This window comes from Hemicordylus capensis, chromosome 1, assembly GCF_027244095.1.
Source record: "Hemicordylus capensis ecotype Gifberg chromosome 1, rHemCap1.1.pri, whole genome shotgun sequence".
Lineage (NCBI taxonomy): Eukaryota > Metazoa > Chordata > Lepidosauria > Squamata > Cordylidae > Hemicordylus > Hemicordylus capensis.
The window spans coordinates 349,156,223-349,228,311 of NC_069657.1; positions in this window are offsets into that span (position 1 = coordinate 349,156,223).

A 72,089-nucleotide genomic window follows, 5' to 3' on the forward strand; every position below is an offset into this window, starting at 1 on the left:
ACCAGGCCATTATACCTTATTGTGTTCTGTTGTGCTGTTCTAACCCATGATGTTTCGGGGTTTACTTACCTCTCCCGCTGCTTTCCCGCTCTGGCACCATAATTTCAGAAGTAATTGGGGTGGCAGGATACCTCCCTGCCGCCCCTTCCCCGCTGTCCCTATGAAAAACTCCCAGGAGTCCCTTTGCACGTGCGCACGTTGTGCGCGCACTTCACATCACTGTGACATGCGCGCGCGCAAAGGACTTCTGGGAGTTTTTCATAGGGACAGTGGGGATGGGGCGGCATGGAGGTATCCTGCCGCCCCAATTACTTCTGAAATTACGGCGCCAGAGCGGGAAAGTGGCGGGAGGGGGTAAGTAAATCCTCCTCCCGCTCTTAAAGCCACCCCCCCACCCGATCCGGACCGCCCAGATCCGGACCAGTCCGGACCGGACCGGAGGCCTTTACAATGGCCTCTGGACCGGTCCGGGCCCATCCCTAAAAAAAATCACCCAGTGTGCAAGAAGGCAGTTACTAGTATTTGAAATAATGGAAGCAGTCTGTGACATGTGATCACACAGGTCTCAGCAGTATAGATACTGCCCTCTTGCACAGCAGTCTCACTGGATGATTTCCAGCTCCACAGTGGCACAAGCCGGTCTGTACCACACACATTATACTGTTGGACATGTCAGTCATTGTTTGCAAGACCACCTCATTATTTCCTTAGTCACTTCCATACTAGATGTGTAGCATCAAGACCTTCAATAGAGTGGCACACCATTGCTTGAAGTTCCTTTTGAGAGAGAACTGTGCCCACACAAGGGCCTTTTCCCTTTCATGGGTGCAACTCTCTTTCAGCTCATAGCAGGAGCTCTTGTCAAAGGTGCTAACAAAGGTCTGAGTGTCACTATGATTGGGACTCAAGGCCAGGGTACAGACAAACAGCAAGTTCTTGTGAACCCAAAGGGGACTTTAGTCTTGTTTTTCTCAAATTGCAGTCCCTTGTGCTGCATGGCACATAGCTTCTGAGGGATAGCTCCAGACTAGTTTGTGAAAAGCATCAACTGGGGTCCATGGCTATTCCATGAAAAAACCATGGGGCTACTACCTGTACAAGCTCCTTAAGCGAGCAGAAACATCTCCTTGCAAAGTGTTGTGTGACATGAAGGGGTTGGTGCTACACTATGCTAAGTGTACAATAACAACAATAGCCATCATTATATATATATTTTAAGCGCTCAAAGTCCATCACTTTATTTATGTGTTATTCATTCTGTAAAAGGCATTTTAACCAGCCAAAGCTCCCAAAGCAGCTTACATATAATCAATACAGCCAATAACAAATCGTTCAGACAGTAAATGTTCCAGGTGGTTCTTCTGGCCTCTATGAAAGGAGGAGGGGGTTAATCCCAGCTGATAAAGCAGCAAGAGATGGATTGGGCCATGATGGCATACATTAGCAGTTATCCTTACAAAACTCCTATGAAGTAGAATTGTGGTATTATCATCAGCTGGCACTGAGAACTAGGTATAAGCCTTTATAGTATCAAACCTGAGATCAAGGGCAAGACATACTGTGTAGCCCCCTATTTGCATGCTGAAGCCACTGGATTGGGATGAAGGATCGTAAAGCATAGTGAGCATTAAAGAGGGAAATAGAAGAGTGCAATGGAAGCTGTTCTTCTACCTGGCCCATTCAGTTATAAGCATAGCATTTCCCAGTGTCATGAAGCATCATACCTAATAACAAAAAGAAGCATCTTCATACCTTGGCTTAACATTGTCATTTGGCACACATGGATTTTGAGAGAGTGAGAGTGTGTTTGTGTGCGCATGTGCCTGCATACAATTTATAGGTTTGTGTATATACAATGCACACAAACACACACACACACACACACACACACACACACACACACACACACCATCCTGTTCATTCTCTTGTAATCCACTTTCTAAAGTTTTTAAAATTCATTCATCAAAAGGTTTTGCATGCAATGAGCTCTCAGATATTAGTCTTCGCCCACAGAAACTGTTGCCGAGGGCAACAACTTATGATCATTTCCCTTATATCTGAAAATATACCACATATATAAAATCATGTCAAAAACTAATCCTATCTCTTTGATTGAGAAGACAGGGCTGGTGTCCAATGATTGGAACAGATGGGGGAAAAAAAAACATACACACACAGTTCAAAAAATGGACTTAGGTAGCTTATTTATGTGCATTTCTTGCCTGCCCACAACATCATTATCATTTTATCAAGATCCCAAGGCTATCCTGATGAAGTGTGAGCAGATTGACTCACCAAAGCCGCAGCCCAAGAGAGGCCCAGCTCTCTGATCTTCATGGGCAGCTTGTGAAACTTTCCAGTTGAAGCTAAGATCTCTTCAGGGAATATGGCAATGAGCTCACAGAATCCTTTCTTCCTTTTATTTTTTCCCTTCACTATGATGTCTTATTTTCTTATCTCAAAGAAGGAAAGGATCTGTCCTGGTTGTAGGTTGCTTTTCCATTTTTTATAACATCTATAATAAATTAAATACAGTTAATATTTAAAAAGACACTGATACATCTCAGTGTTTATGACTGTTTTTTAAGATGAGCAGAAACCCCGCTGAGAAACATCACATGTCTTACAGAAACTTGTTTGGCTTTCCTTGAAAATGCTCAAATGTTTTCCTTGGGAGGAAGCCTGATTTGCTTTAAACTTCTTCAAAATTTAACTGCCAACCTTACAAAAATAATATATTTATTCATATTTATTTAAAATTATATTTTCAAATATGTAGGAATAAATCTACTGTTATGCTTACTAAATGATTCTACTTTTAGCATGCAATATGACCACCCCCAAATTAAACAAAGGACAAGTCATAGAGCTGGACAGTCAGAAATACAAATTACTATTCAATCGTGACATAGAGTTATACCAAACGTAATCTATAGGAAGAGTTATTTTGCTCATTTCAGTCTATTTGATCCAGCCTCACTAGCTAAAAACTGGAAAGCTTTATCGTCAAGGTCAGAATTGTATGAACAGTGGGTACATTTCTTGGAAACAAAGAGAGGTATGGTGATACCAGAAAAAATGGAGGAAGAATGCCCCTTGGTTCCCTAATTGGGCCCCTTCTCCAACTTCACCCCATTGGAGCTCGTCCAGTCCAAATTCCTAAGAACAGTTCTCCAAGTCCCAAAGTGTGTCTCCAACACTAGCCTATGACTAGAGACAGGTCTGGTGAAAGTGGAGGCCACAGTTTGGATGGCTATCTCACTGCCTGTCTCCTGGCTATGACTATCCATAACTCCTGGCTATGACTATCCATCAGTCCACTGGGTCTAGCCCCTGTAATACCACAGGTCAATCACCAGTTCAATTGTAAATGGACACTTCTGATTAAAATACCATATTTGGGACACTACCCCCCCCCAACTACTGGCCATGGGCTACAAACAATCAAAAACACTCATCAAACAGCACATAATGGACACAGAACTCCAAAACAATCTAGGCAGGGTCTCGAACTTCCTCATTGACGAAAGACTAAGATACAATCCATCCTCCACCGTATACTTAATGCAGTTAGAAATCTCAAGTCACAGAAGGGCCTTTACCCTGGCCCAATGTGGTGCCCTTCCCTCAGTTGTGTTAGAAGGCAGATATCCCCTTCTCGGAACGCCTGTGCCCCTGTGATTCTGGACAAGTAGAAACAACAGAGCATGTCTTCCTCCACTGCCCATTCTATAGAAACATTCATATAACCCTCATCTGCCCGCTACTACTCAAGTCCCCAGGTCATTCAAGCCAATTATATACCTCTCTTCTGCTCTCTGACTCCAATCCTGCTACCATGCATAACATAGCCAAGTTCTGTGCGGCAGCGTGCAGAATCTGTCAGGTCCTGACAGGCAGTGAGACTTCAGCAGGCCTGACACAGCACACAGTCTAACAACTCAGTCTTAGCATTTTTTTTTTACAGCTCAGTTTTAGCAATAGCATTTTATAACCAGTATTTTATAGTTTTACAGCTCTACAGATTTTAGGATTTTGGGATACTAAGATTTTGGGATTTTAGAATGCTGAGATTTTAAGCGCTGGGAATTAAGGTTTTAGGATTTAGATATTTTGGGATTTTAAGATTCTAATCATCATTTTAATGCCAACGTTATGCCACTTTTATGCCTTTTAGAGCCCCTGGTGGCACAGTGGTAAAACTGCTGCCCTGTAACCAGAAGGTTACAAGTTCAATCCTGACCAGGGGCTCAAGGTTGACTCAGCCTTCCATCCTTCTGAGGTCAGTAAAATGAGTACCCAGAATGTTGGGGGCAATATGCTAAATCATTGTAAACCGCTTGGAGAGCTCTGGCTATAAAGCGGTATATAAATGTAAGTGCTATTGCTATTGCTATTGCTATTGCTATTGCTTTCTTATGCTATCTATGTATCCTACCTTAAGTTTATTTATTTAATTGTTTATTGAAATTTTCTTATATACCACCTCCTCCAAAGACTCTAGGCAGTGGAAAACAACAATACCATGTTGGTAAAGGACTATAATAAAGATTTGGATTTGATCTGATTTGCCCCATGGCTGTCATATTTGCCATAGATGGAAAGGAGAAGTACTCAAAAGCTGTCCATGGAATGGATGGAGAAGTACTCAAAAGCTGGAGGAGTCTTTAGTGAGATTCATATGCACAGTGAAGGATGAAGGACACATGTTTGAGAAATTTGAAACTGAGATTTTGCTACATATACTGCTTTTGAACTGCCTTTTGAGGAACCAGTGAGATCTGCTCTCTATAAAGGTAAAGTGTGCCATCGAATCAGTGTCAGCCACAGAGCCCTGTGGTTTTTGCCGATTCCTCGCAACCACAGAACCCTGTGGTTTTTCTTTGGTAGAATACAGGAGGGGTTTACCATTGCCATCTCCTGCACAGTACGAGATGATGCCTTTCAGCACCTTCGTGTATCACTGCTTCCCAATATAGGAAACATACCAGCAGAGATTTGAACCGGCAACCTCATGCTTGCTAGGCAAGTCATTTCCCCGCTGCGCCATTACTGAGGGTAAAAAGCTAATGTCATTGGCCACAGCTCCACATCAGGAAATTGATGGAACTTTTGTTACCCATGCTACGGACAGTCCAGTACAACTGTGAAGAGGGCTGTGTCATTCCTCTGTGATCTTCTAGTGGGGATTCTCTTTGGAAGAGTGGCTATAACAGTGGCAGCAAGTTTCCTTTTGCTCTTCTTCAGTTGGTTATCAGTTGCTAAAAGTATTTCTGCTGCCATTATATAGTTTCTGCCCAAGGGTCTGCAATATTGTCAACATGTCCCTGTCAAGGGACTGGTTTGGATGATGCAAGCCCTGGACCACTATCTATTGCACCAAGAGGAACAAGGGCATGCTGCTACTCTCCCCTGTCCAGTGCACGATCCCCACCCTCACATGGTCACATGCAGTGTTCCCTCTAACAGGGATTCCCAGCTGTAGTTGACTACAACTCCCAGAATCTTCAGTTGCAAAGGCTTTTGCTTGGGGATGCTGGGAGTTGGAGTCAACAACAGCTGGGAATCTCTGTTAGAGGGAACACTAGTCACATGCGGACAGTATGTGGCTGCAGACTAAAATGATATAGAGGGGGAGAGATCCTCCCCATTGTCGGATATGCTGGGCACAGCACCAGCATTCCTGTAGAAAATTTGGGGGGTGGGTACTGCTACAGAGCTTGTTAGTGCAAAGGGGCAGGACTTGCCAGCATGCTTCTGTTACAGCATACATCACTACTGTCAGGCACTTGCCTGTGGCCACAGTCTCCAACTGCCCCCCTTTCTCTGCTCCTGGTCAAAGTCAAAATCAAAGTGGTCTCAGAAGTGCTGGGGAGGGGGTTAGTTGTCATCCTGTTCCTCCGCCAACCATCAGGGAGAGGGGTCAGGCCGCCCCTTGCCAGGAGTCTCTAGAGCCGAATCACTGCCATTTCTCCTGACCTCTTCATCCTTGGCCATCCAAACTATCAATAAAGACCTGCAATCAGGGCAATCCCAGCCATTCTTTCCTGACTTCGCCCTCTCCAATCTCGCTGCTTTCTCTTTGCCACCAGGAGGCAACCTGCTGTGCCATGCTGGCCAGATCACGCTCCATTGGTTCCCAGGACTCCTGGCTCTCCCTGGCAGCCAGGGAAGGTCCTGGCCGGCTTTGATAGTACCCGAGAGCAGTGCGGCCTCTGTCTTCTCAGCCCTGTGACCGGGTGAGTAATCAGGCTCTCCTGTGGCTGGTAGGAAGACCTGACAGATACATAACACCTGAAGAGGGCTACAGTCTACAACAATGCTATGTCAAATTTAAATGTAATAGAAAAGCATAGTGACAATTTACAACAGCATTAGTTGGAAATAATACCGTCTTCCTGACTATGTTAAATTTGTTAATCACAGTGAGCCAAGAAATCCTTGTGTCAATCCTAAATGGAACCTCCTCAATGTTCTGATTCTTCTTCCTGACATCTTCCTTTGACATTCATTTGGTGATTTTCAGATCATCAGAAGATTGTCCTGAGAAACGGATATGCTCTCTCACTGGTTTCTGAACACTGCCGTTTTTAGTGTCAGATTCATGTCCATTTAGTCTTTTGTGTAGCTATTGACATGCTTTACTATGTAGGCAGCTGAATGATATTGTCGGCAGGTGGTAGCATTGGAGGATGAGCCTGTGAATGAGCCCCTGATGATATTATTAGTCCCTGATATTATTAGGTCCTGAAATTATGTTGCCTGAGCGGATCTGGCATCTGGATTTGTTGTAGGGGCTGGTCCATGAGTTACTATTTGTCCTATTGTTGCTAATGAGTTGCTGTCTGAGATGGGGGGCATTGATGGCCTACCACCCAAAGCTTGTGCGAAGGAAGTGTCATTGTCCAGGATGGACTGTTGAGTATGCCCAGCAATCAGAGGCATGGAGTGCCAAGCTCATATTCTGTTGAGACTGAAAGTGAAGAGCTGTGCAGACATTGTTAAAAATGTTCTGCTGATGCTTGGAAAGGGACAATCACCAGAGGCAGAGAGAGTACATGAAGCTCACCAAGTGAGACCATGCCATCAGCTGCCATGATGACATTATCCCCCCCCCCCAATCGTCTGGAAGGTGTTAACCTTTATCAGATGTTACAAAAACTGATGCTGTGCACAATTACAGCAGCAAAACTGGATCTGTAAGTCCTGTCCCAATATATAACCCCCTCACCATGCTCTTCATGGTTATATTTGTCTGAAGAGGCAAATGCCATAACCATGATGGCAGGCATTTCTGTGCTTGGCAGGTTTGGGCATCCATGCCTGCTGATCATGGAAACTCCCACCATCATGGTTACAACACTCACCTTTTCAGACGAACGCCATCACAATCATGAGCAGAGAGAGAGGGAAGGAGAGTGACACGCCGGGATGGAATTTCCAGAGTGCTTTGGGACACTTGTACTCATGTCCTGTGTCATTTTTCGTAAGTCTGAAGAAGGCTGTGGTTTCAAACTGTGTGGCTGAGCAACTGAACTGCCATGTGTTCACAGTGTTGTGTTGTTTAACTTTTGTGCACTGTAAATTAAAAGGTGGGAGCTATGTGGAAAAGTGATTGTCCTATAGTTTAGTCATTAAGCAGCACTGTCAGTAAGTGCTGTTCAGTTTGGACTGAGCTGGAAATTTCCTTTTGCTCTTTGATTTCTGTTCCTTTAAAACAATAAAGAATTATGGCCTCGCTCCTGACTGCCATTCTTTAAGCCTTCCATGACATACTTCTTCCATAACACACATAGTAATGGACATTTTTGAAATAATTTTTAGAGTCAACTTCTTAAGTTTCTTCCATTTTCACTTTACTTTACTTTTGCTTTACTTCAGATGAATCTGGAGAAACCATTGCTGGAGATGGGGACTCACATGAATCTGAGAGATAAAGGAAAGGAAAAATGTCAGTCACCATCTAACTGCTACAATATAAACAAATTACTAGTGAGCGGAACTTCCCATGTGTCTCTCGGGTGATTTAACTTTGCCAGCTGTTCATTTTCATCACTAATGTATGAGCTAAAGCTAAGAAGGAGCTTTTCAGGAATGTTCCTCTGTCTAAATAGCAAGGCATTGTTTTATTTAAGAGTGAGTTTAGAGAAGCAGCAAGAAAACCTGTTGAGATAAATCATAGAAATACTCTGCAGGATATACATAGACATAAAGACCAAACACTTAGTAAAACAATGTTATTGGCTTAAAAAAAAGCAAACTTCAGCATATACTCAGCTTTAAAAAGTCATGGTATTCTATGTGATTGAACACTATGTGGAACATGTTGAGCTTTTCTGTGTCTTGTATTTTCTTTGTCTTCCAGCTTCACTGTGTGAAAATGTTGTTTTCTCTACATTAGCTGTGTATGTATATTATGAAAAATGTCAAAAATGTAGTGAATATTGATTTTTATTGGGAATTCTTAAGATTTTTATGAGGCCAATGGAAAATGTTAATAAAGTCTGACATGTATAAGTATATTGGAGGGGCGACTATATTGAAGGAGTTACACTGGCTGCTGATATGTTTCCGGGCAAAATACAAGGTGTTGGTCATAACCTATAAAGCCCTAAACAGCTTGGGCCCTGGGTATTTAAGAGAATGTCTTCTTCGTTATGAACCCTACTGCCCATTGAGATAATCAGGAGAGGTCCATCTGCTTTTGCCACCGGCTCATCTGGTGGCTACTCAGGGACGGGCCTTCTCCGTAGCTGCCCCGAGGCTTTGGAATGCGCTCCCTAGTGAAATAAGAGCCTCCCCATCTCTGACAGCCTTTAAAAAGTCTTTAAAGACACATCTGTTCACCCAGGCTTTCAACTGATACTGTTTTGATTGTTTTAATGTTGTTTTAGACTAGAGCATCGTTTTAATTTTTTTTAATATGTTGTGTTTTAAATTTCTTGTTTTATTTTTAACCATGTTTTAATGTTGGTTTTATCTGTTGTAAACCACCCAGAGACATAAGTTTGCGGTGGTATAAAAATATGTCAAATAAATAAATAAATAAATAAATAAATAAATAAATAAACTGAGTATCCCTGATAAATGACCAATTTTCACTCTCATTTACTGGTAAAGGATGGTATTTACACATAGCTCAGGTGTAAATGTTGGCGGGGGGAAGCTCAAGATTCATTCAATAATTGCTGATGTGTTAGTACATCTCAAGAAACACCAGGTGACTTTAACAATGATTTGATTTTACTCTCATTGCCATAATTTACTGGCAAATGTCAGCATTTACTAAGAGAGTCTAGAAAATTCCCAAGTTGTAGATCGATAATTGCTTCCCAAAGGAATGCTGGAAATGTAACCAACAAGTGAGGGCATTTTATCATATGTGGTGGACTTGTAACAAAGCCCAATCATTTTGGAAGCAAATTCACTCTAAAATGGAGCAAATTTTGGAAATCAATTTCCTTTTTTTGCCAGAACTCTTTCTTCTAAATATGACAAAACCTTACATTCCCATTAAGTTTCCTGAGTTATCTTTATACATGATTATGGCAGCTAGGATTTTATATGCTACTAACTGGAGCTCTTCGGTGATTCCATCTTTAAACGATTGGTTTTTAAAATTATGGGACTATGCTTCTATCTCCAAGGTTACTACTTATATGTATGAACAGTGCCTCAAGAGAGCCATTTATACTTGTTTGGGAACCTTTGATAAACTTTAATGTTCGACAAGGTCATCATTTGTTCCCGAGATCTGGGTTTGATCTGTAATCTGTTTTGTATATCTATGGTATTATGCTTGCATTAAGACCAGCAGGTGGAAGTAATCTTTTCTTTTTTCTTCTCTTTTAGTACTTTCTCTCTCTCCATGTTTCAGACATTTTCTTGTCCCTGATCTCTGATCCACTTTAAAGGTCTTACCTTATTCTGTGTTTCAATAGATGTAATCAAGCTTTGTTCTTTTACTATTTTAATAAATAAATAAATTTTCAAAAAAAAGCAGGGGGGGGGGAGAAAATTCCCAAGTTCTGAAGTTATTATTTCAATAACAATAAAATAATGATCTGTTGTCTTGGATGATCCTGAACTCCAATAATGAAATAGTGGCTTGGCTCACACGATTGTTCAAAGCTAGATTTACAGACATCACTGTGATTGTGTGACTCCATGCCAAGGTGGCTTATGGATTGAGATGAATCTGAGATTCCCACCTTGGAACGGGTTGACACAATCATGCTGTAGCAATCGGCCCCTCCCTTACCCTAAAGAGTGAACCGGAAGGGAACACTGTCCTGTCTGTCAGGCAGTGACCTCTAGGGATCAGCCACTCAGCACATGGTGATCGAGACTTAGAGGGCCTGGTAGCAGGAAGTGAAAGAATCCTTTGTTCTTTGTCCTCAGTTGGAGCCAGGCAGGAGAAGCAACAGGTTGGCTGGCCAAGCCATGGCAGCAACCGAGAACTCTGCAGGGGCCTGAAGTCTCTACCATAGTTTTGGTGAGTTCAGGGAAGAAGCCAGGGCTTGGCTTTGGAAAAGGGTTTAGCCAGGGAACCGTGTGTTAGGTAGCTGGCATCAGATTTCTTTATTTTAGTGCTTTGTAGATCCTTACAACTGGTCTATTGTGTTTTATCTGTAATGTAAGAATGTAGTACCTGTGCCCTTTTTATCCATTCAGGGCATTGCAAACGTCTCTGTAACCTTTAAAGGTTCTTTACAACGGTGTGTGTGTGTGTGTGTGTGTGTGTGTGTGCGTGCGCTTTTTAAACTATCTTTGCAACTGGGTAACCAAGATTTTAAAGTGTACCACTCCAACTATCAACTGGAGTGCTTTTCCGAAGTATTCTTGCAAGTACTGAGTGTTTCTTTTTCCTGTAACGGAAGCTGCTAGAGCCTCAGACCAAAGCAGTCTGAATTTATAAAGTTTATAAAGTCTTATTTATAAAGTTTTCTCTTTTAATTTTTTGTAATTTCACCTGTCTCTGAGTGGATTTTTTTACACAGGAAATAGAGATTTTACTCTGGTGTGGACATGCCTCAAGGTTAATTGTTCAGCAATCTACCAAGTTTTCTCACCATATGTAGGGAGGTTTTTGTATTTTTCCATTTGGGTAAATGAGGAGGAGAGTTCCCTGGACATTCACCCAAATCCAGAGGAGGACAAACTATGTAATAATTTAGGTGTGCTGGCAGTGATTACCAGAAGGACAGCTTTGTTGAGCAAATATGGTTGGAATGCATCAGCATTTTTCTCTCCCCCACGTGGACTTGCTCTGAGACAAAGGCTAGGCTTAAATCTGCAATTCACCAGTTCCCATTCTTTATGCATGCTAATGACAATAACTTGCATTAAACCTAGATTCAAACAATGTATGAGCCAGCCCAGTCTGATAGCCAGCATAGTGTAGTGGTTAGACTATTGGACTAGGACCATGAAGACCTGAGCTGAAATCCCCATTGAACTAAGAAACTCTCTGGGTGACTCTGGGCCAGTCATGTACCTCTCAGCCTAACTTATCTCACAGGGTTGTTGTGAGGATAAAAATAACCTGTGCACTCCTCGGAGGAAAAGCAGGATATAAGTGTAAAAATAAATTTTAAAACAATTAAATGGAGATAATTGACCCATATAGACACCATATGCCAAGTAGATCATGCTCAACATATATCTCTTATTTGCACACTTCCCTAAAACATAATGAACAAATAACATTTCTAAGATATTACTTATTTCTGACATTTTGTTCTTACAATTTGTTCCCAACCTATGAGATTTATTCATTTAGAAAAACACAATGGATAGCATTCAGAGTGATACTTGTTCCATTCCTGAGGGTCAAGAGGTGTGGCAAGGGTAGCTGCAAGGGGATGGGGAGAATCCCCAGAAACTGGGTGAGACACCTACAAGAAGAGCTCTGCTCATGGAAGCTGTCTCTGCCCAATTTGGGAGGACTCCTCCCTTGCAGCCAGCCCCACTGTATGCAACACCATTGCTGCCCCTTGACCCCTTGAATGCCTTTTCAGGAGGGCCGGTGCTGCAACCAGTAGGTTTTTGTCTTTGAAGAATTCAGTTGCTTGAATTCCTTGTATATGCTGCCTTAAGGGTCAAACTGGAAGAAACATGCAAGAGCATATTTTTAAATCCAAAGTAGCTCTCTCCATGGGAAAATAGCTTTGGAAGGGGTGACTTATAGCAGAGAAGTTTAACCCTTTCCCTCCTTGCCATTCCCCTTTTCTAAATAACAATTATACACATGCACAAGGAGCGACTTTTTCCCTCTGCAGGGTTTCTACACATGCCTATCCTTGCAAACATGCATCTGGAATTTGGAGAGAGAGAGAGAGAGAGAGAGAGGGGAGGTATATGATGCAGGGAAGGCATCCCTTCTGCTGATTTTCTGTTCTAAATTGTTCCCCACAGAAGCTCCTTTTTCTTTAACTAAACAGCAAGCAAGGTTTCAAAAGTATGTCTGTTTTGGCCTTCAGTAATTTACAATGATTGTTGTAACATTATTCCATGTTTGTGGGGAGAATTCTTTGAAGTATCTGTCTGGAGGGAGATTATCAGTGTGGAGAGTAATGTTGAGAATCTCCATTTTAACATGCCTGCCATTAATTAACTTAAACAAAGAAATGTGTAATATATTTTAAAATAATTGTGCAGGAACTTTAAAATGCTCTATTACTTGGTCTAACGCTATGAACAGAAGTTAAGAGGTGCATTGGGGAATGTATCAGACACTAGTCCTGTGATCATTTGGAGTATCTTTGGAAACTGACATTAACAATGGATTTGGCAGTTCATTTCAGTAACTGCCCTGTCCTTGTGCAATTGTTGGGCACACACAAAACGGAGGGACTGAGTCGGACGACAAGTGGTACCACCACCATTGAATCATGTTCCCTTTGCTGCATCTGCTTATTCACAATAATGTCCAATCACCCAGTTATGCAGGGGAAGCTAAGGAGTTTGGCATCCAGGACTGGCGACAGCTTGGTCTCATAGATGCAAAGCAGACTGTGTGAGAAGTTCATCCGTTGCACCTGTTAAACAAAGTCTTGAAGGCAAAGCCAAGATGCTGGAACGATCCTTCATGTCACATACTGTAGCACTTGAAGAATGATTGCATATGCTAGGCTGACTCTGGCTTCCCTGATTCCTTAGAGTCTTTGCATGACTAGAATGTGCAACGTGGTAGTGTGGAGGCAAAGCTGTAGAGGATGAACATATGGTAAAAACGGCACTAGAATTAGACTTTAGGGGACAGCGGAGTTTGCTTCATTTGTGAACCTATTTATTCTAATGCTTTATTTGCTGACCCTTAATAATTGCACAGATATATTAAGTAGGTGACCTGGTCTGATTTGCACAACATGGTGAATGTCAGCCAATGCCTTAATTGTGGAAGATGGTGAACACAAGTCAGCAGTAAAAACTGGCAAATAACAAAGTGGTAATTTTCAACTTCAGCTAGTTTATGGGAACTTGCCTTTAGTCCTGTACTCTGTGGGAATGGGGTAGAGGAGGAATGGCAAAGCTACAAGGTGACTGTCATTTTTGCACAGTAAACATTTCTTTATGAATGCACAACTCAATGTGATGAGATTTTACTGAGTCCTGACAACTATTTAAAGTCTATGCTATAGAATAGCTATTGGGTTCCTAGAGGTTACCCTGCTTCGGGTGAGGGGATAAGGTGGTCTCTGGGCTGTCTGAGGAGAAGAGCAGATTGCTCCCCACCCACATAGATATCTAAATGATGGTTATGGCACTGATGTGGTCAAGAGGTGATTGTAGTATCTTCTTCCCATTGGCCTTTGGCTCAAAAGGCAGGGAGAAATTTAAAAGTATGGAAGAACCCAGAGAGACGAAAATAACAGGTGCTAAATGGGAAAACAAGAAATCAATACATCACCTTATTATGCCAGATCACCCCTGATGTCATGGTACCAACAGAACTGGTGATGGTGCATTGGAAGATAAATGCTCTGCTTCTTCTGCAGGTGGCTCCTTCTAGTACCTTTTAGGCTTGTGCATTTTGATTTGGGTACAAAACATTTTGTGCCCGAAAATGGCAATTTCGGAGGCTTTGTAACCAAAACAAAATCAAGAATTAAAAAACAGATTTTTGTTTCCAAATCGAAATGACTGTGTTTCGGACAGAATGCTTTGTTCTTTAGGAAAGCATTGCAATTCAGATTGACTTCTCTGACTCACTCCACTCCAGCTGAGGCACTGAGTGATTAGCAGAAGATAAGATAGGCAAAAAGCTGTTGAGCATCAATGGTTTAGTTAAATATGTGTTGTATTCAGTGTGATTGAAATGCAAACTGACCTTGCAAAGGGATTTGGAAGACAGCATTTTGAGTCAGAAATACCCAAATAACTTTGGGAGCTCAATGCAATTCCAAAGCTCTTGCTAAAAGCCATGGTATAAATTGTATGGAGAAGCTTTTCGAGAAGCTGCTTAGGAAAGTTCTGAAATTACACAGGTGTTTCTTTCCAAAGGTTTAGAAAGAATCTCTTGACTTGTTCAGGGGTCTTTTGAAGAGCTATTTTGTTTTTCTTCTGATTTTTATGAGTTATAGTGGTGTCTAAGTTTTGTTGCCTAAGCTGAGCAGTCTAATGTAATTTAGGCCACAATGTAATTTGGTGGGACATGATGTCTAAGCCAGTGGTTCACAACTTTTGCCATTGTAGGGACAGGTAATCCACATGGGACTACAGGAGACAAAAGGAGGGGGGTGGGGAATACCCCTGCCAATCTATTGACATCGCCAGGAATCTTAGTTGCTTCTCTCTTTCCTGTAACCATAATTTGCACTTTCTTAAATGCAGCGATGATAAATCTCAACAATTCTGAACAGTAGGCTGATTTGTTTGGGTTACAGCTCACTCCACTTCAGTTAAATGAACATTTGAAGCTGTTCCATAGTACCAAGGCAGTCCATTGATCTATCTTGCTATCTCAAATGACCTGTGGTCACTGTTCCATGGGGAGGGAGTGTTTTTATTGAAAGATTGCTTGAATCCACAAATGGGTTGTGCCGCTCTGCTAGTGCCACAGGGACAGTCTCCCACCAGCTGCAAAATTCTCAAATAACGGTGCCAAAAAATAAAGTGTTGTTGTTGTTCATCAGTCTCTTCACTCTTTCAACTTGTTCATGTGGGGCTTCAGGGGCAAAACAGTGGGTTGGGTGGCAGTGCCCCAAGGCTGGTGCACCCAGATTCCAAATAGGGCAAAAGGCTGATTTCTTAGGAATTTTTGAGGTTTACACATCTCTAAGATTTTTCCCCCATAGGGATTAATGGAGGTTTCAGCAGCCCCATAACTCCACCTGGGGTGTTCTGGGATGGCCTGAAGCGAGTGGTGGTGTAGTGCACAGACGGTGCAAACCACCCCCCTGAATTGCTAACCCATTGAGGTACTGGGCTTTGTTGTTTCTGAGGTGTTGAGTTTAGATTCTCTGGTAGCAAATGAGATTTTTAATGAAAAACCATGAATCCACTCTCATATGCTACTAGAGAATCTACTCTCAGAACACCTCTAGAACAACAAAACCCTGTACTTCATGGGTTGGCAACCCATGTGGGTGTTTGGCACCCTATGTGCACTACACCGCCACTTGCTCTGGGCCACCCCAGTGCCCGTCAAGTGGAGTTATGGGTCTGCAGAAACCTCCATTATACCCCATGAGGAAAATCTGAAAGATGCATAACTAATTCTTTAAAAATCAGCCCTTTGCCAAATTCCTCTGAAAATTTTTTGTGGTAGCTTCCTTGTACCAACTGGGCACTACCACAAACCACACTCCACTCTGGGCCACCCCCCACCCCACCCCCGGCATGAACCTATACTTTTCCTGAAACCTCCATCATACCCTATGGGGAAAATCTGAAAGACTCGCAAACTTCAAAAATTCACCAAAAATCAGCAGTTTGCCAAAATCCTTTGAAATTTTTGTGGCAGCTTCCACTCATTGGGCACTATAACCCCCACCCACTCCTTTAACCATGTGACCCATTTTAAAATCTGAATTAATTGGGATTCGGATTCGGATTAATTTGGTTACAAAACAAAATGGGGGTGATTCAGAAGGCTTAATTTCGGACAAAATACAAAATGGGGTTGATTCGGATTTGGTACAAATCGAAACAGAAAAAATACAAAACGAGCAACCCTATCTACCTTTGTCTTGGCAGCCTATGTTATTACCACTTCAAAAGCTGTATCCACTTCGGCACCATAAAAGGGGCCCTGTTTGACCATTGGTGAAGTGATCATTGATCTCATCTGTTTGATCACAGAAGGTGAGTGGGTGTTAAAAGTTCAGGCAGCTGAACACAAGATTCCATTGTGCTCAATAGGTCATAGTGATTACTTAGGTTGGGATCCTCAATTAAAATTAGGATGTGGTGGAGAGCCAGTTCAGTACCCACAAACTCCAAGATGTCATCACAGGAAGCTGCATATGCTGCACCAAGTACCATGGGGCCTGAACTGAAAGCTGTGGGAACCAGACACCCACTCCCACCTAAGTGTCAGAGCTGACCAGAGGGGCAAATGCCTGGCTCTTCAAATCAATGGGTAGAAACCTTTGAATGGAACCCTCTTAGCCACGAATTAGGGAGAATTATGAGAAACTAGCCAGTTTCCACTTCCTGCTGTGTAAACTGCAGAGCCTGCTTCTGTTCCCTTGTTTGAGCAACAGGTTACTTGTCTGCTCTTCAGAGTCTGTCCCCTGCCCATCTGCCAACCTATTTCTGCCCTCTTGTTTATACTATACCCTATATTTGCTGGATCCCACAAAGACTACGAGGTGAACTCCCAACAGTGTAAACGAAGAACATGGAAGCATGCCTGGAGTAACTTAGGGATATTCTATAACATTCTAACGAGTAGGTTAACAGGTGCTGGCAAAGCGCTGAATAGAGGAATGAGCATAAAAGTCAAGGCAGATTTCAGGGTTTGCATGTGCTCATGTTAAGTGTGTGATCATGGTCATGTTCCTTAGTAATTCAGCTCTAAATACATGTTACATATTATTAGTAACTTGCCAGTTGGTAAGCATGAGAGCGCCTTTAAGAGAGTGCCTTCTTCATGAACCCCGCCACATATTAAGATCATTGGGGAGGTCCAGTTGCAGTTGCCACTAGCTCGCTTTACGGTGACCCCAAACCGGGCCTTCTCTAGAGTTGCCCCAAAGCTCTGGAACATACTCCCAAAGGAAATCAGAATTTCCCCATCTCTGGTTGTTTTTAAACAACATTTGAAAACACACCTGTTTCTTCAGGCTTTTAGTTTATGATGTTTTAAAGTTTCATTTTTTAATCTGTTTTATATGATTTCTAGGTTTTAGTTGCTGTTTGTTTAAATTGTTAACTACCTTAAGATTTTATAAAGGGCTGTGTGTGTGTGTGTGTGTGTGTGTAAAGTGAACATTTATTTCAGTCATGTGCAGGAAATAGTGATAGGTTCAGTAAAACTATTTCATAAATGTGTTTCTTGTGCCACATACGTGATTTAACTTGAGTTCTATGCAAGCTTATAGAGTGGCGTACCATTTCTGCTGTGTTAATGTGATCGTTGCAGAATGTGCCACGGGGAAAGAGAGGAACCTCTCAAAAGGTTGGACTGATGCCCCTTTCCACTTCCCATGCCAACACTAAGTGTTTATGGTAATGGAGATCTGCTTTTGAAGAGTATTAAGTCTTCCTTGACACATCATTTCTTCTACTTGAGCTGCACGTGTTATCTGATAACTAGTGGGTCACGAGGAGTTAACATTTCATAATTTCCGCAGACTCCCCTGTAAGCACGATTTGAATTGAATTGTCCACTTGCACAACAGCTGTGAGAAATCTCAGCTGCAAATTGACAGTCACCAAGAAAGGATGTGCAAAGGGACCTGGCAGAAATCTCAACACTTCTGGATAGACAAGGATTGCTGTTCATTGGGTGCAATGCCACCATTTAGCTCAGTGAGCTAATCTCAGCAAGCCAAAGAGGGAACTAAATTGAACAAAGTTAAATATATTCTGCATTCACAACTAAGATGAGATGTTTGCTATTCAGTGGGAAGATGGACAAAAAGAAGATACGCTTTATTCCATGTTTAATAATAATAATAATAATAATAATAATAATAATAATAATAAATTCGATTTCTATACCGCCCTTCCAAAAATGGCTCAGGGTGGTTTACAAAGAGAAATCAAGCAAAGAGTTATCAAGCAAAAGAAAATTCTTGCACTCATGTAAAATCTTCAACTCATAATTCATGTTAGAAAATTTAGGGAATATCCATCCAGTCATATTCTTTGTTGACAAGACTCAGCCCTATCCTACTCAATCACATTAGCCATTTTTCTGCCCCAAATGCTAGTCCAATGCTAATTAATGTTCTTTCACAGAAAATATCTGTGTGGGGTTAATGGTCCAACCACATGATAAGAATGTGTATGATTATCTAAAATCAGAACTTGAAGTTCTGTTCATTTCTTTAGGAGACTTGAGGGTGTGTTTGACTCTAATTGAAATCCAAGGACTTTAAAAGTGCTTAGCCATGGCAGGATAACATCGAATAACTGATCATCTGAAGCTTAGTGTGTGATTACAAATCTCAAACAATACCTAGCAAGTGATCAGAACTATTGTTTCATTGTGTACACTAACTACTCCAAACAATCCAGCATGAAATCTGTTAACATTTCTTTGCTGCTTTGGAATAATGTGCCAACATAAGCTTCTATCAAAACATTGCATAAGTGATGAATACCTAGTGATGTTTGTGAAAGTAGAAGTCATTGTAGAAGCACTAGAGACTACACCACTAGTAGAGGGATATTGGTGGTAGTCGTGGAGAGCCAGTTATGGAGGGAGAGTGGCAGCCATGAGAGACCACTGAGCACGCCTCCATTGGAAGTCCTCCTATCTCCCATCAGCATAGGAACACTGATCCAATGTGGTGTGGTCATGTAACGGATGTTGTACTCTCATACAGAGTAGAATACCTGAGAGTGCACAGTGAAACCCAAAACTGCCTCGCTCTCCACACTTACAGGGTTTGTCTGAACAGACTTACACTGTACTCATGCAAAGATCTTCCCTGGATTGTGCACGAGTGTTCGAACCACTCCTCCCACAAGTGCTGTAAGTGAGAAGAGCAGGGGGCAAGGTTTCAGAGCTTGTCAGAATGTGGGTGGGGCTTCCACAAGTGCTCTTGGGGATGCTGTATATGGATATCGTATCCTCATTGTTTAGAACACCTGAACAGGGTAACTCTGTACAGAGTAATGGATTATTATTGAAATCCTCAAAGGTCTTGAAATGCTATACTTAAGAGGTCTCAACCTCATTGATTTCAATGAGTTAGTGTCAGGGCTCCGCTGCTGCACCCGAATCCTTGGTGCTTACCCGATGTGAAGACAGGCCCCCACTTCATTGCTCGGAGGCTGGTATCCCATCTCCAAGCCCGGGCTCCAAAAGCCCCATCTGGCTGCACTGGGTGGCCAACTGCCTGTCGACTGCCCGCTACGAGATACCGTGGGATCTAGAGTCAGAGCCAGGGGGCCTCGCTATAAAATTTCACCGACTTGCGAGATCTCGCGAGATTTCTGACAGGCTTCTGAAATCTTGCAAGATAACTAGCGAGATTTCCGGACTTTATAAGGGACTCCAGGCTGAAGATGAGAGGTCAGACTGGGGAGAGCTGCCCCAGGAGAAGGGAACTCTGTGAACCAGAAACCGGGGGCAACTGGATTAGGGTTGCCATATTATGCATTTCCAAATCTGGGTGCCTAATTGGCATATTATGTAAATTGGCTGGCAAATAATTTCTAAGCAGAACAGTGACTACACATTTTGCTCCATAGCTCCGCTTCTACAAGGGCTAGAGCTTAGCTTTAAAAGAAAGAAAGAAAGAAAGAAAGAAAGAAAGAAAGAAAGAAAGAAAGAAAGAAAGATAGATCTGGGAAAATCTGGGTGGACTAAGCAAGCTGGGTGTGATGCATAGAATCTGGGTGAAACCTGGAATTTCGGGGGACATGGCAACTCTAATCCGGCTAAGAGAGGTGAGTGTTCTGTGATGGTAACAGTCACTTTATGGCCCTCTGGGGGACTGGCTCTGAGGCTGGAGGCTCACTGTAAGGGCCGGCGGGGAAAAGAGACTACAACAGTAGTTAGATTATCACCCACTCCTCCACATATTCTACAATTTGCTCTGTTTTTAAAAAGCTGCACCATGCATTTGAGGGGCTTGTACCCAGGTTCAATTTTAACATGAATGCAGGCAACATCATTCACACTACAACCTGTACAAGTGTACAGCTCTCTGTGCATTCATGCAACAGAATATCTGAACATCTAAGGAAAAGCCAGAGGCATATGGCCCATGTTCTCATGGGCTGCCCCCACTCTCCGTGATGGCAGCATATTCCATAACCCAGAAGCCCATGGGGAAGCTGTCCTGGCCCCACTGCTCAGCTGGCCTTTCAGCATGTGCAGAGGTCATTTGAGTGGTCAGCATGGCAACCAAGTGCTGTGCTGACCATTCAAATGGGTGTCACACATGCGCAGAGGCCAGCTGAGCAGCAGGGGCAGCGTGCCATACTGGGGAGGAGAAGGGGCAAATGAGGTGGCCCCAGAATTGAGCAGGGTGGCCCTGGAAGCCAGGCAGCACAGGTTCTTGGGACCAGTGTGCCCAATTACAGCTCCACCCCTGGGAAACCTACACTGATTTGGTTAAGGCTAATGCCAGGGGTGGCCCCTGGGCAAGGTGAGATGCTTGCCTTAGACAGCAGTTTATGGGGACACCAGCAGGGTGGCAAGACACCTCTGGCACCTCCATTGGAGCAATTCTTCAGGATCACTCTGACCCTGGCAAGCTTTCTCTTCCCACACTCCTTGCAAAGCTTTCAAGAACCACAAGGAGAGAAGAGGAGGCAAGGCAGCATTTGGCATCTTGCTTCAGATGCCACAATATCTTGGGCCACCCCTGGCTAATACACCACATCTCCTTTCCATTCATGGGCCTCTGTTGCATCATGGGTCACCTGCTCTCACCCTCCCACAGCTGCGACTTTACAAGCCATTGACAGGTACAACACCAATTTCTTGCTCAACGAATGGGGCTAATAGCCACCCACTAGTCTAGAGCATGGTTTCGTAACCTTGGGCCCCCAGATGTTGTTGGACTAGAACTCCCATCATCCCCAGACATGGCCTTTGTGGCTGAGGATGATGGGAGTTGTAGTCCAACAACATCTGGGGGCCCAAGGTTAGGAAACCCTGGAAATGTTTGCTTAGGAGTAGAATTTTTGTCTTTGGAAACTCTGTACCTGTAGGCCATGAATAGGGTTGCATGGACTAGGTCAGTATCTGTACATACATTTAGAAATATCCTATATTGGCTTGTCAGCCAGCTCCATGCTTTATGTCTGCCTTGATCTTCTTTTTTTCCATATTCTTCATAATCTGAAATGGCTTTGTTTAATTTGAAACAGTCACCCAAGTTCTTGGAAAACATACAGACCTGTCAAGATTCAGCTACGTCTTTTATGTATGCATTGGGAGAATTCCACTATTAGTATCACACTTTCTTCTTCCTATCTCCCTCCTTCCTCTGGCATGTGATTGTTTCTTGATAGATGTACCTTTATTGTCTGCCTCCACACTCTCCAGGTTCTAGCTTTTCAGCACATCACTTCTGCTGTGTTGGGAGTTTGCTGGAACATCTGGATTGAATTTACTTCTCTTTCATTTCCATTCCCCCCCCTTTCTCAACATTATTGGATTTGGACGAAAATGCATAAGGAAAAACTACTGTCGGCGTGAGCTTTTTACACATTTTAACAATTACATATTCTTGATAATCTTTTCTCATTTTCTGGGGTTAACCTTAAAGGAGTTAGACTTAGAAGCTTTAGCATCGATTGCAACATGAAACAGCGGAATTGAAATTCATGTACTCATTTAGCTAGGAAACTTTTTTCACACTTCAGCAAGTCTGTTGAAGGGCACAGTGAGAATTAGGGTTCTGGAGTCATTAGGGATGCTCTAACTCTTAACCTCACCTATGGGCAGCCATATTCAGCACTTCATGTAGCAGTAGCATAGGCAGCTCTCAGACTGGTGAATATGATATCTGGGACAGAAGCCAGCATGTGTGTAATGGGCAATTCCTGACACAAGTGGTTCTGTTTCCTCCCTAATGCCAGGCTTCCAGTGAATGGACAAGAATGGAGAGAAGCCAGTGAGTGCTAAAGGAGAAGCCCAGTCACGTATGGTGGTGTGTATTTTTGATTATTCAGCCCTGTAGCACCTCAGGAGTGCTGTTATTCCATGCCTACAAGCTCTTCCATCTGCTCCTGACATATTCATTTAGAAAGATCCAGGATCAGCAAAATTTTGCTAGGAAAGGCCTGAAAGCTTCTTGGTGGAGATTTTCAAAAGTGCCTTATGGCCCTTCAGGAACATTGGAAGCTGCCTTAAACCAAATCAGTCCATTGGTCCACCTAGCTTAGTACTGTCAGCAGTGACTGGCAGTGGCTCTCCAAGGTTTGAGGCAGGAGTTTTCCCAGCCCTAATTGGAGATGCCGGGGTTGAACCTGGCACCTTCTGCATGGGAAGCTGAGCTACGGTGCTATACTGCATGCACGGCAGGAAGATTATTATAGCCGGATAGCTTCACAGTATTTCTGTTGCTTGTATGTGTATGTTTGCCTCTTCAACCTTTCTGTAGGACTTGTATGGATTTGCATGCATACTGAGATTATCAGAGGAAACCCTGGTGCATGTTCTATCACTAACTGAAGTGCAGAGGAATTCTGACCTTCAGAAATCCTTCTTGTTGATGTGCCAGACTGTGCAGGGAGACTCAGGTCACCTTCTCTTTTGTCACCTTTAGGCAACAAGCCAAGGTATTATTCTTCAGTTGCACATTCCATTGGTAAAAAGACTGGCCAGCATCTTAACACTGAACTTGCGCAAGGACACTGAGCTAATGCAAGGCTGTTGTGCTAAGACTGGAGCTTGTGCTTCAGACCGGTGTTGTGCCTAGTTACAACAAGGTACAAAATTCGTGGCACACTTCATATGTTTTGCAGGGATCTTTTGCACAAGAGGGCAAAAACACAATTCCAAAAACCCTCATGATTTAGCATAGTGATGTAATCTTCTTGCACTAGTACTACTTTGTTCACTGTACAAGTGCAGAATGAGTTGTGACATTGGCCACTGACTGCAGTGATGTCACCACACATACTTGCTTTGCCAATGCTTACCAAGGAGACATGTAGGAAGGATGCGAGCTGGTGGTAGCCAAGTTACCCCATAACATAACCCCTGCTAACTTGGCAAAAAGGCCCCTTTTAACGTAGTGATTCTCTTGATTTAGCAGAGGGAGAGTAACTGGCCCTATCTACCTCCAGCATGGTACTTCCAGGGACTGTTGCTGGTGTCTATCTTGTGTTTCTTTTAGAATGTGAGCCCTTTGGGGACAGGGAGCCATCTTATTTATTTATTATTTCTCTGTGTAAACTGCCCTGAGCCATTTTTGGAAGGGCAGTATAGAAACAGAATTAACAACAACAACAACAACAACAACAACAACATGTTGTCCCTATAATGTATCCCCTATGATGAAATGTCATGATAGTTATGAAGAGAAGTCCTGCTTTGAGTGAATGGGTTGTGCTTCTGGTTCAGGGAAGTGGAAAGAATAGGAGGGCTCCAACAAAGACAACACAGTGGGCTTCTAACCTATATTAAAATGTATGTAAACCACCAGAATATCTAGAAACTGAAGTTTTCTCAGATTTACTAGATATCAAAAACTGAATCCTTTGATGGATTAAGTAAAGTTTTTGTAGACTTCGATGAGAGAGAGAGAGAGAGAGAGAATGAATGTTTGTGTGTGTGTGTGTAAGTGTTCTGGTTGGTAAGGCACACAGTACGCTCCTACCACATTGGTGGTTTTGGCTCGTGTGCAGAATGTTAAGGCAGCTTTCAAAGCAACTTGCTCCATTTTTGGCTGGAAAGCCAAAGACACATATGGCAGTGAATTACTTACTGTTTATTAAAAATCATAGAGGACCCTGGGTTTTAATAGGAAACTACATTGCTACTCATTAAACCTCTTCAGAAATGTCTATCTTCATAAATATAAAATATTGAATTACATATGCCAAAGAACAGAGTTATTACAGTTCCTTAAAATGAAATCTTCCAGACTTTATAATGTTCAGTCGTATTGACCTACCAACATCCTTCTAGTGACCTTAAATCAATGTTTGGTGTTTCCTTAAAAAAAATTTAGAGAGTGACTGCTCAGTGATGATGTTTAAATAAAAACACAATGTAATACTTAATCTTAAAGGCAGGTGATATTAAATTGGTGAATGTATTTCCCAAAGTATCTTGCCTGAATTTAAACAGTTTTAAACCTAGGACTTTAAGGCAGTCTTCAGTTACACTCATTGGCCTCTGTCCAGATGAAATTAGTTAGGTCCCATTGAAATCAATGGAACAAATTCTGCCAAACTGAACTCCCATTATTTTTTTCCAGTGGGACTTTGCCACAGCTACCTTCAGCTGGATAGGGGACCTTGGTTTCAATGAGCCCATGGTCCAGTTCACACATGGTAGCTGAAATACGTTTAGGTTTTTTCCAAGTGCACTATCAGATGAAAAAACCTATGTGTGAACAGGATCGTTCTAGGCTCCAAATTGCAAAAAGTGCCTCCATGCCTTAGGACTGGCACATTGGTTTTGTTTTGTTTTTTAAAGGATCCAGAAAATTACAAGATGGTTAGCTTAACATCTGTTCTGGATACATTTGTAGAAAGCATAATTAAATTTTGTAATTATTCAACATACAGATGAACAAGCTTTGCTGACAGAGACTCAGCATGGGTTCTGCAAATGTACATCCTGCCTCACTTGCTCTCAGGGTTCTTTGAGCATGTCAACAGGCATGTGGGTAAAGGGGATCTGGCTGTCTTGGACAGTCATGGGACTACTATCAGAATGAGCCCTGCTACAGATGGGTGGCAGCAGCTCAGCTAGAGCTGAGAGCTTTTGGTGCTGTGAGCAGCTTGTCACAAGCTGCTAGAACTGCAGCCTGGAAATACATAAAAGGCTCTTTGGCTCTGTACTGGCCCTGCCCACCCAAGCTGGCAATCGGATGCTCCTTATGGTCCTTCCTGTTCAGAGGGATCCAACAGTAGCTTATAGTCCACAGGAAGGACTATAAAGAGCTTCCTGTTTGTGGTTGGGCTCTGCCTGCACAACAAGGTCTCCTTGGCTCTGGTGTTTTCCTGTCTGTAACTTCTGACTTGACCCCTTGGTTATGACCTCAGTTTCTGTCCTGACTCTTGGTCCTAGGCTCGATTCCTAGGTTTTGATGTCCAACTTCCATTCTGAATCTTGGCTTGACTCCTCAATCCTGACTTCTGGCTTGACAGTTCTGTCCTTTGATTTCCATTCTGGCCCCTGATTTGCTTCTTGGTCCTGATTTCTGACTTTATTCTTCAGTTTTGACCTACTCATTCCTTCATGACTCCTAGATTGACTTCTGGCTTTACTCCTCAGTTCTGACCTCTCAGGTCTGTCCTGGCTCGACTCATTAATCCTGGTTCCTGACTTGCCTCCTGGTCCTAACTTCTAGTTAAAGAACAGAAGCCAGAGAATACATGGACACTTTTCACAATGGAGGTAACTAAGAAGTGGGTCCCGCAAAGATCTGTACTGAGGAGGGAGTACTGCCCAGAGGGAGGGAGTGACTGGATGATGATGATGATGGATGAGGAGGAGGGGGGTGCTGCTTCTGCCATCTGCATATTCCCTCTGCATATTCCCTTGCTTGTCTCTCAGTTCCTGGCAAGTGATGGCAAGGACAATGATGGTAACCACTAGCCATCCAATCGCTCCCTCCCTCTGGGCAAGAGTGACCAGCAGTCATCAGGGCAGGCATGAATGGTGACAAGCAATGTTTAAGGGTCTTTGTTGATGGACCCCCCTCAGTACAGATCTTTGTGGGATCCACTTCTTAGTTACCTCCATTGTGAAAAGTGTCCATGTATTCTCTGGCTCCTGTTCTTTAACTAGAAGTTAGGACCAGTCAGAAATCAGGACCAAGAAGCAAATCAGGGGCCAGAATGGAAATCAAAGGACAGAACTGTCATGGTTGTCAGGAGGCATTAGGCCCACTGAGAGGGTGTCTTGCCTGAGGGCCCCTCATGGGATTGACCACTGGGATAGCAACAAACCACTGGGATTGTTGCACCCAGAGCGAGTGCAACCAGGTTTGAACCTTTGTAAAGCCACACATCCCTAGGAAGACTATGCCCCCCCCACCTCCCCAGCACACCACTCCTAGCCATGCAACAATAATTTATATTTTGAATACGACAATCACTCTTAAATTAAAAGAAAATCTCACTGGGAAAGAATATAAATCTGCCTCTACTTTTACAGAATAATGTGAAATGAGGGACTAAATATGAAACGACACATAAATTACAGCCACAAGTATATGTGCCTTCTGATTTACAGGGACCCGGAAGGCTGCAGCAGGTTCAGCACCGGCACTTTTGACAAAGGCAGCTTTTCAATTGTGAAGTTCTTGGGGGAAATTTACTGTGATACTTTATTTGTCAAGCATGAACAATGTGCTTAGCAAAAGGAAATAAGTCCAGTATTTTAAACAAGACACGGGCAAGTTATACACCATGGAGAGCTACATGTAAGTTAGCACTGGCATCCAGTGTATGATAAACACAATAGAGCTCTTCTCACGATCGGTGAGAAGAGCTCACGGGCGGGCTGTGTGGAAGGCAGGTTTGACCTATCTTTCCCGCAGACAATCTCTTCGTCGTCCCTGGGTGGGTGGATTGCCAACCCAGACAACTGGCTGCGCTCCGGCAGCTCTGGGGGTTGGGGTGCCAAGACATGCTGCCACGCATTGCCCTGCTCCCTGGAGTTCAAATGATGCACTATGCAAGTGTGTCGTGCATTACTTGGATCCCTCCCCCCCCTCGAGTTGCAGCTGACACATGATTAAAAAAATGAAGTTAAGGGAGCTCTTGCTCCCTTAACCTCATTTTAGAAGGAGCTACTTTGGTGGGTTTGCTGCTGTGTAGCCACAGGGATCTGGCCCAATCCCGGTGGTTCAAAAAGTGTGCAAAACCAGGCTGGGCTCCCTTAGCCTGGTTTTGCACACTCGTGTCAATAGCCTCAATATATCTGTTAGCTTGAGGAGAAGCAAGAGAGGAAAAGCCCAGGCCATGGAACTCATACCATCAGCTGCTGGAGAAACTACAAATGGCTGAAGGAATTACCCATCTTTCTTCCCCAGTGGAACTAATGGCAGCTGGGAGGGAGGTTGGTTTGATTGGGGAAACAGTGCAAGAAAGAGGTTAACCCCCTTTACTCAGTGCTGCTGCCCTAATCGAATTAGCAGATGCCTGAGCCGATTTAGACGTTACATTGCAAGTGCATATAGGTATCTGTACCCATACTGACTGTATATGTATTCATTTTTAAAGTGAACTTGGATAAAGGCGCCCTCTAATGCAGGGTACAGATAGGAAGTCTATCTGAACACATGTTGAACATTAAGAGCCGTTTCTGATGACATCCCCCCCAAACTCAATAAAGAGGAGGATGTGCCAAGAGCATGTCCATTATGATGTTTTTTTGGCAGATATCCCAATGGCCTCCAAATGTGTTCCTTTATCACATGTGTAGAAGGAAGTACATCCAAATTGCCATTCAACACACAACCCAAAACTATGCATGGCCTGCTTCCTCCAATATGTGGCCCCACAGCCTCATAACTGTAAATAGTGGCTAACTGGGCTGTGTTGTAATACATTTTATTTGATAACGCTACTCCTCCTTTAATAACTTGTTTGTATAATATTACTTTACTAGCCCTGGTTATTTCTGTTATGGATGAACTGCCCTCCTCCACCTGATTATGAATCTGTGGGATGGTGCACCAGGGGACAGGGCAGGGTCGGGGAGGCAGGATGTGTGCTTGTTCTACATCACATGTGAGAGGGGAACTGGCCCGTCCTCAGTATACTCCATCAATGAGGTATGGAGCCATTCAGAATAACTCTTTTATAATGGAAAGAAATACAAAGAGGGATAGCCTCCAGATAAAACTGTAAGAGCTAGATCAGGCTTTCTTAACCTTGGGCCCCAAGATGTTGTTGGACTACAACTCCCATCATTCCCAGACATGGCCTTTGTGGCTGAGGATAATGGGAGTTGTAGTCCAACAACATCTGGGGGCCCACGGTTAAGAAACCCTGAGCTAGATCAAAGCAGGCAACTCCAACCTGATGCAGTAGCTAAATGGTCAGAAGTCTAAGAGCCAGGAAATATAGGTCCAACTTATTTACCTGGTACTTGCTCTCACACTTTAATAGGTGTGGGAGCAGAGGGATGAACTATGTATCTATGTATCCTAATCTATGAGCGGTTTTCCTTGGTGTGGTATATATGTTTCATTTGGGACCAAAGTGCCCAATTTATGAATCCAATATAATTTTATAATATAAAATCAAACATGAAAAATTAAAATATATATGCCTGGTGATGTATTCTGATCAGCTACTGAGCTACTCGCAATACCATCTTCCGTTCTGTAGCTCACTGTTCATGTGTCTGAGTAGCGCAGCGGTTCTCCTGAGTGGCGCATCGGGCTTCGCTTCTCCTCAACATGCTCTTCCGCATCACGTAGCTGTGCTAGCACAGCTGGATCAAGCTGAGGGGCCGACATCTTGGATTGACACAGGGCTGCTTCTGTACAAGTGAACATTAACCAACCAGTGCAAGATCGCAGGATAGATGATACCCTTGAAGTTTCGCAGGGGAGGTTGCTGGGAGGCAAATTATTATAATATTATTATTCAGAATATCCATTTACTATTTTTCAGCAACAGATTCCCAAAGTGGTTAGGAAGAAACATAGGAAGCTGCCATATACTGAGTCAGACCCATTGGTCTATCTAGCTCAGTATTGTCTTCACTGACTGGCAGCGGCTTCTCCAAGGTTGCAGGCAGGAATCTCTCTCAGCCCTATCTTGGAGAAGCCAGGGAGGGAACTTGGAGCTTTCTGATCTTCCCAGAGCGGCTTCATCCCCTGAGGGGAATATCTTGCAGTGCTCACACATCAAGTCTCCCATTCATATGCAATCAGGGTGGACCCGGCTTAGCTAAGGGGACAAATCATGCTTGCTACCACACTCTCCTCTTCCATGTCCCATTATACTTGTGCCACACCTCTGCATAAACACCGAGGCATTTGCTCAATTGGGACCATAAAATAAGCTAGAAAGTACTTATTCACATAGGTTCACATAGCAAAAGGAATGAGAAAAGGAAGGAGAAAATAAATATCAACAATAAATAAATGATAACCCTTACTGGCATGATGTGCAGCATTATGGTTCCATAACACTTCACTGGGGCTGCTGTGGCCTCATAGGCTAGGGATGTGCATGAAACTGATTTGGAGGCCCATTATGGGCCTCCAAACCAGTTCAAACAGTGACTAGTTCCACCAGTTCAAAGGCAAGGGGGTGCTACTTTAAGGGCGGGGGAGGGTGCACTTACCCCTCCCGCCACTCTTCCTCCACTGGTGCTCTGGTTTTCTAAAGTCCCTCAGGGCGGCAGAGTACCTCCCTGCCATCCCATTACACCCATTTACTGGAACCATCCAGATGTAGCTGGCGCGCCCATGCCAGTGTGTGAAGGAACATCGACTACTTCCGGACAGTTCCAGTAAATGGGGGCAATGGGGCGGCAGGGAGGTATGCTGCCGCCCCAAGGGACTTTAGAAAACTGGAGCCCAGGTGGGGGAAGAGCAGTGGGGGAAGACCCGCCCTTAAAGCAGCACCCCCCCCCACCTTCGAACCACCCCGCCCAGTTCCATGCACATGGAACTCTGCAGTCCCAATAAGCAGCCCCAATACTGTTCAGAACCAGAGGTTGCATAAGCAATGCAACCACAATTTCCCCCATTTACTGCAATGGAAAGCTGTAATGCTGTGCATGACACGGGCCAATAATTTTCTGCATGTGTTTAAAATGGTAAATGTGGCAGAAAGAGGCAAAGGACAAGGGCTGACATTCTGTGCAAATGTACAACAGCCTAGTAATGCTGCAATCTGCATAATTTACACACGTGCAAGTTGCATAAATGCAAAATGTATGCAAATTTTCTTATGCAAGGGTAGGCTCATTGAAAATGATGGGCTTACTCTTGTGTGATGCAATTCCATTTGCACGAATGCAGTGTTGCTAGGCTGATGTACTCTTGCACAGTATGTCAGTCTATGTCTGCCTCATTTGAATTTAGAATGTTAATATGCATGATCCAGCAGCACCTCAGCATCCCCTCCCATGTCTTCCTCTTGAAGTCTTTGCAGTAAACACATAGTTATTCCCTTTGATGCCAACATGCCCAGGATGCCAACATTTTGCTGGGGCATCCCTGGGCAGCTGTTTCCTTTGCTTGTCTATCAGTACAGAATATCTCTTTCTGTGGATATTGTTAACTCAGTTCACTCTGTGAGGAACAAAATTGCCATCAGACTCACAAGACATTTGACCCTGGTAGTCATTTGTTATTGGCTCAAGCAATTGCAGAACCTCTAGTCAATGAATGGCAGGGAAACAACTAACCCTGTCTTTTCATGACAGTGAAACCTTTGGTTCTCTCCCTGAGAGAAGCTGCAAGAGAGACCCATGCCAAGAGCCATCTGAGATAATGATTCACTGTATTCCTCGAAGGCTTTCTTTCACGAGCCTTACGAACACTCCACAAGGACTGAAATGTAACCAGATCTAGGATTTGATACCTTGCTTCCCTCCAGTTGCCAGCCCTTTAAAGAGTTCATGCACAGGTTTCCTGTGGACAAATGTCATTTTGTGGTCTATTATTATAAGCAAGGTTGTAGAGTGAAGGACACCCTAGTTGCAAACTCTGCAAAAAAGGAGGCATATTGGACAAATTGTGACTAGAACAGACTCCATCTAAACTGAAATCCACCACATGAAACGTCAGCCACTTAACTTCAGGGTTTGCTACTTTAATCTCATGCTCCCAAGTTTCATCACTGGGAGATAACAGAGCTTCATCAGATGATAAGGAGATAACCAGACAAAATTTTTCCTATCAATTCTATTTTATTCAAAATTTACTCCCTGAGTCTTCACCCCTTCTCTATTTCCTTCTTGTGACTCCTGCACTCCTGCACTCCTTCTTTTGTTTGATCAATGTGTAGTGTTTATTGTTCTAAACTGTGCTATTTAAAAACCTAAACTAAAATATTAGATATCTTTTATATTCATAAGATTATTAATGTTATTGTATTTGTTAAATGTTCCTGCTACATTTTTCCAGTTTGAAAAATCACTGACCGTGTAATGAACAATAATAAGTTTTTTTAAAAGTCTTGACCTCTGAACCATTTGTTGTGGAGGCACTTTTTCTGTTTGCTATTAGTATCTTCAGAAGTCCTTCCTTGTTTTGTTATGGAAATCAACAACCAATTCTCATTACATATTGTATTTGGGAATGAATACCTGGGTACAAAATTTATACCACACATCAAGACTAAAGGATATATGTCTTTAAAATGAAACATGTGTCCCATTTGGAACTGGGTACTGCTTAAACATTTCAAAGAGGTATTAAACAGATTGTGCATCCATGTGCCCTTCAAACCTGATGTGAAGCACCTATATTTTGTAAATGAATAGCCACTATAAAGTCTTGAACTGCTAATAGAGACGGGGTTGCATGATTTGGGGTGTTCAAATATTCTCCGAATGATTGTCCATCCAGCGGTGTATGTATGATGTGATTCCTTTCGACATGTTCACATTCCTGTTGACACTGTAAAGTGGGGGCCATGGATTTTTGTTAACCAATGCAGCTGAGGGAAAGACAGTGGAGGGGTTTGTGTGCATGTGTGAGCCCTCACTTTTTGCTTTCAGAGAGAGCTCTCTGTGGCACCACAACTCTGTCATCAGATATAGTGGCAAGTGGACTGACATACAATGAGTTACTTCAATGAGATTATATCATCTAAGTGGTGCTGATTCACATAAGCCTGTGTATCACTGGATACCAGCAGATCACTCAGTCTTTTGTGATAATTCTGTGACACCAGCTGAGTGAAGTAGTGCTGTACCTCACTCTAGTATTCTTGATGCAAATTTTTTTTTGAGGGGTGCAAAACACTCCTTGAAATTCTTTGCCTTCATTTGTGTGTCTCTCTGTGTGTGTCCTATACCTCTTCATAGCTCTAATATGCTGCTGTTCCTGCGTCCATGCCATTCTTAAGGCATCTTCCACAATGTGATCCCTCCCAACCAATCAAGGATCATCATGAAATCATATTAGCTCCCCGCCCACCCTTGGCCTCTGCAGCAGGCTACACTTCCACATTAACTAGGAATGGTGGGTGGGCCATTTTTGTGTGAGACTGAGTCATGATTTTTTCTGGGCAGCAGCATTGAGGAATCCTGAGCTTTTTGCCCAGCAGCAATGGGGGAGACTTAGGCAAGGTGTCCTGCATGTCAGATGGTGTTTGGCTTGCTGGACTGAGGTGCCTAGCCACTCTGGGTTAATGGCATTTGCCAGCAAGAGCAGGGAACCCCATGACATGATGACTAACTTATGTGGAAAGTTAGATATAACTGAGATGTGTGAAGTGTACCCAGGGAAGGCAATCTCCATGGTAAATATAATAATGCCTAAAGCAACTCAATGTGGAAAAGGAGCAGGGATTGGGCATCTTTTCCCCGGTGATCCACTGCTATTAAAACCTGATGCTGTACTTCCTTTGTCCGGGACCCACGATTCTGGCTGCTCTACCAGGCCCCACTATCATCAAATGACTTCTCATCATTGCCTACAAATTAAAACACAGAATTGCAAGTCATTTTCTAACTAAATGGATAGCTGTTCTGAATTAAAGCTATATTGGCTTCCCTTTGTCTTTGTTTCATAATGTAATTATATGGGCCTCCTCTGGAAGAATTTGTTCTCTTCTAGCATGTCATAAGCAGTGGTGGTTACCAGCTCCAGCTGCTGTTGCCACACAAAGCACGCATATAGAATAAGCAAGCAAATACAGAGACTTTCTCTAAAACCACAAGGAAATGCTAGGTGGCTAATTTGTTTCTTCTCGTCTCTTATTTTTTCTACATGGAATCAAGCACCACTGGCCGAAAACAGCTGTGATGCATAGAGATGCATTTTGGAAGACAACTAGATCACTAAATGGAGAGCACAATTCAATTTTTTTGAAACAGGCCTACATAACTCTTTTTGTTGAGCTCAAAAGGAATAGGAATACATAAGCAGGGTTGTCACTAGGGAGGTACAGGACAAATCAGGGGTGCGGGGTGGGGCTTAACAGAGAGGTACACGCCTGGCCCTTTAAGTTTCAATGGTCTGCTTGGGCACCTCTCCACTGAGTGGCACCCAGGTGGGCCATTTGGAACATCCTAGTGCCTCTCAGCTGAGAAGGGTGGGACTGGCCTTATAAAGCTTAAACAGCCCATGCAGCTACCTCTCATTTCTGTTTTGGTGGAATGGATTGAGAAGCCAAGGTATCAACTACTCATACGTTTGGACAATACAGCTCTACTATGAGGTTACACTCTCAGTGGTGAATGCGCCACAGGGTGGCAAGTGGGAGCACCCTGCCTCCCTGCTATGGGCATCATCATAGGAACATAGGAAGCTGCCTTGTACCGAGTCATATACCCTTGGTCCATCTAGCTCAGTATTGTCTACCCAGACAGGCAGCAGCGTCTCCATGGTTGCAGGCTGGAATCTCTCTCAGTCCTGTCTTGGAGATGCCAGTAACTTGGAACCTTCTGCATGCAGACATGCAGGTGCTCTTCCCACAGTGGCCCCATCCCCTGAGGGGAATATCTTACAGTAGGGATTCTCAACGTTGGGTCCCCAGATGTTATTGAACTTCAACTCCCATAATCCCCAGCCAAAGGCCACTGGGCCTGGGTATTATGGGAGTTGAAGACCAATAACATCTGGGGACCCAACGCTGAGAATCCCTGCCTTACAGTGCTCACACAGTCTCCCATTCAAAGGCAAACCAGGATGGACCCTGCTTAGCAAAGGGGAAAATTCATTGCTTGCTACTGCAGGACCAACTCTCCTCATCTGCTTGCTGCTATTCCCTCAACTCAACTTATTTATCGAATGAATAAATAAATAAATAAATAAATAAATAAATAAATAATCAATCTGCATTGCTGTCCCCTCTCAGCTTCTTCCCCACACCTCCTGGCCCCACTCCACCTCTCTCAATGTCCCACTTCCGCCTCTCTGTTCCAACCCCAGCCCCTCTTCATCCTTGCCACCGGCCTCAGTGTCTGCAGTGCACTGCCCTACTTGCACACTGGTGCAAGATGGCTTGGAGTGGCTGGCCTCTTTTCATTGCTGCTATTCTGCGAAGCCAGCACCATCCCTTTCCCACCCACCACCCACTGTAGGTGAAGTAAGGGGCATGGGTGGGGGCCAGCAATGTCAGCTTCTGCCCAGGGGGCAGGGCCAATGATGGAAGCAGAGGTGGCTTATTGCTGTTTGTATTGATTGGTGAATGGCAACCAGCTGGTGCTGAGCTTCGCTAAAAACAAGAGCTACAATTATAAATGGAGGAGTGGGGGGGGGGGGTGGAATCTAGAGGAGCATCTTGAAAGGAAAGAATGGTTTTGGCTTTGAGGCAACATGGCCAGAAATTTAAATCCTATTCACACGTTCTGTTCATGCATGTATGTGTGTGCAGTGTAGGCACATATATACTATATGCATGTACAGCTATTCATGCGTTGGCTGACATGATGCAAGATATCTGTACGTATGGTATTTATTTATTTATTTTAAAAACTTTTATACCGCCCTTCCAAAAGGCTCAGGGCAGTTTACATTAAAACTCAATTAAAATAAGTTAATAATTAAAAGAAAAATTATCAAAGCATAACACAATGATTAACAATTAAAAACATCGTAAAACAGCAATTAAATAATCAGAACAATTTAAAAACAGGTTTTAAAAAGCTGAGAAAGCCTGGTTGAAGAGATATGTTTTCAGAAGTTTTAAAAAAACTGCCAGAGTTGGGGAGGCACGTATCCCAGCAGGGAGCGCATTCCACAATCTCGGGGCAGCAGCCGAGAAGGCCCGTCTCTGTGTAGCCACCAAGCGAGTTGGCGGCAACTGGAGACGGACCTCCTCAAGTGACCTCAATGGGCGGTGGGGCTCATAGCGAAGAAGACACTCTCTTAAATACCCAGGGCCTAAGCCATTTAGGGCTTTGTAAGTTATCACTAGCACTTTGTATTTTTCCCAGAAACCTATTGGCAGCCAGTGTAGCTCCATCAACATGTATGTAAAATGCAATGTCTCAATAGGGCTTTAGGTAAAGGGGAATTATGTGAAATTGCAATGTTGTTAATATTTACATCTTTCTGCTTGGCCGATATATAAAATATTCTGTAATCAATGCTGGATACTCCAGAAGATTAAAACAAATATTATACTTTAAAAAAATTGGCTTGCTCACCTATTAGCATTTTTCTGGATGGAAATCTTGAAAATAATAATGCACAACTGGTTATTTTGTCCCTAACTGATCTAAAGTTGTGTATTCAAAGGATATAGTACTCAGATTATTTAAAACTGTTCACTTGTTTGTTAAAAGCGGCTACATTTTGTATTACCTCTTCTTAAAAACCTTTTCAGTGGCCTAAAACATTTTTCTTTGTAAGTCACCCAGAGAACAATTATTATGGGGCATCCAATAAATAAAGTTGTTAGTTATATTACACTCTTTGTTTGGTAATAATGAATCTTGAATATATCTATCCCAGACCAATTTGTTAGGAATTTGATTTTATTTAACTATTGGAATATGAACTTTAATGAAAATTATTTATCCATATACTATATTTTCATTATTGTACTACTAAAATGTGTTGTGAACTTTTTGTATTTTGTAAATAAAAATAAACAAGAATGTTGCATAAACTTGGTGTTCTGTTGTTTCAGCTATATCATGTAATCAGTACAGCTAGTGAAGCCACTGTTTCCAGCAGGGCAGGATATCTTTCCCTCAAACTGTTCTCCTCTGCACACACCACAGGGTTGTTGTTGTTGCTGTTTGTTGTTGTTTATAAGGAGTGAATGTTAAGATCACATAAGACCTGTAAACACCACAAAGACATTGGGGTTACATGAACCTTGGCATGTTGACCAGCTGTCAGAAATTCAACAGCAACGGTGTTTTAGCCAATTATGCTGCCAAAAAAAAAAATCAAAAATCTAACTGCTTCAGAAGACAAAAGTTTACTTTTCCAACACAGTGGGCTTAAATGTCTGCGATATTTGAAACTCAAGCTGCCAAATTCCTCCATCTTTGCAACTTTGTTAGTTTCCCCCCACAAGAAATATTTCCACTTGTTCTTTTTAAATGTATATTCCAATTTATATTTGCATTTAAAATGCATCCTTAAATTTTTAAAAGTAGCAGTCTTGTGCTCTTGAAGCAATGATGTCTTGTTGTCAAAGTGACCACGTGCACCATTATATTTTGTTTAACACCATCAATGCCAAGCAGCATCTTAAGATATCAAGTTTATGGCAAATCTCATTTCATCACATGAATAGTTTGCTTCGTTCTTAACGTATATTGTGACTTTGAAATCCGCTTCAGAGGCCCTGCTCCAAGTACCCTTGCCACGCCAAATGAGGAAAGGCAGATGTCCACTAGGGAGGAGGCCTTTTTTGTGGAGATACCCTGTTTCTGGAATAGCCTCCCCAGTGAGGCTCTCCTGGGATCATCACTATGTCCTTTTATTTATTATTTATTACATTTCTATATCGCCCCATCCAAAGACTCTGGTCAGTGTACCACAACAAAACAAACAAACAAACAAACAACCATTAAAACAAGTGGCTTAAAACAATATAAAACAAATTTTAAAACAGTTTAAGCCCATTAAAAACCAGTCAAAACATTTAAGAACAATTTTAAAAACTTGGAAGGCCAGACCAAACAAATAAGTTTTTAGGGTTCTCTTGAAGGCCAGCAAGGAGACCAAACTATGAATTTCTGCCATAAATACATTCCACAGCCCAGGAGCAGCTACAGAGAAGGCCCAATTCTGAGTCGCCACCAGGTGTGCTGGTGGTAACCAGAGACGGACCTCTCCAAATGACCTCAATGTGTGGTGGGGATCATATAGAAGATGATCTTATAGATGCCAGGTCTACTTTTCTGTTCACTTAGGCCTTTTAAAATAGGTTTTAAAAATTGTTTTAAAATGGTTTTTGCATTTTATTGTAATCTTTTCTTTTATATGGTTTAATTGTATGCTTTACTTGTTGCTTTAATGTTTTTTATGAGCCACCCAGAAAATGTTATGGGGTAGCCAACAAATAAATTTATTGCTGTTATTTTTTTAAAAAAAAAATGATTCAAGTGTTCCAGTACTAGAATTATGATAATAATTTAACAGAAATGCTGAAATGCAGAGTTCTGGTATCTTTTGGTAGCTTACATGTGTGTAAGTAAGGTTCATTGAAATAAATGGAAATTGCTTCCAAGTTAGGCCAAACCAGATGAAATGTTGGACATCTATTATTGGATCTACTGTCTTTGTGACCTTTTTAAAAAAGGCAGTCACAGAGCAAGACAAACTGGACTGAGACTGCAGCCCTGGTGGGGGAGTGAGCTAACCCTTTACCCTCCCACCACTGTTTTCCCAATGTAACCCGCCCTCCTCCAAGTTGTATTTGCCACATTAGAGAAAACGTAATGAGTTTTGGGTTGCAGTCCAGTCAGAGATTTCCTCTGAGTACACGAAAACGGCTGCCCTGAACCTCAGAACCCAAACCATTTTCCTGGCATTCAGTCAGATTGGGGGAGACACAGAGTGGTTTTGACTAGCCATGAAATAAAGTGTTTAACATTTGTACCTAAAGACTATTGCTCTGGTTTTCATTTCTTTGAACACTGAATCCCATACAGTATCATGAACCGCTTCTGAAGTTCCCCTCATCTCAAAACAGCTCGCTGTGTAGCAGATCTACTTTCTGAGAAGCACAAGTGCAAAATGTCCTCCTCACTACACTTTACAATCAGGACATTTGTCTATCCAGAACGGTTGGCTTTGTATTGCATACCATTCTGGTTGGCAACTCTACAAAGGAAATCTTTAATAGCCTATATATTGCTATTGACTAGCTGTAACCAGAATGTTTTTTCAATAGCCTTCTACTGTATCATTGTATTCTATCCCATAACTGAGCCAATGGCTTCCTGTTTAAAGTTTTTAAAAGTGGAGAGTATTAATAAGTAGCTATACAATATGTAGCCACCTAATGGTGCAGCGGGGAAATGATGACTAGCAAGCCAGAGGTTGCCAGTTCGAATCCCTGCTGGTTTAGGAAACACCTATATCGGGCAGCAGAGATATAGGAAGGTGCCGAAAGTCATCATCACATACTGCACGGGAGATGGCAATGGTAAACCCCTCCTGTATTCTACCAAAGACAAACACAGGGCCAGGAGTGTAAGGAGGCTGGCGGTTTGGCTGCTACCACAGCCCCCTGGCCCCATCCCCCACGTCCGACATCAGATGCAGGGGGCCGGCTAGCCACTCCCCTGCATCTGATGTCAGATGTGGGTGTGTGGTCTCCCTCCCAAACAAGGCTGTGCGGGCCCAAATCGGCCCCGCTGCACTGGCAGCAAGGCCAGGAGCAGACGTCAGAGATGAGGACAGGATGTCAGATGCGGGGGTGTGGTCTCCCTCCCAAATGGGCCGTGTGCCCCTGGCCAAGGCCAGAAGCAAGGCCAGAAGCGGATCTCCCTGCCTTTAAAGGCAGGGAGAGTCACTCCGACCACACTGCCAATGCAGCGCAGGCTGATTTTGGTCCCAGACGGGTCTACACGGCCCCGTTTGGGAGCGAAATAACATCCCCAGAGTCTGACGTCATACACGAGGGTCTGTGAACCCATGCACCCAATGGTGGCTCCGCTCCTGCACAGGGCTCTGTGGTCGCCAGGAGCTGATACCGACTCGACACCGACTTGACTGCATACTTTACCTTTATGTAACATCCCATAATAATAAACATAATCAGTAAGAGCAAATTATTTCACAATGTTACTTCTAGTGCTGCTACAGAGATGTCTGTTCCTGGAAACAAAACTATCAAATGTAAATGGATATTCCACCCTAATCTAGCATTTCATTGCATACATGAGAAGTCCAAAGTACATACAGAGCTTTGTATGAAGCTGCCTTCTGCTGAGTCAGATCATTGTCTACCTAGCCCAGATGGCTTGCAGTGGCCCACCCACATACCACACAGTATCCTGCAAGTGGTTTCTGCGTCGCCTGCACTGTTGTAGGCATTTTTAAAATGGTAATCAGTGCACTTGCACAGGAGTGCTGTTCCACAACTGCGAACAGCTGTACAAATTCAGTTGCATAACACTACAGCCATTGGCAATAATAGTGTCATCTATCTATCGTATTTCTATACTGCCTGCTATGTGCATCTCTAGATAGTGTACACAATTTAAAATACAACAAATATGAAACAGAGTAAAAAGAGTAAAAACAGTTAAAAGTTAAAACACTCTCATGCGACAAAAACAAATTAAACAGTTTAAAATTCATATCAGTTAAAAGCCTGAGAAAACAGGTGTGTCTCAAGCATCTTCCTAAAAGCAAACAAAGAAGGAGATGCTCTTATGTTGACAGGTGTTATGTTATGTTGAACATATTCAAAGCCCTGGGGCAGCCACAGAAAAGGCCCAGTCCCAAGCTGCCACCAAACGAGCTGGTGGCAACTGCAACCGGATCTCTCCAGGAGCCTTGACAGACAGGGTTTCCCTCTCTCAGACTCTCAGGCCAGTGAAGCCACTTCAAACTAGACTCCCAGCATTAGGGAAGCAGCCCCTACCCTCTCTGCTCTGAGTTTTCTTTTGTATAACTCTAAACCCTTCCAAAGCTTCTTGGAATCCTATTGGATCCAATAACATTCTCGGGTGCACCAGCCTAATAGGTTCTTCAGCCCTGCAGAGGTGGGTTGTGCTTGCAAGTCCTACCTTAATCAGATGCTAGTCATGCAACTATGTTTACACACTTTTATGAATTTGTGGGGAAGTGCTCTTGCACAACGATGTGATTTTTTAAAATGCCTGCAGTAGTGTATATGGTGTGGAAACTGACCACTGGACTGTGCTGTATGTGGGCCTCTGATGGGCAGCGTTCTCCAGGAACTTCCCTGGAGATGCTACAGATTGAGCCTAGGACCTCTGCATGCAAAGCATGTGCATTATCACTGAGCTTTGGCCCCATCCCCAGACTCCTTTAATCAATGGAGGGGATAGTTCCACACATACTTATAGACATGTGAGCAGAACTGCCCTCCTTCTTAGAGAGAATGAGGCTGCGGGCACAGAAGCCGCTTTGGACTGGGATGATTGGTGTCATTTCCTGAAGTTTGAAACACAGCAACCTGGGTTTACTAGGCACAAGTTAACATAAGCCCCCTCCTTAGGAGTGTGTCTTTAAATACTTCCTCAGGTTTGTCTAGAGAATCACCCTGTTTCCCATATATGCCCTCTTCCCTCTCTAGTCAGTACCACAACCCCCCACAAAAATGTCTAGCTGAATGGGAATTTTTTAAAAAGGAAAAAAAGAACACCCCACAGAGATCACTTAAAAATACTTATTTTCACAACAAATGTTTTCTGTATGCCTACTAACCATGTCTGTGCTAAGAAAAAAAAAACCCCAAACCCCAAAACCCCCCAAACCCTAACAGTTGTGATGTAAGGAGTTATATATTTACTGTTGACCAGACTCAACTATGTGTTCTTATTAGTGCTCTGGTTTGCTTAGGATTACTATCTCTACCACATATCCTGAATTAAACGAAAAATTATAGTGGGTGAGAGAGTGGCTGGAAAAAAAGTTCTCCCAGACTAGCTAAATGTAAAGGGGAAGAAAGGACAACAAAATCCAAACAAAGATATGTTTTTCCCTTGTCTAGCAAACATGGTGAGCCACAGCGGCGTGCTTTTCTAGCTTTTGACCACTCCTTGTGAGTACAACTGCCAAGTGAGCACAGAGGATGGCAGGCGAGAAACGAGCTGAGCAAGCATATGCATGCTTGCTGACACATACGAGTGTAAGGAGCAAAATATGGAGCAGATCTCAAACTAAAATAATCCCTGACATTCATTACACTTTTCCTAGCATGAAGCCTTTGCCAGACCACAAGTATATATAGCAGGCCAGAGAAGCTGAAAAGGATACAGGAAATAATAGGCAGACTTTGATAGCTTCACATTGTTTATTCGTATATTTAAAATCATGTTTCTTCAAGCATCTCAAAGAGAAGTTTTGTTCGTATATTTAAAATCATGTTTCTTCAAGCATCTCAAAGAGAAGTTAAAGCAAATAGAAGTGAAGGAGATATGATTAAGAAACATAATAATATACAATAGAAACATTAGAATGGAAAAATATAATCCAGATCCAGATCCGAACTCCAGGGGAAGTTCGGGCATGTCTAAGGGCTTGGGCATGCCATTTTGATTTCTATCTACAGCAGATCCCTATGGAAAACAGAAAGCTGCCATATCCCAAGTCAGACCACTGATCCATCTAGCTCAATATTGTCAACGTATCAACGGAATTGATTGAGAAGTCAGTGTATCAGCTAATCATACATTTGGACAATAGAGCTCTACTATGAGATTATAGCCTCAGGTGGTGAATGTGCCACAGGATGGCAAGTATGGGCACCCTGCCTACCTGTTACGGCCATAATAATAGGAACATAGGTTCTTTATAGCTTCATAGGAAGCTGCCTTATACCAAGCGTCTAGCTCAACATTGTCTGCACAGACTGACAGCATCTTCTTCAAGGCTGCAGGCTGGAGTCGTTGCCAGAACCTAAGGGGTATACTCGTGGGTCAAATGGGCCATAAACCAGAATTTGGCTTTAGAAAAGCCAAATCTGGCCACTCAGCCTTGGAGTTGCCAGGGAGGGAACTTGGAACCTTCTGCATGCAAGAATACAGGTGCTCTTCCCAAAGCAGCCCCATCCCCCGAGGGAATATCTTACAGTGCTCACACATCTTACACATGCCTTTTGGGCCTCTCTTCATATCAGAGACTTTATTCTACTCAACACAGGAACATCTACCGAGTCAGGCCATTGGTCCATCTAGATCAGACTGGCAGTGGCTTCTCCAAGGTTACAGGAAGGAGTCTTCCCCAGCGCCATCTGGAGATGCCAGGGAGGGAACTTGGATCCCTCTGCATGCAACCATGTAGGTGCTCTTCCCAGAGTGGCTCCATCCCCTGAGGGGAATATCTTACAGTGCTCACACGTCTCCCATTCAAAGGCAAACCAGGATGGACCCTGCTTAGCAAAGGGGACAAGTCATCCTTGGTGGCACAAGACCAGCTCTCCCACCAATGCAATATCATCAACTGTTTGGTTTGGTTTTTAAACTCCCTCCAGACTCAAAAAGTAGTTTGCTATGCTAAATGAGGAGTTGCAGTCTGAACAAGCCTACCTTGAAAGTATGTGCAACTAGTTTCATAGAGCTGATCTCTCAGGCCTACCTGCCATTTTTCTTACTCCTATTGCTGTGAAAATGGGGAGTCATCAGGGTTTTTTTGGGGGGTGCACTAAAAGCCACCCCCACAAGACCTCAAAAATGTAGTGAGCCCTCCGAAATTAGTCAAGGTTCATCCCACCCCTGTAATCCCACTAGCACCCCAAAATATTCTGAAATTGCTCAAGGTGAAACCACTCACCCGGAGGCACCGCGGGTTTACTGTGAGGCTTTACTGCGAGTTCGGGGCATAACGGATATGCCGACGCAAAAAGAGGATTTTTTTAACCTGACCATAAGTCAGGCTAGGTTCCAACATGAAGAGGAAAACCCAAATCATGTGTAAAGTGCTCTTTGAAACATCTGGAACATCGCTCGGACTTCAGGGTAAATCTGTGCGATATGTGAAGACACGCCCACTCTCCTAAAGTGAAGCCATGGTAAATCACCATCTGAAGAAGCTCATTTTGAGGTCTTTCCCTCCTTCTGCATAAGAGCGGGAAAGGGCCCAAACTATGGAGAAGTCCTCAGTAGGGGTGTGCATGAACCAAAAATTGCAGTTTGGCTCGATTTGAATCAAATTTGAGCTGAACAGTGTGCTGCCGAACCAGTTCAGTGGCTAATACTTGTGAGGATTCCCCTTTACAAGTACAGGTGTGGGGAACCCTGGCTCCTGTGAAGGAATGGGGGGCAGCGAGAGAGGTACATAAAGGGTCTGCTTATCCACCAAGCGTATTGCTCATGCTGCTGTTTGCCCCTGTGGTGCAGCTGATAGCTAAGGTGCTTGTAATCCTCCCTCCTTTACCAAGCCACTGGCATGGCAGTGGCTTAGTTCCAGCCTCTGCACATATGCACGTGTGGAGGCTGGAACCAAGCTGCTGTTGAGCGGGTAGCTTGGTAAAGGATGGAGGATCACGTGTGCTTTAGCTAAGGGCTGCACCGGGGGGGGGGGGGCAAGTGGCAGGGTGGACAGTGCACTTGGCGGGCAAGCAGACCTTTTAAGTACCTCTCTTGCTGCCCCTCCAGCCGCCCGTTTGGCACCAAACCAGTCTGCCTGAACCGGGCTTGGTTTGGTTTCATCACAGACTGAAGCACCCCTGGTTTGGTCCGTGATCTAACCTCTGAACCAGCCTAGTTTAAGGAGAACCAGTTCAGCGCCAAACTGTTCATGCACACCTCTATTCCTCAGGGTCTGCATGTGGGAGAGTTTCCACTCAGCCGAGTCGAGCCTGGAAGCTACCAGGTGATGCACCACTGTTTTGAGATCATTCTCTTCAAGGAATGGACACAGCTGTCAAATCAGCCGAAGCTGATAGAAAGCGCTCCTGGCCATAGCCTCCACCTGAGATACCATGGTGAGGCCTGGATCCAAGAGCACTCTCAAGCTGTGTGTCTGTTCCTTATGGGGGAGTGTAACCCCATCCAGCACAGGAAGATCTAACTCATCCCTTAAATTCCAATCCCCCACAATGAGCACCTCTGTCTTGCTTGGGTTAGGTTGAGGTTTATTATTGACTCAATAAACCTGACCCCAAATGTGCTTAATGCTGGCTGGATCATGCCCAGTAGTGTTTACAAATATAGCATGGGCATGATCCAGTCAAAATTAGACTGAAGTCCCACTGAATGGATAGAGATAGACCCAGTTTAACTTTTCTTTTGAGACCAATAGGGATCCCAAAGTGCTTAACTTTGGTTGGATTGTGCCCTTTAAGTACATATACATATCCTAACAAGTATATGCAAATTTGGATAGAAGCCAGAGAGCAATGCTGTATTCCTCAGCAAATTGTAGGAAAATATATCATGTCTCAAAAGAAATACACTTGTCTTGCTCTCTTTTGGCATAACGTAATTTGATAGGTACTTTTTCCACAGCAGGGAGATTCCAGATCTTGAGAAACGTTTGTATTTAGAATCCCTAAAATATTTCATAAAAAATGAACATTGGAAAAAACTGAACTCTGTCACTTGCCAATTAACCTGTCTCCAGCTTGCCGCCTTGTATGACTGATCTTATGTCATATCGAATGGTCTGATGAGTTCTTGTCTTTGGCTAGAGCATGGAAGGGAGCCTTTGTGGCTCAGTGGAACACATTTTGTCAAACAGGGTAAAACGTTTACCGTGGTGGAGTTCAATCATATTTTTACAGCCGAAAGACTTGCAGCTTTAAGAGCTGTTTGACCGTCAGGCTTTACTTCAACTTTTTGGTATTATTTCTATTTTCCAGTTGGGGTTTTGAGTTACTATCTTGCTGATTTGCCAGTGTGCAAGTCCATGCGGGGCTGAATATGAATGATGCAGCAATGCTCAGGAATTTTTAAATGTTATTTGTGGAGGAGAGGAGGGCCTTTTCATGCACTAGCTGCAACCAATCAACTTCTGCCTGATGCCAAGAAATTAAACACAGTAAAGCCAGACCCCTCTCAGCAGTGAGTTGATTGCTTTAAATAAGGGAGATTTCCTGAATGTTTAAATTGAAACTTCGACTATGATTAAAGCAACGAAAAGGACCAGGATGGCTTCCTAACTATTTAGTTCCTAAAATTCCTGTGAGGTCTGGAGATGACAAATTCAATTCTGATGTGCTGTGTTTTACACTCTGCAGGCTGTAGTAAAAAGGGAAAACTAATCAGGCTTGGGTTTCCCAAGGGCTGAGCTTTAAGATGTTTTCCTATTTAAACTCATGGAGATATGTTAAAACCCACATCGATTGGGTGAGGATTATACAACATTAAATGTATGTGCCAGTAGGTGTTTTGTTTTGTTTCTGCACTCTCTGCATATTTAGGCTGTTCAGTATTTTGGGTTTGATTAATCTTTCATCCTGCTTTAAAAAAACATAACATTACTGCAGCCCTAATTTATTTTAAAGTGAGGAATAGCTTATAATATACTCCCAAAAGACAGTGCATGAGAATTTGAAAATGCTTTCACAGAGTTGCTTCAAAATTTTTATTTTTTAAAAAATTAATAAACATTCCATTGAAGATACCATATGTGCTTGTATTTGGCAAGGAAATGGTGGGTAGTAGGATCTTGGCTTATTTGGAGCTGATTGGAGGAACAAACCTCCTCCCTCCTCCACAGACTTTAAATAAGAATCTAGCTTAGCTTGAGTGTGAAGGAATTGATTTCCCAATTCAGGACGTGAGCCACTATTACAAATTCTATGACTTTCCATCAGGAACATTCATAAAAATATAACATGACTATTTCCTATAAACTAATAACTTTGCATTAACAAATCATTCATCTGGGTAACATGTTTTTTTATTTTATATGTTAAATTATATTTTAATCTGTGGAGGAACTATGTACATATGAGAGATAATTGTATGTGTAGCTAGTACTTTGCTAGCAGATTTCCTTCTCTGTACTATATCAAAACTGGCTTATCTTTTTGGCAGCAGGGAAAATGGCTTGACTCTTTGGCGGCAGCAACAGCTGCAAGAAAAACACCTCACAAAAAGCACCAGCTGTCTGCTCAGTTTGTTCCCATATATGCCCCATCTTTAAACATCAAATTTTCCTTTTATACATCCTGCCATTACAGACGGTAGCACAGTTATTGATTTACAATTGTTCGAATTACAATTGAATAATTTAGAACTTCTTAGCCTCTAAGTCACTCACCTAAATTACAGGAACAGGTGTGTGAGAGATGCTTATCAGAAGCAGCAGTCTAGTAACTCACTAGGAACCCTAGCACGGTCTAAGGCAGTTGTGCTTCTTTGCAGGCCTCATATGTGCTCCTCCAACATCACATATGCTGGGTGCTGTATCATCAGCCAGCACTGCTATTGAAAGAAGAGCTGGTAGGCCCCAGGTCAACCTGAACTGTGGAGTCCATTGAATAAAAGCTGACCCCATGGTGTTAGGTAGGGGGCTGGCAAGAAATCAGGAAAAAAACCAGGGAATGCTGGGCCCAGTGGAGGGTTTTTGGAGAACTGACCCTCAGTCTGGATATGGCTTTTCAGCCCAGTAGAAGAGAATACTAGCCCTTTCTCTTATCTGCATCAGAATTTTCTGTGATATCTGGCGAGAAGGATATATTTTCATTGTTTTATTTTTAATCTGTTACTTGGAGGAGAAAGAATGTTATGAAATAAGGGGGGACTCCTTAAATTCCGTGGAGCTATGGATTAAATATGGTCTTTAATACAAGGAACAGTTGATCATAACCGTATTTATCAGTATTCATAATAGCATTAGTTCAATTTCAGTTGCATAAGAGTAAAAGAAGTGAGAACAGAGGTTTTCAAAAACATGTTGCCAAGCTTTTCAGCCATCGTTCAGAAAGAATTTGGCTTTTGAGGTTACAAGGAATTCATACTTTGTGTTGGGACATGTTTATATGAATAGCAAATTAGCTGTTTCAGAAGCAACAATTGTCATCTCTTTACCGTGAGGGTCTTTAAACATGTGATTATATGGCTTTGGTTAGGCTTGAGCATGCTGTTTTCTGATGCACCGAGCTCGGCTGCTGGTGTAGGGAAGCCATTTTCTGTTAGTGCTCCAACACAAATGTTGGTTTTAAATTTCTTGTTCCATAAACACCATCATTTTGATGGATGCACCATAAATGACATCTGTTGATAAGTGTGGCTTCAGTTCCTTTTGAAATAAACTTGAATCAGGCCATTTGTGTTGTGCGAGTATACGCTCTAAAATGGCAGTTACAGTCTTTGTGACTCCACTACCAGTTAATGATGTTTGGTTAAATTTTGCCCAGTGGAAGGTAGTTCTGGGAGAGCAAGTAGGTTCAAGCAGACAGGAGAACTCTCTTGTTATGGCTGCGAGGTAAGTTGGGACAAGCAACAGATTTGGAATCCTGTTGGGTGGCTGACTTCTTGGTATTCTGTAGTACACAAAAAATTTCAGTCTCATTCTCATCCTTGACTGACATAAGCAATGCATTGACAACAATACACAGAACTTTAACTAAATATAATGGCCGACATGATATGCATCTTACTGTCCGTAATGCTCCGCTCCAGGACTGCTATGGACTTCTAAGTCTGAATGAGTGGGTGTGTAACTGTTCTGAATGAATGGGTGTGTAAGCAGCACTACTGCAGTTTTCCCACTGTGGTGAATGGGTTGAGCATTGTCTCAGCCAAAATCTGGTCACAGGAGTGCAAAGAGATCAAATGAGAGGTCTTTTTGCACTCCTATCATCAGATATTATGATAAAATGAACATTTCAGCACACAACATGAGTCCGATTCAGACATTATGCTGTATGAGTATACAGATGTCTGTACACTTGTACATGTGTTTGTGTGAATGATTGTGCCTGTGTTTGTTTTACAGGCACTTCAGATGCATGGTGCATGGAGGAAGTGTACTTGTACTTGTGTTGAACAATGTGAATGACTGTACCTGTGTACAGATCTGTATCTGTGTACACTGTAGACTTGTACGCATGTTGAACATAACATGTGAATGGGCCTCAGTAGTATTGATGACCTGGCATTTGTGGTTTACAGTCACCAGAGTCAAGTGTTAAAGCTTTTCAGGCAGCAGGTTTGATTGTGTGTGGAGGCAGGAGCATTATACATCTGAATGCTCCTCAGTTTTCATCATAAAAATAGCCTATAAAGGAGAAAGGTAGTTCTTTTGACTTACTAGGGCTCGTTCAGAGAGAGCATCTAACCAGCTTCCCACTTCACCTCACCCACCCAATGCACTGTTCTGTCCCCACATAGGCATGTGGGGAAGACCGTCTGAACCGTTCCTAACTGTACAATTAAATACTTAAGTACTATGCCATGTGGGGCAGAATGACACACTGGGAAGAGAAATGTGTGCACATGCTCCTCCTCCTGCAATTGGCTGGCCAGTCAGAGGATAGCATTTGAACTAGCCCCTAATTTTAAGTGTGTAGGGGCTTTAAGACACGGGGGCGTGCTTTAAAGCCCCCACCTGCAGCCTGAAAAGTTTTAGCACAACTCTGTTAGTTGTACAAAGTGGTCCTGAGACAGATGGGTCCCAAGAAAGAACCCCACCTCCAGTGCTTTGAAACAGGCTCCCCCCCCAATAAATAAATAAATCTGAAAAGCTTTTTGTTATAATTTGTTCTGGCTATGTTTTGTTGCTAATGTACTCATCTTATTGTGTGTGTTCTTAGTTTGAAAATGTGAACTGCCTTCTGCAGTTACCATCTGAAAAGTGGGATATAAATAGTTTAAATACATGCATCTCTAGTAGTGAGGTTTTTATAAACTAGTGTACAGTCAACATTTTTGAGAGATTTTGTGTTGAGTGCTTTGTGCGCCACCACATTAGGCCATGACCTCAAGGCAACATGCTGCTCTTTGCTTTGGTCCTTTAGTACCGGAAGTGTCCTAAGGAAAGGAAGAGCTGACAGTCAGAAGTCAAACATGCTGGACCTACCATGGTCCTCATATGGCCTCTATAGGCAGATGTGCAATTGACACATCCTTGCTACCCCATGGATGTTTAGTTCAATGAGACTTACTCCAAGTGTAGATTGTAGCACTGAAGGCCATCTGCACCCATTTGCTCAGGAGAGGTGAGCTGGTCTTGTGTAACAAACATGACTTGTCCCCTTAGCTAAGCAGGGTCCGCCCTGGTTGAATATGAATGAGAGGCTTGATGTATGAGCACTAAGATATTCCCCTTAGGGGATGGAGCCATTCTGGGAAGAGCAGAAGGTTCCAAGTTCCCTCCATGGCTTCTCCAAGATAGGGCTGAGAGAGATTCCTGCCTGCAACCTTGGAGAAGGTGCTGCCAGTCTGTGTAGACTATACTGAGCTAGATGGACCAATGGTCTGATTCAGTATATGGTAGTTTCCTATGTTCCTATGTTAATAACTCCCACCAATTTAAGTGATACTTCTGAATACTCATAATTTGGATCAAACTGTTAGCAGCATTTAGTAAATAGAGTTGGTCTTGAATCTAGGAGACTTAAATTGATCTCCTAAGTTAGCTTTGAGTGATTGTATTGATGTGGTTCTCTCTTCTTTTGCAAATGGGAACAATAAATAGCTCTCCAGCTGGCTATAAGGATAAATATCACAGGGTGCTTTTTATGCTATGTAATAATCACTACCTGTTATGGGTACATAAATAAATCAACAAAATGTATTGTCAGCATATGCAGCAACCAACCCAAATTCTGCACCAAAAACAGCTGAATTCTGTGGCTTGAATAATTATTCATATCAGGTAGATATATGTGTTTCTCTTGCTTACTTAATTTATACTGCATTTTTTACACTTTGCATGATTTATTCTGTATTTTCTAGTTATGGAGAAGCTATACAGAGCGCTTAAGGTTACTGGGAATTTGTCATGCCTCTGGCTTCTGAATGTTCAGCAGACATTGAAGTATTTATGCAGTCATAAGGAATCAAAACTTTTTTTGTTTTTAAAATACAGGCAAGGAAGATAGATTTTGCACCAAATAGCGCATTCTTTCCTTTCTGGTGCTCTTATTGAATTGCAAGATGTACTCAGCCCTGCATATGAAAAAGGTAAAATGTACAGTGAACAGAGTGCAAGAATGCGTCCCCCTTAATTGGCTAAGATTTTAAAGTGCTGCCCTGCATCCATTCGTCTTTTTAAAAAATCCCAAAGGGGCTGCAGAATCCCTACAACTGTGGTATTACCTTAAAAACAAATCAAAGCAAAACAAGGGAAGCAGAAGCCCCAGCTGCACACAATTACCATATCCATGCAGACTAAACAAAGGGCTACTGCTGCTCCATCCTTCCCAATTTCGAAAGATAGAGACTCATTGGTCAGTGGGAGTGTGTGAATTAGATTTATACCAGTTCAGCTGCAGGATCATTCAATCAGACAGTTATTTCACATAATTGAACACGGTAAGTACCACATCAGAACCCCAACCGAGTTGTAAACTGATTACAAGTGACAGGCAAATGGCATGAAAGGGGGAAAAGGGGGAATGAGTAAGTTTTAGACTTATGAACATCTAAACATTACCTGCAAGCACGGTTTTCCCGCTCGACTCAACTAGAACCTTATTTTTAGGGCTTTTCACTTGGGGAGAAGAAAGGGGTTTCTGTGCTCTTTGAAGCTTGTATGTACTGCTTAGACAGGAAGCCAGAGCTTCTGTCAGTCAACAGCACATGCAAAATTTATCAAGTATATTACTTGACACAGAGGTTACTCTGTCATTACTAACTAACAGAGGCCTGCCAGGGAAATTTTTTTTTTATGGAAACATGTGCTGCCAAAGGCAAAGTGTCCATTGATTGATTGCCACAGCTGACCTAAATGTACAGGAATCACTGTGTAATAAGCTCTTTATCATATATAAACCACCCAAACCTACGTTCAGACAAAATCAGGAATCTTACTGGCATTCAAAAGAACAAGAAAACTCAAAGTGTGTGTGTGAGTGTGTGTGTGAGTGTGAAAGAGAGCAGAGAGAGAGAGAGAGAGAATTCTACATCTCCCAATGGTGCTTAGCTTTCGTGATCAGCTTTTGTTTGGGGCCTACTGTTTGAGAACTTGGCAATATTTAATTTGAACCATACTGAATTCAACATGGGTTACTTATCCTGGCTCTTCTTTTCACAGACTATTATTTTACCTTGCGCTCCATTTAACCAGTGCTGCAAACATGCAAGGTCCTTATTCATATATTTCCCAGCAACTACATGGATCAAGTTGGGAAGCTGGCACTTGAGTGGAGAGAGAGGGCAGAAGAACAAGCGCTTATTCCCTGCCCTGTCCATTTCCTCTTCTCTCTGTTACTGCTTCAGTTCTTTTGGTGATGCCTGGTGGTGGGCACCTCTCCTGGCCGGTGCACAGAGCTGATCCTGCTTCTGCTGGGGGTAGCCAAATTGCCATACTGGAAAAACTATGGTCTGGTTATCAATGAGACGGTGAATCTGTGTCTAGCATATAGCACTTCAAACTGTGGGGGCTCATATGTCTATACAAAAGAATTCCTTCCACTTGGAAAATCAGTTTTCAGGGAGAAGGGAACCGGCCTGTTCTCCCTGGAATACATTCCCAAACCCTCTGCAATACACAAAGTTAAACAGCAAAAACTCAGGAGTTCTTTGGCAGACAGGTCAATGTGGAAAGAGTTCCCTGAAGGCAGAAAGCTTGAGAAGCACTTTGATAGCATTTGGCATTTGTTTACTCAGGTCATTGTTTTTCAGCCAAATGCCTACATTGTCACACTTCCTTTAACTCTGTTGCCCCAGTCTGCTGCTTCATCGTCTATAGCATGCAGCCCCTCCTGACCTTAAAGGCTGTGAGGTTTCTTCAAAGCCCTTCTTTCATTAGCCCTTCCTTTCCTCAAATTCCTGCATTTCTTCAAGCCTCCTTCTCCTTCATCTGCCCTACCCTCAGGCTTCTCTTTGCAGTGCACCCTTCTTTTCAGACACCTTTTTATTTGTGCTCTCAGCTTCCTTACCTCCAAGGAGCACTTCCCAGTCCTTAGCCTGCTTTACAAAGTAACTCTTGAACCTAAAGTCTGGATAAAGTTTTAATCCCAGCTAAAATAAAAAAATTTCTTCTCTCACAAAATCAGGGCTACAAACATTCCAACACTTTTGTTCTTTGAACCACTGGAAAGTTTGAGAGCATGTTGTTGTATTCTATCTAGTAATCTTTTATGTTTTGTTGTTGAGAGGTTTGTCCCATTGGGGATCCTGTAGAGTATGGGGGGTGGAGTCAGAGGAAAGGGGAGGGAAAGGAGGAGAAAATAGAGTTGTTTCTGAATAAAATCTGCACAAAATTACTTTGTGTTTATGAGGAAGCAGCTATAAAACATCTGGCAACAAGATTTTGAATCAATTAAATGTGTGAGCCTGCAAAGCTTGTGCATGTTCTTGCAACCTAATTTCATTGCATCACTGGGCCTACATTCCTGAACTGCTTTCTAGTATCACTGCTGCTGATTGTTTCTCCAGCTTCCTGACCTGTACAACCCTAGAAGGTACTTTTCCCTTCTCAATCCTGGACAATATTGTTCACTGGATGCCCACTGCAGAATGGCTCAGATTCCCCCACCGCCACCACCTTGTCCCCCGTCCAACTTAGGAGAACCTGCTCTTCACTGTGAACCTGTCTAGTTCTATTCCAGATCTCAGTTGCCAGGAGGCTTTACAGACAGAGATTCTTCTCCGAATCTCCTTCAGAAGAGAATGTGTGCTTTCACACACCAGCCAAATGTACCCCGAAGTCCCTTCGAGATCCTTGGACCCACTCCACACACAAATCGGGCTTTGTCTTGTGAATTCTAGCTTCTCTTGATTTATTTCCGGGTTTTTAAAATGCTGGTTTTAAACCAATTTTTCTGAAAATGCCATAGCTAATAGGGAGAGGCACTGCCGTAGAATCACAGCATAAGAGGGATACTCTCTTTAGAAATGCAGATATAGCTCTTTAGTAATCTCTCCCTTTCCCTCCTCCACTTGGCTAGAAGGAAAACACAGAGGTATGTGATGTGAACCTGCACCAAAATAAAACCTGAGAGCAGAGGGGAGGGGTTGCTTCCCTTAATGTCATGAGTGTAATTCAAAGTGGCTTCGCTCAACATTTTCCCTGCAGCATGAAGCCATGTGTGAAAAACTCCCTGGTGAATCTATTGATCAGTATGTTACAGCATTATGTGCCTTAAGTGTAAACTGTGATTTTGCCAACTTTACTGATGAAATGATCATGGATCAGATTATTTCAAAAAACAAACTGCTCCAAATGGGAAACTACTCTTGGAGTGGAAACCTAACTTGGAAAAAGTTATAGAGATGTCTAGGAGGGTGGGAAATGCTTTTCACTGTGACAAATCACTCTTTTTGGCACCCCAAAACCAATCTCCTGAAATCTAGGCTGTTGTCTAAATCCTTCCAAACCCTTCCAACATTATAGTGGATTGTCATCCATTACCCAATATCAGTGAAATGACACTGGCCTCAGTGTTCACAACTTTGGACTCAAACGTTCTTCAAATGCACAACCTTCGTTATTCCAGAAAGTCTTTTTCAATACAGAAGCCTGCTCTTTGGATTAGCTTCTGCAGCTTCCATATTTCAAATAATGACGCAGGCAATTTTTTGGACTGCGGATGACACTTTTAGGATGACATTTTAGTGTGTGGCAAAACCATTGAGGAGCATGATGTTAAACTGATAAAGAAGTCTTAAGAAAACTCCGACAACAGAGACTTACTGTCTCGCATAGAAATGTCAGTTTTGCATGCACCCGGTGACGTATTTGGGACACACTATCTCAGACTGGTGTACATCCCCAAACAGACTTGGTAAAAGCTATTCGGGAAGTGCCAGAGCCACATAACATGGATGCACTTCGATCATTTTTAGGACTCTGATAATTACTCTAAATTTGTTAGACAGTTTGCCTCAAATGTTGCTCCATTGCATCTTTGTTTTTTAATGTACCATTTAACTGGGATGCAACTGGCAAGGCTAGTTTTTAGATGATCAAATCAGCCATTGCTGAAAGCCCTACTCTCCCTTCTTTTGACACCAACAGGCATACTATTGTAAACACTGATGTTTCTGAATATTTGGGTACCCAGCAATAAGGGGACAGGGAAGTTAGTTTCCTTTGCTTCCAGAGTACTTACTGCATCAGAGAAGATGTGTTCTGTTATTATTGAAAAAGAAGCTCTAGCATGTTTCTGGGCAGTGAGGCACTTCATGACTTACTTGTGGGGCAGAAAATTCACTTAACTGTCAGACTATAAACCCTTATCTGCTTTATTTACTACTCGGGATCAAGTCAAGCAACCCCAAGAATAGTCAAATGGATCTCCAGACTTATGGACTTTGATTTCCAGGTGAAATATCTTCCAGGTCTTTGAACTTAAAACCCTTCATAACTATTGGATGGCCACACAAGGTACCTGAACACTTTCAGCCATACATACACGCAGCAAGTGAGCTGTCTCTTCTGAATGAGCTGGTGCTGAGGACTGATCGTTTGGTAGTGCCAACCTCCTTGCAATCAAAAGTGATCAAAATTGCCCACTAAGGTCAGCTGGGCATGAGCTCATCTAAAAGGCAGCTTGAAGAAAGTTTTTGGTAGCCAGGTATGGACAAACACATTGAAAAAGGTAATCAGGAACTGTATCGCTTGTGCTGTATGTGACAAATCACAGAAGACCTTTACCACCCTCTTGACACCAGTAGAGTATCACAATGGTTCCTGGGGAAAACATGTTCTGGATCTGGGCCTTTTGATAATTAACCCACAAAACAAAGATTTGTTATTGTGATGGTGAATTACTATTCCAGGCAGCCAGAAATTTCATTTGCTGACAACATTACTACAAACAATGTGATCTAGTTCATGGCTGCAGTGTTTGCGAGAGGTCTTCCTAAAGAACTAGTGACTGAAAATGGGACACAGATCACCTCCATTGAAGTGAAGGAAAAATTGCATAAACATGAGATAAAACACAAGACTATTTCCTTGTACTATCCTCGATGGAATGACTTAATGGAAAGAATGAATAAGTTAGTGAGGGAAAGTTTAAAACTGGCTACTCTGCAACAACGACCCTGGAAAGAGAATCTGTGAAACTCTATTTGCTTAGTGCACTACTCCTCATCCCACTACAAGAAAATCACCTTTTGAACTTCTGAGAGGATGCAAAGTTACCACAAAACTTACCCATTGGCAACAACTGTTAGGGCTTTCCATGCCATCTCACTCTGAGGATGCAGAGATTCATGAATGGGTAAGGGAGAAGCAATAAAAACACAAAATGTATGTGGATCAGAAATGGGGTGCTAAACAGAGAATGTTCCAGGTGGTGGATTTTGTTCAAGTATGGCTGCCTTATAAAATGAACATAACATAAGAACAGCCCTGCTGTATCGAGCCCAAGGCCACTCTAGTCCAGCATCCTGTTTCACACAGTGGCCCACCAGATGCCCCTGGAAGAAGTTGAGGGCATGCCCTCTCTCCTGCTGTTACTCCCTTGCAACTGGTAGTGAGAACATCCCTGCAAGTGAGAAAGGGATGTTCCCGATATTCTGGACCAAAAAGATCTATCGAAACCTAAGGTGATTCTGCTGTATTGGATGATGGAAAGAAATGGAACCATTTGAGACTTTCCAGCATGCATACTATGATAAAAAAAGGAAGGGAGTCTTCTCTCCAGAGAGAAACTAGAGAGGAATTTGATTAAGCCTCCAGTTTTGATCTCACAAAGGAGGCTGGTGAAAGTGATAGACAACCCTCGGTACCAGAAAAAACCATCACTAACAGCTCCTGTGCCCGAGAACTCCAGAATTAGAAGTGTATGTGATAGGGGACCACCTAAAAGACTTCAAAACTATTACTGAATTTTATATTCATTCAATTCTGGTTGTTATAAAGGGGAGGGATTATATCTAATAATCTGTTATGCTTTGTTGTTGAGAAGTCTGTCCCAGTGGGAATCCTGACGAGAGTGTGGGGGGCTAAAGCCAGAAAGGAAAAGGGAGGGAAAAGAGAAAGAGAAAATGTTTCTGAATAAACCCTTAGTTAAATCTGCATAAGATTACTTTGTGTTTATGAAGCTAGCATCTATATAACACATTGCTATGATGACGCCACCTTAGACAATCCGTGTTACAGGTAGCACTGTCAAATCTGCAATTGAATACAGACTGCACACCAATTACAAAATTTGGAAACCTGAAGCCAACTTGGTGTGCATTACAGACACCTGGTTGGGAGAGGCTAGTGGTCCAGTTTGGTCCCAGCTTCTTCTGGTGGGTTACTCTGGGGTGGAGCAGGTGAGAGAATGTGAGTGGGGAGGTGGTGTGGCTGTGGTCTATAAGCATGAAGAATGTGCTCAAACCATTTTGGTGCCTCCCTGAATCCGAAACATTTTGGTGTAGGGCGAGGGGTGCCTTTAAAAGGAGGCAGGCAGGTCCCATCTTGCAAATGGCATTGATGCATGCATCAATGCCATTTGCATGCTGATGCCATGCAAGGGCTGCTGGGAGCAGCATCCTGTCACCATGGTTGGGCACAAGCTGCTGCTTTCATGGAGGAGCTTTCCAAAGAACATCACCGCGATGGGGTGGCACCCCACAGGAAGCTCACAGGAGGGGAAGGTGGACCTGCCTGTCTCTTTTTAAAGGTATCTCTTCCCACCCCCGGGATCTGCACAAAATATTTCATGCACATCCCTAATAAGAATACCATTTACCTTACCAGAATCTCTATCCTATATTCAATATGTGTACCTAAGTCTAGGGGCAAAGGCTGGGACTTCTGCTGGTGTACCAATCACCCTGCTGCACAATGGAGTCCCTAACTGATCTGATGGACTGGGTTGTGGAGATGGCATTGGAGTTGCCCAGGTTGTTGCTTGTGGGGAACTTCAATGTTCATTTTGGGACCAGGTTGTCAGGAGCAGCTCAGGAGTTCATAGCGGTCATGTTGCCTATCCAAGTTGGTTCCTGGACCCATGCATGATGCTGGTCACATACTCAGTTTGGTCTTTTGCTCTGATCAGAGTGGTGTTCTGTGGGTGGGAACTCCTGTCATCTCCCAGTTGTCATGGATGGATCACCATCTGGTTAAGATAGGACTTGTAACCATAGCCCACCTTTGCAGGGATGAAGGGCCGATTAGGTTGGCCTACCCAAGAAAGTTATTGGATCCAGTAGGATTCCAAGAAGCCTTGGAAGGGTCTAGGGTTGGCTCTGCTAGTGATTGTGCCAATGCTCTGGTGCAAACATGGAATAATGAACCCGCTACACTAGAGCAGTAGACACAATCACTCCTCTCTAACCTGCTTCAGAGTCAGCCCCATGGTATTTGGAACATTTTATTATTATTTCTTGTTTACACAGTCAGACAGGTGTTACTGACTGGTTTGTTTTATCCAGACATCGAGTCCTTCCCAAGGACCTAGGATGCCAGAATTTTATTGTCAATGTTGTTGCTGTTGTTATAGATATCGTCGCAGAATATAGGCTGTTCCCAGTAAAGCTGCTTTTTGTAATTGGCTGATGGTGATTTCTGTGGCCCCGATGGTGTTGAGGTGCTCCTCAAGGTCTGTTGGAACTGCACCCAGGGCGCCAATTACCACTGGGATTATTTTGGTCTTTTTCTGCCACAGCCTTTCAATTATATTATTATTATTATTATTATTATTATTATTACTACTACTACTACTACTACTACTACTACTACTACTACATTTATATCCCGCTCTTCCTCCTTCCTCCAAGGAGCCCAGAGCGGTGTACTACATACTTGAGTTTCTCTTTCACAACAACTCTGTGAAGTAGGTTAGGCTGAGAGAGAAGTGACTGGCCCAGAGTCACCCAGCAAGTCTCATTTCTGAATGGGAACAACTACAAGAGCTGAAGCGACAAAGTAGATGACTAGAGTGCAAGTGGAGGAAGACTCAGGGTGAATCCAACATATCACATTTGAAGATCTATGCTATGGCAGGATGGGTGGCAAAGAACTTAGCTAATGACAGACCCATTTCCAATCTTCCATGGTTGGGAAAGGGTGGTGATTAAGTGGGTGGTGATCTCTCAGGTCTAGAGAATTTTGAATGATACAGATTATCTATACCCATTTCACACTGGCTTTTGAGCAGGCTATGGGGTGGAGACTGCATTGGATGGCCTGGTGGATGATGCCTGGAAGGCACGAGGTAAGAACATGCCCCCTTTCCAGTAGGGATATGCATGGAACCGCGCGGGAAGGCTTGAAGGCAGTGGGGGTGCTGATTTAAGAGCAGGGGAGGGTGCACACCCTTCCAAATGCTTTCTCCCTGCCAGCGTCCATCTTTCCAAAAGCCCATTGGGGCGGCAGCGTACCACCCTGCTCTTTGGAGACTTCCAGTCATATCCAGAAGAGGGGGGCAACGGGGTGGCAGGGAGGTATGCTGCCGCCCCAATGGGCTTTCTAAAAGACAGACGCTGTTGGGGGGGAGCGGCAGGAGGGGTAAGTGCACCCTCCCCCGCTCTTAAAGCGGCACCCTTGCTGCTGTTAAAACATAAAGGGCCTCCGAACCAGTTCCGTGCACATCTCTACCCTCCAGTCCATCCCCACATGGTCATGAGAATGGGCTCATTGTGTGAGACTAGTGAAGCATGTTGTGAAACAATGAGGTGATTCTCCCGATCAGCCAAAAGCGGGCTAAGGTAACCCGCTTAGGTACCCCTCCCCTTAGACGAGGTTAGCGGAGTGAGCGCTCCGCCTACCTCGTCTTTTTGATTGTATATTTCTGCGGTGTGGCTCCACTCTTTGGCAACACACAAGGAGACCACTCCCGGGAGGCTGAAACAAGCCTCCCCGCTCTGGGGGTCTCTCTGGGATGCTCGTCAAATCACGCGGGGCAACCTGGAACTTCCGGGGGCTGCGTGGCCCCCGATCCCCGCAGCCCCCGCTGGCTCCATGACAGAGCCAGCAGTCTTGTGGGTGGCTGATCCGGCTGCCCAGGGCTGCTGCCTTGATTGTCTGTGGGGATAGCGGGCTAAGCCCGCTCTCCCTGCAAACCTCCTCTCAGCGCTTCCCACTGATCGTGGGAATGCCTCAGTTATTAGCTAGTGCCCCATCTTGCGCTAAAGGTAGCACAAACTAGTCTAGAAGAGAGGCTACTTTCTTCACACCGTAAGAATGACTTCATGCTACTGCAATAGTGTTATGCAAGCACAACACTGGTCTGCTGCTCACTGGGAATAAATAAACAAACATTAGGTGGAAAGATAGGTTAAAAGCCTGCCTAATATGTAAACATTATACAGAAAGGATGATTTTGATGTGGAGATGTTTTCAAACAAGAAATCCCCACATGAATTCTAAGGTGGTAGAGAAGAATGAGATGAACAAAACCTCAGTTTCATGCTCAAATCAGCCTGTATTCTAAAGAAAATGTTTTCAGCCAAAGGAGGACTGAACCCACCTTCTGTTCCAGGATTTATGATCACTTTGCTGTGTGTTCCACAAAACCTTTCATAAGCCTGAGCACCGTCACAAATGAACAAATTTATGCCTTTCCAGTTGAAGCCATATAAAATATACGTTTGCAAAGTTGGTTTCACATGGCATCCGTGTGAAAGCAAGGGATGCTTGGTAGCTTCAGGTGGGGCTTATATTACTTTTTTTGTTTGCTCATTTAACCCCGAGACCTAATGTGAAATTCAGGAGGCAAAAATTTACTTGGCACAAAACCAAAATAAATAAAGTTGAACTGAAAAGGGCTTTTCAAATTCATAAATAAACTTCGGAGTATTTGTATTCTTTAACAAATACTCAAATTCACATTTACCTCCCTCGGAATGTTTTACTTTGCTTTTGATTAGTTTGACTTCAACCTCAATTAGTTTAGGTTGGATGTTGATCAGTTACCCTTTGATTAGTTCACATACAGTACAATCCATAAACCAATGCTTGCACAAAAGCCAACCTGATTTCATTCAAAGTCAAATAGGGGTTAAAGATGGAAGTACTCCTGATGAAGCAAAGTTATGGTCTGTGGCCTAAGTTCATTTAAATCAAACTAATACAAATTTAATTTAGAACTATGCAGAGTATGATGTCAAAGCAGACACTTCTCACCTATGAACCACTGAATCTGGAGCAGTCCTGACACAGATTTCAGTGTGATACTGATGAGATCATTCAGAGGAAGTATTTTGTGAATTGTGATCATTACAGCCAATCTGAAATTCTACAGGATACAGTCTAAAATATTTTTGCCTTCTGACCAGAAACATTTCCCTCCTTCGCTCACTTTCTTTTTTCTCTTTGCTTAACATCCAGCCTGAAGATCTGTTCTCATAAACCCTGAAAGCTTGTTCACTACTTCATCACAGTCTTAGTTGGCCCTAATAAATGCATTATGCTATTGTTACTTAACAATTGACACTGTTTAATGGGCAATGAATGCAGCAATTGTCTCACATCATTTGGATGGTCAGCAGCCCGGAATGTACTTTGAGTCACACCAAACTTTAAGGTAGGAGAAGGTTTTGAAAATCAGAGTATTGATTGATTGATTGATTGATTGATTTGATTTGTATACCGCCCTTCCAAAATGGCTCAGGGCGGTTTACAATTAAAAACAATATGACAACAGTTAACAATCTTAAAATATTTTAAAACAAGAATTAAACAATTGCAGTAATTAAAACCCCCCAAACCGGGTTAAAATATTAAAACTGATTAAAAAACACTGGAAAGCCAGGCCGAACAAATACGTTTTAAGGGCCCTCCTGAAGGCTAATAGAGAATTCAAATTACGGATTTCCGCAGGGAGTGCATTCCACAGCTTTGGAGCAGCTATAGAGAAGGCCTGCCTCTGAGTTGCCACCAGATGAGCTGGTAGTAACTAGAGACGAACCTCCTCAGATGACCTTAATGTGCGGTGGGGATCATGCAGAAGAAGGTGCTCTCTGAGGTAACTCGGGCCTAAGCCGTTCAGGGCTTTAAAGGTAATAACCAGCACTTTGTATTTTGCCCAGAAACATATCGGCAGCCAGTGCAATTTTTTCAAAATAGGCGTAATATGGTCTCTCCGGGTTACCCCAGAGACCAATCTGGCTGCCGCATTCTGAACTAATTGAAGTTTCCGAACTATGTACAAAGGCAGCCCCATGTAGAGCGCATTGCAATAGTCAAGCCAGGAGGTTATCAGCTGGTGCACCACTGTTTTGAGGTCATCCTCTTCAAGGAATGGGCGCAGCCGCCGAAGCTGATAGAAAGCACTCCTGGCCATGGCCTCCACCTGAGAAACCAGGGTGAGGCCTGGGTCCCGGAGTACTCCCAAGCTGTGCACCTGCTCCTTCTGGGGGAGTGTAACCCCATCCAGCACAGGAAGATCTAACTCACCCCTCAGATTCTGAGCGCCCACAATGAGCACCTCCGTCTTGCTTGGATTCAGCTTCAATTTGTTATCCCTCATCCAGCTCATTACTGCCTGTAGGTAGGCATTTAGAGAATGAGTGTCATTTCCTGAAGAAGAAAGGGAGAAATAGATTTGGGTGTCATCAGCATACTGATAACACCCATCACCAAACAATAAATCCACTCTCATTTGCTACCAAAGAAGCACAAACTTCACAATTTTTTTAAAAGTCAGCCCTTTGCCCAATTCCTTTGAAATGTGGATGGTAGCAGGCACCCATTGGGGCACTACCTCCCGACCCACTCTTCTGCCCCCGAAAACATGTTTCTGCCCCAAATCCGCCCCAAAGACATGCCAACTTCAGAAATTATTAGAAAATCAGCTCTTTGCCCAATTCCTTTGAAATCTGGGTGGTAGCTTTTTTGCACCCATTGGGCACTACCACCCAACACAACCTGCCCTGGGCCACCCTGGTGCCAGCCCTCCAGGGAGTTCTAACTACTGTAAGGCTCCTGAAATCCCCATTATTACCTATGGGGAAAAATCTTAAAGATGTTTAAACTTCAAAAATCATTTAAAAATCACCCCTTGCCCAATTCTTTGAAATTTGGATGGTAGCTTCCTTGCACCCATTGAGCACTACCACCCACCACTCTGCGCTCTGGGCCACCCCGGTGTTATGAGCACCCCAAAATATTAATACATATATAGGCCTGTGTCTGATTTCATTTTGTTAAGAGTTCAATTCAATGTCTGAACTGGAGGTGAATCTCATGACTGCCTGGTCAATGATTTGTAGAGGCAGGGCTAATCTAGCATTGTTTATCAGGGTTTGCGGAAACTCACTGAGACAATGGGCCAGGCTTAATTACCAATCTCACACTGCTGAAATTAACCTGTGTCCAGTAACAGGATGCTTCTGCCTTAAGTCAAATGTGTTGATTAACTTGCCTCACTCACGCTTACCCTTTTGATGTTACTTTGAATATTCTTTTGTTGCAAATACACACTAGATAGAGGTATAAAAGAAATAATGTCTCACACAAATAGAATTAACTCCCTCTCACTAATTGCTAACTTTTAACACCTTCTGGGACCAGGCTAGCACATCTGGGATGCAGATTTGCTTTTGGACTTTGTCCCCTCCTCAAGATAACAGCTAACAGGAGATGAGAGTGAGATCTCTCTGGACTGATCAAATATCCTGAGCTAATTTTGGTAATTAAAAGACAATATTCCAAGGATAGCAGGAATAAATGCCTTTTGTGACCCAGAAGACTAAAAAGGGACATCAAAGGATGGAACCACTATAAGAAGGAGTCTCTGGACATGGCAGTTTAGCAGTTATGTGCCTACGGGCATTCTGCTCACACGTTAGCATTCTTGTGCCTACAACAAGATCTGCTCACACGCTTTCCCAGAGTTTGCTGCACAGCCTCAGGGGCTAAGCAGGAACTCTGCTCATGCTCAGAGGCTATGACTCTCACTGCGCAGTGAGAAGTCAAGGCTCCCCAGCCATGGAGCTCTCAGCTATGATCTGAAACAATTGCACAACTCCTGTCTCCGCCAGTGCCTCACTGCTTCAGCTGAAGTGATTCGTCTCTCTCCAGCCTCTGATTCTGGTAATATGCTGCTTGGAACCCCCTTATCCTTTCCTCTTTTATTGCTCCCTTTTTCTGTCCCCCCCCTTTCCCTTCTACTAATCTCTGATCTCCCCCAAAACCTTATCAGCCCGCAGCCTCCCCCCCCCATTTTCTTTTCTGCCTATATTTGAAAGGTATTAGACCTAGAAAGATTTAATTGCACGCACAGAAGCTAATTAGGCACACTGGGTGGAAAATATTGGTACTGGCTAGGTGTTCTGTTTTAATACTGTTAGCAATTCTGCTTTGCTAGGTTGTTGTTAAGCCTTTTATGTTCAATAAAGCCCATTGAACCCTTTCAGGAGTGGTTTGATCTCCTTTCCTCTTGCGCCCAGATCACACACGGGTCACCATATAAAGAACTTGATGACATTGTGGGCCAGACCTAATTTTGTATACTAGCTAATGAGCATATTTGGTGTATAAATCAGGCCTGGTCTGTAACACCGGTGCCCCCCAAGTGGAGCTATAAGGTTGCTGGAATCCCCGTTATTCCCTATGGGAAAAATATTAAAGACATGTAAACTTCAAAAATTCTTTAATAATCACCTCTTTGCCCAATTTCTTTGAAATTTGAGTGGTGGCTTCCACCCATTGGGCACTACAACCATTTTAAAATCCTGTTTTAAAAGAAGTTGACATCCGTGCACTTTTCTTTAGACATATGGCTGCACAACGAAAAGGCAGATGGAAGAACTTCAATCTTTTCTGTGAGTTAGGCAGCAAAAAAAAAAGCATTCATTGAAATTATAGCAAACTGCATGTGGGAAACATGAGCAGTTCTATTTCAGTCATTACTATCTTCTGTGTTTTTGTTTTTTGGCTTGTTTTTTTGTCCATTGAGAGTTTTAATAAATACAAGCTACACAATGTAAGCACTTAGTGTCATATATCATATGAGCAAAGAAAGTGAACTAAAATTCTCTCTGTGTTTCAAAAGTTAATACATAAATCCCATTTATTCTCAAAATATCAAAATTCTGTCTACTTTCACAACCTCTAACAAATGAGTCAGTTAACGTAACCATCTTATTTTGTTATTCTTATTTTTACATTTATATCACATTCTTCCTCCAAGGAGCCAAGAGCGGTGTCAAGATTACAGGGTTGTTATAGGGAAGAGAGCTGGTCTTGTGGTAGCAAGCATGACTTGTCCCCTTTAGCTAAGCAGGGTCCACTCTGGTTGCATAAGAATGGGAGACTAGACGTGTGAGACTGTAAGATATTTCCCTTAGAGGATGGAGCCACTCTGGGAAGAGCAGAAGGTTCAAAGTTCCCTCCCTGGCATTTCCAAAATAGGGCTGAGAGAGATTCCTGTCTGCAACCTTGGAGAAGCTGCTGCCAGTTTGTGTAGACAATACTGAGCTAGATGGACCAATGGTCTGTCTCAGTATAAGGCAGCTTCCTATGTACCTATCCTCACAATAACCCTGTGAGGTAGATTAGGCTGAGAGATATGTGACCGGCCCAGAGTCACCCAGTGAGTTTGATGCCTGAATGGGGATTTGAACTCAGGTCTCCCTGGTTGTGGTCTAGCACTCTAACCACTGCAAAAACTCTCCTTTTGTCAGCATTAATTCTTCAGCGTCTAGCAGTGCTGGGCATCTAGTTTTTACCATTATTGGTAGAAATCCTATCAACTGCTCCTATTTCTCCTGAGCTGAGAATATTTCTCCCAAATATTCTGATGGATTTGTCACCTAAAACCCGGGGAGCCTCAATTATCAGAATCTCCTGTGATCAAACAATATGAAAAGGAGCATTCTGATATGTGTATCAGATGTTAGATGTAAAATAAGAGAGACTGATAATGCAGACAGGAGAGTTACCTGCCTCACCTGCAGATATGCTAATCAATTTACACCTCTTTCCTTTGAAAGGAGCTTTCCTGAAGCACCACTCGGAGAGCTGAGATTGCCAAAAATAACAATTTTATCATCTTCACAGCCTGTCAAATTGAGCATTTTAGCTGGACCAAGTGCTTAGGTGAAAACGATGTTTTCTCAGGAGCAATTTTTCCCTTCTATTGAAAATTAAGAACTGTTAGCACATTATTCTCACTAAATCCATCATTCCATTAACCTCTCCATTTTTGATAAAAATGTTATTCTCACCAATCTCCTCCCCTAATAAAACATTATTTTTGGAACAGCCCTGCTCCTTTTGGAACATTTCTTTTTTTCAGGCTAAACTCTACTTTGAGCAAGCCCTTAGCCTAATTAAATTGCAGTGCTCCCTATTCCTGATAAAGTGTTTTATGTAAGTCTCCTGCACTGATTAAAAATGCTGCTTTTTCCACACCTCCACTCCTGACGAAACATCCATTTTGCCAAGAACAGCTTCAGAGAAAATGTTATGGTTGGCGAAGTCTGACATTGATATACATTATTTCTGTATGTGAACCTTCTCCTTCCATTAGCCACTTTATACTAAAAATTTATTTTTATGACTCTGTAAACTTTCTTAATGTAAGAGACTGGGCAATACTGAGGCACTGGTGTGATGTGCCAGCCAGTGTTTTAGCAGTAATAAAACTGGTAATGATGAAGCTCTAAATAAGTTGCATTTGCACATACCACACACACGTTTTATCTAGAATTATGTGGAGGGATGTCCAAAAGCCCCCTGAAAAATTTGCCACTCCAGTCAAAACTCTTTCGTCTGTCTACCTGTAATATTGGCATTTCACCCTTGGAGGAAAGGTGGCTGAGATGTTTTTGCTGCAGAGGAGAAATAGGAGCAGCACCACAAAGCCTCCTTTCCCCCACCCAGAAGTGGGATGAGATGAAACTTCAGAGTGGAGCTCAGAAATTGACATTTATTGTAGCATATGATATATTCAACATATTTTGAACAATTTTCTCCAGAGGCAAAATAGTCTATCTTACTCTAATAGCAATAGTTAAAAGAGTTCACTTGGAAAATGTCTTGTGCTTATGAAGAAGATGGTGTATGAAATACATTGGGCATATCATATATGGCACTGCAATACATTTCCATTTCTGAGCACCAGTCTGAAGCTTCATTTCTCTTTTTCATGATATTTTATATTGTGAAGTAGGTGAGGCTGACTGGCCTACATATTAGCTTGATGACTGAATAAGGATTGGCATCCAAGTCTCTTCCGGCCAAGCCCTGTCCTTGGCCCACAAATCCATCTCTTATAGACTGTTGAAGTTCCCCAGACATTTCACCTGAGAAAGAACCCCGACATTTGCTTTAAGGTGTGCATTAGGCAAAATATGGTGGGAAGTTGGGAACCAATGTGGTTGAACAGAACTCACATATACATCCTGTGCACAACACATTTCACTGTGGAAATTCTTTTGTCTCAAAATTTGTCAGATGTTTGCTGAGGAGGAATCTCCAAATTCACTCAAAATTTCACTTTAGGTGGCTTTAGAGGTATAAAATGCAGTAACTTTGTTTCATATAGAAAACATGCAATACATATTAAGAAACATTGGCCAATGGAAGAGCCTAAAAATCAGCCTGAAGTCTGCACCACTTCCAGCTTGGATAGGAGCTTTCTTGGCACCCCCTGATTCATGTTATCTGAGGTGGAGATATGTTGAAGAAGAAAGTCCTATCCAGGTGCAAAGAGCACAGACTTGAAGTATCCAGGGACTGTAGAAGCTATCCTCACCGGATTCCCTTGTACAAGTAAAGCCCTTCAAACTGCCAAACTGGTTTGGTCGAACAGACTGGACAGCAGTGTTCCCTCTAACAGGGAATCCCAGATATTGTTGACTACAACTCCCATAATTCCCAGCTGAAGGCCATCACAACTGGGAATCCTGGGAGCTGTAGACAACAACATCTGGAATTCCCTGTTACAAGGAATGCTGCTGGACAGGCTGGTCAGTTCGATCAAACTGGTTGGGGGACTAGCGGTTCAATTCGAATTTGGTCCAAATTTGAACCGAACCACAATTTTTGGTTCATGCACAACCCTAGCAGGGTGCAATAGCAGGAGAGAGAGTGAGGTCATTCACACAATCGAAAACTATGTTCTACCTGGGTTTGGGAACTGAGTGTACTCCCAATTTTTGATTGTGTGGAAGCAAGGTTAGAGGAAAACCTGGGTAGAAGTGATTGTGTGGAAGCAAGGTAGGAGAAAAAGCTACCCAGGTTTTCCTCTAACGTTGCTTCCACACAATCAAAAATTGGGAGTACACACAGTTCCCAAACCCAGGTAGAACACAGTTTTCGATTGTGTGAATGACCGCAGTGTGTGCCTTTATGCCTCACCTATGGGCTTCCCAGAGGCATCCGGCGGGTCACTGTTAGGACTACAGGTAGATAGGCGCCAGCAAATCCAGCCGGATCCAGCAAAGGCTGTGTTAGAGTTCGGAGGGGTTAGATTGTTTATCCACCCCAGCTGCAGCAGAAGTAAGAAGAGCATTGCTAATTAACATTGTCTGGAGACAATGGAATTAAATTATTTCAAAGACATTAATTAATGTATTCTTTATTTGTTTAGGAAATACATCAGATAGATATAAAGCCTATTTGCCTAGCTGCTCACTACTACATCAGGAGATGCGGAGGAAGAAGTCTTTCTCTCAGATGAGATAAAGAAACCTGAGACTATCAGTCTAACAAAGGGCAATCAGGGCAGAGATAGTGTGCTCACTATATCTCTATCCCCTAAAAGGCCTCTAGTGGCCAATAGGGTTGCTGGTGCCTTCAGGAGCTGCATCACCAACAGGCTGTTCTTATGTTGTGGTCATGCAAACAGTACATTTTTTTAAACCTGATTTTAAATTTTAATTTGTTTATCTGTTTTAACTGTTGATTTTAAGGTTTATAGATGTTTTAATTAGTAGTGAACAACCTTGAGACCTGATTATAGGCCGCAGAAAAATGTGTTAAACAAACTAACCAAGTGGGATTCAGGGTACAAACAAGTTCAGAGAGTGTCACAGTAAATTGCAGAAAAGGAAACAGCAGAAAATTCTCAGGTTAAAGGCACATTCAAAGAGTTCTACCTGGATCTGTTTGCCAGCAGCCTCTTCCTGCTTCCAGCTGAGAGGCTGCAGTCAAAGTAGGAAGGGAGAATCAAATGGTCTTAGATGAGATTGCATTCAAGACTTACAAGGGCTGAGGAGCTATTCCTGACATTAGGATGGGAAATGGCTACCTGGTGGGATTTACTCATGTTTGCTTTTAGGTCCAAAATCCCCTGACTGGCCCAACTTAAGTCTTCAAAATATGACCCCCAGGTCAGTATAAAACAATTATATTCAGTGAAGATTTTAAAAGTCATTTATGACCTTGGATGACATACTCTATTAAATTCTAATAAAGGAAAAACACAGCAGCTGATTATCTTCTCCGCTGATATGATTATTATAATTCAGGGTATTATTACATCATGGATTAAGCTCTGGACCTTGAACTTTCAGAAGTTTCTTCGTGACTCCACTGCAGAAACAGTTTAAATCTTCCCCTGAAATCATTTTATGATTCTTGTAGCTAGTCTATTTTAAGGCAGACTTTGGTTTGCTTCCCAAAATCTAATCCCTTCTGACATCTTTGGCACTATTCACCTGGCATCTTTGGATGATCTTCAACAGATAATTTACATGCCCAATGAACATGTAAAAAGCCTACATTTAAACCAGTAGAAGTCAGATATGAGTGTCAACTGATCCTTCCTTTATAATACAACAGGGAATAACATCTATCATTTTACCATAAAATAAGTCATTTTCATTTGCTTTTTTGAATCTGCAAACTATGAACGATTTATTAAAATCAACCTTTCAAAAGATAGTTGTGTTTTAAACAATAGCATAAGTACATTGGGCTATTAATGCTGAGACATCTTTTGGGGGGAAATGTATTAAAATGCTTAATTTTTTGAATCAAGTTATTTTTTGTTAGCAGTGGGTTTGTTGGCACTGAATTCCGTCTTGACTTTATTCTTCTTCTAAAATGTCAGTAAAGTTTGTGTCAGATTTATTGTGTGTATTATACATAGGAGCTGCAATGTGCCAGCGGACCAATCAAACAATTGTCTGTCAGCTGGCCCCCAAAGCACAATGAGGAGTGAGTATACATAGATCTGTCATCACAGAGAGAACTTCAATTTCATCTCACATAACAGGGTTTTTCATATGACACAATTCACACACATTCAGATGCCATTCATCAGGTCTGCAGAGAAATCAAGTGATGTGCATGCATGTGTGAACCAGTCCCAGGAAAGACTACCAGATTTGGGCCTGGAAAAGAATCCGCCTCCCCACCCGGCCACCACCAATCAAATTAGCTGGCAGTTCTGGATGGGTTGTGACATTTTTCTAGGCAGATGGTTCACTTGTTTGAGATGGATTCATATCAGTGTAATTCCTTATTCTGCATGTATTTGTAGCACGGTGGAATTTTATTCCTCCGGGTCTTTTCTTGTGGTCTATGATTATCTGGATAATGTTGAGATAATATTTAAATAATGATGGATACGAATGCTCCTCATGCTGCACAAAATTAGCTTCAAGCTGTAATTTGCTTATTCAGCAACTCATGTTTTCACACATCAGAGATATATATGTTTGGCATGTTTACTTGAAGTGTTGATTTTAAAAGTTCAACTTAAGCATTTTGGTTTTTACTGCTCAGAAGGGTTTTGCTCCTCATTTTGTTTTTTACTGCTCAGAAGGGCTGGCTTTGGACTCAGGAAAAAGGAAGGCATACCCCACTTACTTATATTGTTCACAAATATTCCTGAGTCACAAATCAATAGAACCCAAATTAATGGATGAGCCAATTGATAGCTCAGGAAAGAAAAAAAGTGAGGTGGGACTCCAAAGATTATCTGAGCCTGATGCATTTCAGCAAATAGCTTTCTTTAGAGAGCACAAAAAGAACGATTTATGACAGCATAACATTCCACTAACTGTGGTAATACTGGTAGGTCTCATGCACTTCAAATGAACATGGAGTGGGCTCTTCACATGTGCCTTTTCTACCGAATTGCCACCCTGCCAAGATTTTTTATCAGAAAGTAATTATCACTGGCTGTCACACTGCACAAGAATATGTCAGCCTAGTAACGTTGTGTTTGCGCAATTTGCACAAAATGTATGCAAATTGCTTTACATAACAGATTGCCCATTGGAAATAAAAGGCAAACTCTCGTGTAATGTCATTTGTGCAATGGTTGCAATCTAGCAACTTGCATACATGCACCATTACATCCTTTGTGCAGTAATGTCAGCCACTGCCTTTTAAATCACCTGGAGTGGGGATTTTCAGTTATTGTGAAGAGGAAAGGAAAGATCTGCTTACAAAACAAATCAGTTAAGACATTCAGAAGACCTCCCCCCTTCATCCTATGGTCTTATTTCCTCTTCCACTTCATATATGTCCTAGGGTAGAGGGGAGATAAAAAGTGGTTTTTTTTCTTTTTTCCCTCAAGTGTGTTAAAAATACTTCCAAATACATATATGGACTGACCACAGATTTACTGCTGCGAGTGCTTTGTGAGGCAGCTGAAATAAGGCCACTAATGCAAGTTTATGAGTACAGCTGGTATATTTACTGGTGGGTTTATAAGCACACCTCAAGAACCACTGCATGGCTGCAAGAGGTATGGTATCAACAAACGCCACTGGACATATGGGGCTGTTGGTTTGCAAGGTCCTATAAAGCTACCAATAACCACTGCAGCTGGAATCATAAAGCTTTTCTAAAAGCTTAAAAATCTGATGCAAACACATTACTCAAGATCTGAAATAAACAATAGGATATATTTGGTGGTCAGTGTGTGTATCCTCTTATCCGCCTCTATAAAATGCAACTAAAGCTAGGTCTATTTCTGCTTTTAAGATGACTATTCATGGGGTGTCTACTCTGATGTATCTTTTTAAAAAATGGCTAGGGATGTTGACAGGAACAAAGTTGTTACAAGTAGGCTGATACAACAAAGTTCTATGTGAAAAAGCAAGAAGGAATATTGTTAGCCCATTTATAATAATAATAAGAAGAAGAAGAAGAAGAAGGTGGTTGTGGGGCTTGCGTGCTCTGACGAAGGTGAGAGCTATGCCAGAGGTCCAACCATACTGGATGGGTCTCACCAGAGGAGCCAGACGAAGAGTGCCTCTCCCATCAACAATATGGTGAGACGTAATTTTAATAAATCTATACCGGATCGGTCATCACCTGGGTCAAAAAGGACCGCGCCAGGTGCTGGAGTCCCTGGACATCTGGTGGCAAGTGGGCAACAGGACTCAGGATCTTCATTTGAGCAACCAGGGCTGGAGACTGCAGGGTTACTGGAAGAAACGTCGCTTAACCGGAAAAAATATATGAAAAATGGCTGTGGCAGAAAAAGACCAAAATAATCCCAGTGGTAATTGGCGCCCTAGGTGCAATTCCAAAACAACTTGAAGAGCACCTCAACACCATAGGGGCCACAGAAATCACCATCAGCCAATTACAAAAAGCAACTTTACTCAGAACAGCCTATATTCTGCAACGATATCTATAATAATAGCAACAACATTGATAATAAAATTCAGCCATCTCAGGTCCTTGGGAAGGACTTGATATCTGGATAAAACAAACCTGTCAATAACACCTGTCTGACTGTGTAAACAACAACAATAATAAATTAATTAATTTACGATTAAGGACTTGGACACTATCAGGGAAGATAACTGTAAAGTAATTTCAGACAAATTGTTCTCAAATACACAGAATCCTCAGTTTTCCAGACCCCGATATTTCAGATTTTGTGATTTTCCAGACAAGGTTAGCAGAACAGGAAATTTGGCTATTTTGTTTCCTCATTCTGCTCTTGAACACTGTCCCAGGCATATACTGTGTGACCTTGTGCAGAAAAATCAATTTTTGTGTCCCAAGGAATGTTTTGTTTGGTAGTGTATACACTTTTGTTGTTGT